Source organism: Anolis sagrei, chromosome 6 (genome assembly GCF_037176765.1).
Source record: "Anolis sagrei isolate rAnoSag1 chromosome 6, rAnoSag1.mat, whole genome shotgun sequence".
NCBI lineage: Eukaryota > Metazoa > Chordata > Lepidosauria > Squamata > Dactyloidae > Anolis > Anolis sagrei.
Window position 1 is genome coordinate 80,619,122 of NC_090026.1, and position 72,089 is coordinate 80,691,210.

General features: G+C 41.6%; 1 protein-coding gene across 1 annotated transcript; it reads right to left on the reverse strand.

Moving 5' to 3' along the window:
* Positions 1-374: 374 nt before the first annotated feature.
* On the reverse strand, positions 375-36,271 carry POMGNT2 (protein O-linked mannose N-acetylglucosaminyltransferase 2 (beta 1,4-)). Its single transcript, XM_067470218.1, has 3 exons — positions 35,968-36,271; positions 16,559-16,673; positions 375-2,733 (listed from the first exon to the last, which is right to left on the reverse strand). Exon 3 carries the CDS (start codon positions 2,640-2,642, stop codon positions 906-908), a length of 1,737 nt encoding a protein of 578 aa, XP_067326319.1. The 5' UTR covers positions 2,643-2,733; positions 16,559-16,673; positions 35,968-36,271; the 3' UTR covers positions 375-905.
* Positions 36,272-72,089: the final 35,818 nt, after the last annotated feature.

Sequence of the window (72,089 nt, forward strand, 5' to 3'; positions counted from 1 at the left end):
CTGCAATTCCAGTTTTCCAGAAGTATGTGATAAAGTTCTAGGTGGTTGAGACCATGTTTCAAGTGCTCAGGGAGCCATGAAACTCACTGGGTGACCCTATACCAATCCCTCTCTTTTTCTCGGCCTGCTTTACTACATAGTGTTATTGTAAGGAGATAGTTGTGAAGAAGAAATCCATGTGCACCAACCATAACCTAACTGGAGGAAAAATGAGATACAAATATAACTAACCAACAAATAAAATATAAAAAAATCAACAGGGTTGTTTATTGAAAGGAAGCATGCATACCACAGCATTCACTATGAAATAGTAATTCCTATATGAATACATGTTCCCTTTTTAAGAATAAATACCAAAAAGAAGAGAAAGTGTCTTGATAAATTTCCAATAATTTAATGAATATTCGGCTACCAAATATTTTGGTCTATGATGCCAATGTTTTGAAGAATCAAAAATAAAATTTAAAAATTGAATTAAATTAAAGACTGAAAAATGCAAAAATGAATTGCTTATCTAGTTACATAAACAAATTCTAGCATAAAGTTGAGCTTAAAATGTTCACCATGAGAGAGCGAGAGAGAGAAAATGGAAGGAGAGAACAAGAACAGGAAAAAGTGCAACTCATATTACTATCAAAGTACAACAGTTACTTTCCATTGACATTTCAACTTGTAGCCTCATGCCTACAGATTTTTTTCAAGGGCCAAGAGTATTTTTTACAAACTTGACCAGAAATAATGTCACACGGAGAAGAAAAGACAGACCAAGTGCAAGAAAATGAAGACTCAGGCACTAGCATGGACTGAAAGTCCTTGTCAGTCCTCTACAACTGATGGAAAAGGGACTTGGGTTCATCTTATGCAAAGTCCCTTGCCAATACAGAATGTCTGGAACTCGGCAGAAGTTATGTACTGCATAAGAGCACATCTGCAAAGGGCCCAAGGAGATTTTTGTTGAAAATGCACCGGATCCAGACCAAGTAGTTCGTGAATGGCTTGATGTTGTCTGAAAACGTATGGTTCTGATGGGACAAGATGTAAGGCATGTATGTGTTTTCTCCTTGTTCTTGTATCCAAACTTCATATTTTACTTCCCGGACCTTTAGGTATTTCAGATTCCAAGGAATCTGCCAAGACACAGAGAGTTTTGCTTCAGTGGTGCCCTGGACAGAGGTTTGGCATTTGGCCTCCCTGACCTTCCCCGGGTAGAGACCACTGGCCCACTTCTGCCTCTTAGGCCCAGGCTTAGTTTTTACTGTTTGCCGAATAGTCTGGGTAAGGGAAGCAATGTTAATTCTTGTGTCCTGGTAGACACGGAAAAGCCACTCTGGGTTACGACAACAGAGGTGCCGAGGAACTTCACTGCTTTTTATGATCCGGTCTTGTTCAGCCTTGTCTAAGTGGGCGATACCTCCTTGATCCCAGGGCCGGTCTGGGTAGGTCATGGTGTTCTCCTTTTCCATGTTCTGCCAGGCAATATACTGAAGATCCATGCCAGGAAGAGTAGACAGTGTTTTGTAGGGTGTGTAATGTTCAGGGTTGATGGCATAAGGGAAGAGTTCCACAACTGTGGCTCCCCTTGGCAGGAAGAGAGACATTATCAGCTGGGCTCCATGCATGCTGACTAGCATGGATGCATTGCTAATCAAGCGGACGATATCAGAAAAGGTATGGTCTTCAATGGAAACCGTGATGGTTTTCATCTGAAATTCTTGAGCAAGTGCCAAGAGTAGTTCTGCCTCATTTAAGATGAGTCTATTTATAGTACGGCTGAATACGATAATATATTCTTCACCAGGCATTCCTTCCAAGCTCACATTCAGCTTCTCCATCATGAACTTAGTGAATTGTCGGATCTCATTGCCAGAGACCAGGATGTTGGCCTTTGGGCCTTGGGGCTGGACAAAGCCATACTGATACCATGTGGTGATCTTTGACAAACCCACATATGATTTGGTAAAGCAAAGGAGACGCCCAAGAGTCTTTAGCTGTTCTCGCAGGAGGGGTTGCTTGCTGCTCAGCAGCCTATACAGCTCAAAGTGAAGGCCTTCACCCCAACCTTCCATGAAAAAAAGCCTGGCCTCCAGGTCCAAATCCGGAAACTGCTGCATGGTGTAGAAGATTGGAAGGAGGTCATCATGAAAAACATGCATTAGGTTGTCTGGGTTGAACCTATTCACAATCAGGGCCACATCTGGGACAAAAACAGGCTTTGGCATGAACTTTAGTGCAGCAGCCGGCAATTCAACAAAGTTGAAATATTGTGTATTGTGGTCTTCAACCGAGGACAGATCAAGCAGAGCAGGTTGAAATCTTCGGGATCCCAGGTTAGGAAGCATGATGGAGGAGTTGCTGTGGAAGAAGACAAACTCTTCCGCCTCGGTGGAATAACAGAGGGACTCGAAGTGGCAGATACGGTCTGTGTGCATCCTGCCAGTACACACCATCCTGGTGCCATCTTCCACCAGGGCTTGAAGAGCAGCATGGTAGTCGATGCGGACTTGAGAGAGTTCCTGGGACTGGCGTGTGAGGACCAGCTCCTCTTCCAGAACAAAGACGTGGTCACGCAGCTTGATATATTTCCACAGCACGGCTGCAAGGATGGATACTAGCAAGGCATTAAACACAGCAGCTATGTTCATTCTGGAACCAGATCCTAGCAAGAGGACAGATGGTGAACATGAAGAAGGAGGGAGGCATCCTTAGTCCTCTTCAACATGGTGGAGCAGAGACCTAAAAAACAAAGAAACTCAAAATAAATGTTTTGAAACTCCAAATAAAGCTCAAGACCATTATGAAGCCAATTTTTGGAAGATTACCCAAAAGTATTGACTAGCAGACTTTAGGCTTATGGAATCTACTTTTTGTTTCTATTAAGACCTCCCCCCATCCTTTTTTTTGTGTGTGTGTCAGGAGCGACTTGAGAAACTGCAAGATGCTTCTGGTGTGAAAGAATTGGCTGTCTATAAGGACATTGTCCAGGGGATGCCCATATGTTTTTGGGTTTTTTTTGTTTTACCATCCTTGCGGCAGGCTTCTCTCATGTCCCCACATGGGGAGCTGGAGCTGACAGAAAGAGCTCATCCGTGATCTCCCTGGATTTAACCCATTGCACCACCGGGGACCCATTGCACCACCGGGGACTCTGTAAAGTTGTTTGTTTTTTTCATCTCCAGGGAGAAATGGTATCTTTGCTTTGCTTTGTGTTTGACCAGCTACTGCATTAGATTCTCCTTGGTTTTGGTTCAGGAGGCTGAGATTTCCATCAAGTGCACTGTTGATCATGTAGCAAATATCGGTAACTGCAATTAGGACTATGAGGAATTATGGGAAGGGAATTATCTGACTGGTCACGTAGCTGACAGATTAAGTGGCAGTAGAGAAGGATGAAAGAAAAAGCAATTACAAACTGCATTTGCTGTCTATATTGGTGGAGAAAATCATACACACTTGAAGAAATCCAACAAAGGAACATTGATTTTATATATTTTTTTATACATATATACATATGTATGTATGTATGTATGTATGTAATGTTCGTTTGTAGAATTAACATAACTCAAAAACCACTGGATAAATTGACACCAAATTTGGACACAATATACATATCAGGCCAATGAGTGACCATCATTAATAAAAACACTGAAAAACACAGCAAAAGAGACTTTAGAAGCCAACCCCTCCCCCCCCCCAAATTACAACACATGTGCAAAACCACATATATACAAAAACACACATATATACACACATATACAAATATATACACAAAAATATACACATATATACACACACAAAACACATATACACAGACTGGGCCACAGCAATGCGTGGCAGGGGACGGCTAGTGTGTGTGTACGTGTGTGTGTGTGTGTGTATGTATGTATGTATGTATGTATCAGAAATCTAGTTTGACTCCAAGAGATTTCGGTCCTACTGAGCTACAGAATCACTTGTGCAAAAAGAAGAGAATTTGGTCAGAAGGATACGAGTTAATATTAATGGAATAGTTATCTACTATCACATCAAAATATGTAGGCATTCAAATTATAATAATACCATGGCTTAATGTGTCACTGGCTGTCACTGTAAATTATACTGTTTAACTGTTAATTTTGATCATGATCAAAATCACAGTTTTTAATGGTCTGTGGTGTAAATGTTATGTCCCACCCTGGGAAGGTTGATTTTAAAAGGCCTCTTATGAATCTCAAATAATGCTAACACATGAATAGCGTTGAGAATAGAGTTCTTCCCCTAAAGTGTCCAATCCGTATGTCTTGTTAGGAAATTATCAGGAGACTGCCATTTCCCAGGAGTAGGATGAATACTGATCTCATTGGGTACATCGGATATAGAAGGCACATTGAATCCTGTGCTGAGAGAAAGGTGAAGTATAAAGTATAAATAAAATAAAATAAAAATTAATGTATTTTGATCTACATTTGCATTTCAGAGAAGCAGCCATATCTCTACACGAATCGCAATCACTTTCAAAAGTTAACTCCACTCTAGATATATTTAAGTTAAGTCTCAATGTAACTTAAGCATTTCTTGGACGTACGCAATTAACAGAAACCAAATATCATTAAATGGGAGGGAACTGACTTCTGAGCAAACATATATTTACAGACTGCACTGCTTTTTAGTCTGTAAATGTATACGTGTCTACTTATTTTTATTTATTTAGAGCATTTATACCCAACCTTTCAGCCAAAAAAGCTCCCAGCAGCGGCCAAAATGTTAATTTGACAGTTCCATGCCCTCAGGCATTGTTGTTGTATGCCTTCAAGTTCTTCCAACTTATGGTGACCCTAAGGCAAACCTATCACAGGGGCTTTCCTGGCAAGATTTCATCAGAGGATTTCATCCTCTAAGGCTGAGAATGTGGGTTTCCATGGCCAACAATTTACAATCTAAAATGACACAACGCACAAGGAAAAATGATGGCAGTCGGGAAGGGGACTAAGCCAAGCAAATGCTGGCTGCTATTAACTCCCTCTGAAGCCAGAGCAGTGGCAGTTAGGATGGATGGAGAACAGAGCTCTACCTGCCTGCTCTTTTCCCCAAATTTAAATTTTTAAAGCACATAAAAATAGCCATGTACATGTAGAGTAGACGAGCTGAAGTGAATTAAAAATACTGAAATATTTACAACTATCATTAAAATTTCACTAAACCATTAGCAAAATTCACAGCCCCTCTTGCTTGATTAATATTATTAGGTTCACACTTTTATAAAAGTGAACCTTAAAAGCAGTCATATTGACTTTAATTAATATGCCATTGACTACCGATATTGAATTAGAAGGAATTCAACTGCTGATTTTGACTATAGAGGAGACAGCAAAGCCTAGAGAAGACAATTATGCTGGGGAAAGTGGAAGGTAAAAGGAAGAGGGGCCGACCAAGGGCAAGATGGCATCCTTGAAGTGACTGGACTGACCTTGAAGGAGCTGGGGGTGGTGACGGCCGACAGGGAACTCTGGCGTGGGCTGGTCCGTGAGGTCACGAAGAGTCGGAGACGACTGAACGAATGAACAACAACAACAACCTTTCCAATTGACTACAGCATATTTAGCGGTTTTCTTCTTAATTTGAAGGTAAGCTGTGATGGGTATGGGAGAGGGGCAAAATAGTGTTCAGGGGGCTGAGTTTTGTCTCTGGGACACAATCTGCCTATCTCCACCCTGATAGAGTTCTTGCAACTGGAAACCCAGAAGAGGGGAAGAGAAGCCAAATTCAGTTCCTTGCAGAAAAGCTCCCCCTAGCATTTTGGCCAGGCCATTGTATCATCTGCCCCAAAGAGAGCTGTGTGGTCAAGGAAACTAGTCCATAAGACCAATATGGTTCCTCATCCCTGCCATGCACAGGCAGTTCTAGTTTAGCACATGAAGAATGAAAGATATACTTAACTCTGCTGCTCAGAACCACAATTTAACACAAATATAAAGCTCACTCCATGCATATTATCCTCATCCAGACCAAAAGTTGGTATAAACCAGTGTTTCACATACAATTTGAATATCCCTTATCTTGAATTTCAGAAACCCAAATACTCCAAAATCCAAAACTGTCCACATTGGGAGGCTGAGATAATGACATCAGTTTTACGATGGTTCAATCTACACCAGCAGTTCCCAACTTTTTTTTTTTTTACCAGAGACCACTTTGACCAGGGACCATTCTCCAACATTAGTACCAAAAGGGTTACGAATTGTTTTTTGGTCAACTTTATATTTGGTTTGGTTATTTGAGGTGCTGATTCAGAAAATTGCTTTGGATAGACCACATGAGCTCTAGTTTCTGATACAGAAATATGCCATTCAGTAGTCACTATCTGCTTGCCCACAGAAAACCATATTTAATAATCTAGAGCTGATGTGGTAGTAGTAATCTTTTGTGGTTAGTCAGCCTCTCCCTTTCCACATCCCTGTTACCTAGACACTATATGAGGGTTTCATGAGACCAGTTGCTCTTGTTGTTGCATGGTTTCAAGGCAACAGTGTAATAATGGTGAGGCTGTGGACCATATTTTCATTCTTGGTGACCACTGGTGAGCTGATGTATTCTATCCAATGCAATTTTCTGAATCAGCACCCAAAATAACCTGGAACAGGCCTAAAAACGAAGACACCAAAGCACTCCCACTTCCAGGCACCACATGGAACTGCTCTGCTCTGGGGAAGGGAGGAGCAGTCAGGAGACTTGTTTTTGTCTTAGCACTATACAAGGGTTTCACAAGAACAGTTGCTCTCCTTGCAAAGTTGTAGTAACGGTGAGGTCACAGACCATATTTTAGTTCTTGCAGACCACTGGTGATCCACAGACCACATGTTGGGACCCACTGATCTACACAAACTTCAATTCATGCACAAAATTATTATGCACAAAATAATGAATATGAAAGCTATGTATATAAGATGTATATGAAACATAAATTAATTTTGTATTTAGACTTGGGTCCTATCTCAAAAATATCTTACTATACACATGCGATTACAGGCAGTCCCCAAATTACAAACATCTGACTCATAGTTAGGAATGGGGCGAAACAATAGGAAGTGAGAGAAATCTATCCCCAAAGAAGGGAAATTTACTCATGAAAGTGAATTTGGGGAAAAGGTGTCTCCACTGAAGCTTTTTCAGCAATCCTTGCTTCCACAACAAGCCAAATTTTACCAACACCAATGATCCCAGGAACAGAAAGTGAGGTGAAATCTTCTGAACAAGGGCACAGGCAGCAAAACAAACACCACAGGGGTTGTTAACACTTCCCTATGCTATCCAAATCCAAACACCTGGAACAAACATTTGGATAAAGGATGCTCAACCTTTTTCCTGTGCCCATTGTCTAAAATTGTATTTCTCTCTCCCTCCTGGGATCTCACCAATGCACAAAAGTTGATGACTCAGGAATTGGCACCAGCCCAGGGACCACCACTTTGAACAGAAGTGATATAGACAACAATATCCTGATACAGCTAAAACACACACAGAGTAGGGAAAAGAAAATGGATGTAGAACTACAGTCTAACATATGGATGTTCAATGTGAGGCCTGAAAACCTCTTGAAGCTCCTCTAAGCCTGCTACCGAAACCCTATGATTTTTTAATCTATCATAAAATCTTATAACTATTTTAGGTAAAGGTTTTCCCCTGACATTAAGTCTAGTCGTGTCCGACTCTGGGGGCTGGTGCTCATCTGCATTTCTAAGCTGAAGAGCCAGCGTTGTCCGTAGACTCCTCCAAGGTCATGTGGCCGGAATGACTGCATGGAGCGCCGTTACCTTCCCGCCGGAGTGGTACCTATTGATCTACTCACATTTGCATGTTTTCAAATTGGCAGAAGCTGGGGCTAACTGCTCATCCTGCTCCCTGGATTTGAACCGTTGACCTTTCGGTCAGCAAGTTCAGCAGCTCAGCAGTTTAACCCACTGTGCCACTGGGGGCTAATTACTTTAAACCACTAAAAATGCGGAGGTTTGGGTAATAATGATGTGATTTGAGCCTCCTAAAAAAACCCAACCTCTTGCTGCTTCGAAATATGACCAAGTTGTCCAAACTAAGAACCACAAAAGAACAACACCTGAAACACATCCATAGATACCACTTGGAAGAGGACAGTGGATAAGGAGTAGAAATTTCTCTCCATCCCCACAAACCACCCTCTCTTGGTTCATACATAATATTTCCCAAATTGTGACTACAACTACCATAACCTTTTGTATAGGTGCCAGTCCCTGAGTGCAGCTGAAGAAGCACACTGAGTCTATGAAAGATTATGCTATCAACTTCATCCTCTGTTAGTTAATGATGTGTTGCATGATCATTTGCATACTCCCATCATCCCTAACCAGGACAGGCAATGGCAGGATTTGTAGTCCCATGCATCTGAAAGCTTAGAGTTTACCTAATATACATGGTTAGAACTGAAGAGCTGCAGATGTGATCAGCGTAGAAATGCCTGCAAGAAACACTCACTGTGAAAGTGCACTGACATCCAAGAGTATCCATCACTGTACTTTTCAGTCCATGAAGTACAACTGCAGAACAATTCAGGTTTCAGGATGCATACAAATATACCTGAGGCCTCTTCGGCAAAATAAAAGAAATGCTCAGTCTCCCACCCTGCAAAGCAGATTGTCCTGCAAATAAAGCACACACTGCCATCTTCTCATCCAGGTCCCCAATCTATCCCCACACAAAACAGCTCTCATGGCAGGAGTTTGTGTTTCGCCTGGAAATCCAACCTGCCTCGTTGCTTTTCCCTTCCCTGCACAGTTCCTCTGAGTACGCTCCATCTGTCCATGGTGTCCTATTCCTCCAGCTGGCTCACTGCAATTCACTGGCCTCCCCAGAGGTCAGCCTCTCAGAGGTCAGGATTTGCTGCAGTATTCCGGTTAGAAAGAAACCCACAAAGGGCTGAGAGTTTGAAACAAATAGCCCCAGGGCCATTTTTACACAACTAAATTGTGTCTAAGAGACAGGCAGGAAGCCCGTTATGCTTTTAGGCAATTAGAGAGATGGCGAAAAGAGAAAGAGGGAGAGAGAGAGAGGCATGTGGCCATATACAGGAGAGGCATACAGGAACACTATAATAATAACAACAAAAGCTAGGAGCTGGACTGCCCATGAAGAAAAGAAAAAAGGATCTAAAATATCCCCCTATTTATGAATAGTTGGAGTCCTTGGTGGTGCAGTGGGTCAAAGCACTGAGCTGCTGAACTTGCTGACCAAAAGGTCACAGGTTCGAATCTGGGGAGGGTGAGCTCCCACTGTTAGCCCAGCTTCTGCCAACCTAGCAGTTCGAAAACATGCAAATGTGAGTAGATCAATAGGTACCACTCCGGCAGGAAGGTAACGGCGCTCCATGCAGCCATGCCGGCCACATGACCTTGGAAGTGTCTATGGACAACACCAGCTCTTCGGCTTATTTATTTATTTTGACTTGGCCATGGTAGTCCACGCTCTAGTTACATCCCGTATAGACTACTGCAATGCTCTCTACGTGGGGTTGCCTTTGAAGACGGTCAGGAAGCTTCAACTAGTCCAACAAATGGCAGGCAGGTTGTTAACAGGAGCGGCGCTCAGGGAGCATACAACCCCCTTGTTGCGCCAGCTCCACTGGCTGCCAGTTTGCTACCAGGCCCAATTCAAAGTGCTGGCTTTGGCCTATAAAGCCCTAAATGGTTCTGGCCCAATTTACCTGTCTGAACGTATACAAACCACTGAGGACTTTAAGATAATCTGGGGAGGCCCTGCTCTTGGTCCCGCCTTTATCACAAGCACATTTGGCGGGGACGAGAGACGGGGACTTCTCAGTGGTGGCCCCTTGGCTATGGAATGCCCTCCCTAGGGAAATCAGATCTGCTCCCTCCCTCTTGACGTTTCGGAAGCATGTTAAAACGTGGCTATTCCAGCAAGCGTTTACAAATACAGAGTAGCTAATATAGGAAATCGAATGACCTGACAATGGAATTGGACAATGCTTGATAATAATGAGACACTGATGATGTTGCTTTTATTGCTTTTGTGATGTCTTATACTGTTTAATGTTTTTTATCTATTATGTTTTATGTATACTGATTTGTTGGAAACCGCCTTGAGTCGCCAACTGGCTGAGAAAGGCGGTATACAAATACAGCAAATAAATAAATAAATATTTATACCCCGCCCTTCTACCCCCCTGGGGGGGGGGCACTCAGGGTGGATTCATGGTGTAATCATCATAAAACAATCAACAGGAGGGAGGTGGCCACTCTGATGTTTCTGGGGAGAGCGTCCCACAGGCAGGGGGCCACTGATGAGAAGGCCCTGTCCCTCGTCCCCACCAGTCGCGTTTGCGATGTCAGTGGGATCGAGAGCAGGGCCTCCCCAGATTATTTTAAGTTTCAGGCTTAGAAATGGAGGCTTAGAAATGGAGATGAGCCCCATCCCCCAGAGTCGGGCACGACTGGACGTAATATCAGAGGAAAGCCTTTACCTTTACCTTATGAATAGTTTTGTCCAAACTACTCTATCTATGCCAAGCAAAATTATCAATCAGACAAATCAGTCTACACTTTTTTCAGGAATTCTACTTTTAACTGATAGGGCTGTTTCGTGGCAGAAAATCTATTATTCCAGGTGGCAATCTTCTGCATGCCTGCTTAGGAGTAAGCTACTTTGATCCTGCACAAGAGAACTGCAAGATTGGAGGCTTTAAAAGGAGATCAGAAATACATCAACGAGTAAAATTGATCTAGTACTCACTGAGACAGCAACACCAAGTCTTTCTGCACCACTTCAGACCACAGATTAGCTCTGACATGATTGAACATTAGCCTAGATAATTGTACCTTAATATATTGTCTCTCAATCTTTTTCCTGGCCCAATTTAAAGCACAAAACAGCTTAATGCTAAGTGGTTGTAAATAACAGTAATTATTTCTCCAGATTCAATGTGGCTTGCAAGGATTTAAAATAGGCATCTTTTTAAAAATTAATCATACAAAGTATTAAAAACCAAATTAAACTGACAAACAGAATTAAAAGTACTTAAAAACAAGACTATTAAAAAAGAAAAATAAGCCATCACTAAACAAAACTAAAACCAAAAGGTCATAAAAGGATAGCAGGGAACGCATTAAGACTAATCTCTCTAAGAGTGCATCTATACTGAAGAAGTATTGCAGTTTGACACCACTTTAATTGCCTTAGCTCAATGTTATGGAATCCTGAGACACTGTAGTTTGGTGAAGCACTCTTTGGCAAAGAAAGCTAAACACTCGGTTCTTGTGGGTTTTTTCGGGCTATATGGCCATGTTCTAGAGGCATTTCTCCTGACGTTTCGCCTGCATCTATGGCAAGCATCCTCAGAGGGTGAGGTCCGTTGTAAAACTACAACTCCCATGATTCCAAAGCATTGAGTGTCGTCGAGAGCATCCCAGACCACTGCCTTCAAGCTGATCTGACCAGCAGCAGGGAGTTCCACAGTTCCTGGCTGCCAAGTTGGGACAAACTGATGAAATGTGCCCCAGCAGCAGCCTCAACCAGGGACTCTATACAGCCGTGTGCTCTCTCCTTTCACTCCTTTGCTAGCTCCAACAATGTAACCAATCCCCAAATAAAGATTAATCAAATTGTAACTTTTAACCTCTCCAGCTTGATACTTTGTGTCCCTTTCTTGCCTGAAACTATCAAAATGCATGAAACTAACCTTTTCCAGGCCGCGGGAGACTGCAGGCCTGCCTGGAATGCCTCCCTGGCGTTGGGGGAGGCCGAATCTGCGCTCCCCCAAACCGCGGATACGGAAACCCCTCGGGCCCCCGTATCCGCGAGATGGCGGATCGACTCCATTTTGATGGCATATTTTTCCTGGCTAAATTCTAACACTATCTGCTATCTCGCTTTTTGTATTTTGGGCTTCTACCCTTGGGGAATAACTTTTTGAGTTTTAAGAATATAATTTTAAGGAAACAGCTGATTGTCAAAAGCCCAGCTTAGCTGCCGCTGCCCTCACCACTTCTTCACCCTGCCCTGGGACCCCAAGCCCCTGCCCTGGAGACTCGGTGCGGCTACCCCACGAGGCTTTCGGGGAACAGCCTGGCCTTGCGGTCCCAGTCCTTGGAAGGAGTTGTAGTTTTCCAAGGACCAAGGACCAATCTTGTATTTCCTATAAAAATGCCTCTGATTTCTGTAACCACATGTTCTGCTTGGCGAATGATTGCTGCATTGCATCCTTTTCAGCTGAATCGCTAATAAAACACCTCGGTGCCGCTTCTTCAACTTTGGGGAGATTTCTTCTGGATTTTTAGGGAAATAAAATTGCTGAAAATCAGGCTTCTCTTTGCTTGCCAAAGTAGCGATCCCTCTTTGGTGGGGTCTCAGGGTCTCTCCTCCTGGGGCAGACTCTCCTAAAGTCCCCATTGATTTCATGAGCACGCCAGCTGAAGTGATGTCAAACTGCATTAATTCTACATTGTAGATGCACCCTAAACAGGGAATTCCAGAGCTTCAGAACAGCTACTGAGGCTGCAACTACATTGCCATATAATCCAGTTTCTGATCCAAGATTTTCTGCTTTGAACTGGATTATATGGCAGTGTAGGCTCATATAATCTAGTACAAAGCAGATAATCTGGGATCAGATAATCTGGGATCAGATAAGGCAGTGTAGATCCAGCTTGAGAAGGTTGTTTCTTGTGTTCCCACCAGACATATCTGTGAAGGTGGTGAAGCAGAGAGAAGAATCTCCTCATAACATCTCAAAACACGGGCAGGCTCATATGGGAGAGACAGCCTTTTAGGTAATCTGAACCTGAGTCATATAGGGCTTTACAAGTCATCACTTTGAATTGTGCCTGGAAACATACTGGCAAACAGTAGAGCTGTTGCAGCAAGAGTTGCGCAGCCCCAGATAACTATCTTGAGATCATTGTAAAATACTGCTTTAATTTATTTTTACTTATTTATTTCGGGTATTTTTACCCCACCCTTCTCAACCCCCTGGGGGTGGGGACTCATATGTAATGCCCAACTTCCATACGTAACCTCAAGACTTCCCCATGGGTCCCCATTTTGATTGCTCCCACCAAATGAAAAGCAAATCAGGAGACTACTAATAACAGGGCTTTTCCCAATAGAAGCTTCCCAATTATAGAGGTGCCATCCTGGAAAAGTTCCAAAGAGCCTTCTTGGAGGTGTTTTCGCTCCTTTGCATCCATTCTGGTCTTTTAAATTCCTGTATTCTTGACCTCTTAGTTATAGAATCAGTATTGTGTGTGAGTTCTGCATTGCTTTCATATTTTATTATGCTTTGATTTTACAGTTTTGCATTCTATTTCGTATGTAAATCATGTTTTATGCCCGCTGAATGTAATTTGTCCCCAAAAGGTTTGCTACCAGATGATATACTGCCCATGGCAACAATGAATATAATAATGATGTGAATAAGTTGCAGGCTACATTGGAGGAGAGTTTACCCTCAAGGTAAGGTTTATTGTACACCGCCCACGGAATTTATGGGATAGCATGCAAGTCAGCTAGCCAATCTGTTTTGGAACAAGCCAGGGTATTAACCTAATTTCAAAACTCATTGTTTAATACGATTCATTCTGAAACTGCTAACCATCATTTCCCAATGTTTTCCATCCCTGAAGTTAACAACCTCCTGGTTTGCAAGTAGAAGTAGTAATGTGGAGGAATAAAAGCTTCTTACACAGATGTACAGTCTATAGCATCGGGAACAAGTACTGTATATAATCATGTATAAGTTGACATGTATAATTTTAGGGGCCAAAATTATGGATTTTAATATGACCCATGGATAAGCCAAGGGTCATTCTGTGGAGAGGGGAAAGTACCAATGCTATCTTAGGGGACCAACACTCTTACCGTCCCCACCATTTCCCCACTCTTCCAGGATGAACTATATTCTTGCCTTTCAGACGTCTGCTCAGAGAATAGATGGTTCCCTTTTCATAGGAGTTAAGTTACAGTACTCACATTGAGACATGGATAAGTCAATCCAGGTTGTGTTTTTTTTTGGGGGGGGTGGGTTAATTTTTATAATAATAATAATAATAATAATAATAATAATAATATACTTTATTTATATTGAACTCTATCTCCCCGAGGCAACTCAGAGTGGATTACATACACATATATAGGCAAACATTCAATGCCTTTTTTACAGTGAACAATGACATACAATACACAAACAAAGGCAAAGGTTTCCCTTTCCATCTCCAGTGTCTGGAGGTGATGCTCTACTCTGGCCATAGGGAGGTGCTTTTGTTCTATTTTTCTAGACCCTCCTGGTCATGTTTTGCCAGCATGACTGTATATAGGTGCCTTTTACCTTCCAACCAAGGTGGTACATATTGATCTATTCACAATACATGTTTTTGAACTGCTAGGTTGGCAGGACTTAGGGCTAACAGCAGGAGCTTACCCCAACCCGCGGCTTTGGACTGCTAATCTTCCAGTCAGCAAGTTTTTCTGCAGCGAGCAGTTTAACCCACTGTGCTACTTTTGAATAAGTCTAAAATTTCTAGATGTACACAAGAGTACGTAGAGCAGTCGTAATTCTAACAACCGTCTGCAAAGTTAGCACAAATTCTTATCATGGAAGTATTGTCACTTGCAACTGCATAGGCTTACAGTTACAAGGCTGACAGAAAGGAATTAATTGGGTACCAAGTGAACTGAAAGCCCCAATAAAGAAAACCCTGTAAAAACTATACAACATTCTCAAAGTAGCACCCTGGAAGCCTATCATCACTCATACAGCTACCTTTAGAATAACATAGAGTTGGTGTAACTATGTTGGTGTAGGCAGTGGTGGCAGCAGGAAAATGGTTGAAAGTGCCGCCGCAGCTAAGAAGGCAGAAACGCATCAAAGAATTTGGCTGCTCAGAGCTGGCAGATTTTATCTGCTTTCCTTTGCCAGTATTTGAAAAAAAGTAACTGTTAGCACAGTACCTGTTGACAGGATTTCAGCCATAAAATTCTCTAGAATGAAGAGTAAGAAGAAAACGGACGGAAGGATAAGAAAAAGAGATGGAACGAAGGGTGCAGGGATCTGACTGCAGGGAAATAAATTGCAAAGAACTTAAACGGAGTGGTTCAGTAAGACAGGAAGAAGCCCTGGGGAAAAGCCCCTTACACAAAGAAGTTACTCCCTTGGGAAGGCGCCTTATCAGAAATGTTTTTAAGGAATAAGGAGTTTAACAGATTGGCTATCCTACATTAATGTATTTTAGGACAATGCCCCATAACTTAGGCAAGGTGGCTGGTCTCTAGACCATCCTTCCCCATCATGGCACACCTGGCTGTACTGGTCTGCAACTCCCACTATCCCCAGCCAACATGATGGGATAGTGTTTGGAGATGATGGGAGTTATGGTTTTTGGACCAGGCTGTAGCGCTGTCGGCTAGGAGTCAGATGCATTAAATCACAAAAGGTCATGAGTTCGAAGCCAGCCCGGGTTGGAGTAAGCTCCCGACCATTTGTCTAGCTTGTTGTCGACCTTTGCAGCCCGAAAGACAGTTGAATCTGTCAAGTAGGAAATGTAGGTACCGCTTATGCGGGGAGGCTAATTTAACTAATTTATGACACCATAAAAATCTCCAGCAGCGGGCGAAAGAATGAGGAAGTACTCCATCTAGGACTTAGTGTCACAAGTGGACCATGAAGCAACAGCTCCCCCAGTGGCCGAAATTCAAGCATACCCTCATGAAGCTTAAATTGCCTCTGTGTTTATCTATATATTTTGTGCGTCTATGGCATTGAATGATAGCCATATATATGTGCACTGTAATCCCTGCGGGGTGAGAAGGGCAGAATATAAATACTGTAAATAAATAAATAAATAAATAGTCCACAACAGTGGGAGGATGCCAAATTGGGAAACGAAGGGTTATCAACAGGGTACCTATACCTAAAAGCCACAGAATTAACCTATTTATGATCTGGAGGATATTAGTACCTCTTTCTCAGATGGCTGATAATGAGATGTACTAAGACCTAGCTTTCCAGAGATGAAATATTGAAAAAAAATCAAAACCAAAACCAAAATCCAAAGAAGAAGAGCAGAGATGGAACAGCAATTTATTCACTTTAGTGAAGCAAAGATAGGAGAGGTTAGCACCTTCCTTTGGCTCTTTTCCAAAAGCTGTTACTGTTCTCTCTATTCAGACAGAAGAGCAAAGACAGAAACCCTACAGGTTTGAATTCTTTTAATGGCAAGATATCTCTCCACATAGGTTTCTACATTCACCAAGTTTCTTATATGGTGGCGGCAGCAAAATTCTACTCCCTGTATTCCAAATGGAAAAGATTTAGGAAGACAGTAAGACACATCTTTTTTTCTGAATTCAGGTGTCAACATCAAGAACCTGGTTTACTCAAGGTAAGGAATCCAGCTTCTGGCATTTTTAAATTATCCTTGAACAGACATGCTTGTTAGACAATGAAATTATTTATTATTTATTTATTTATTTACCTTACTTATATACCACTGTTCTCAGCCCGAAGGCGACTCACAGCGGTTCACAACAAATGACTTGAACATACCTGCCTATATTTGAAGATTCAAAACAGGCTGGCTTCCTTATTCTTCTTCAGGACCTGACCATCCAGCTGGCCATCGTAATCCTGGCTTTATCTGACCATGGTTGTAGAAAAAATGCTGTGCCAAAAAAGACCAAAATAATAAGTCAGATATGTATAATATTTACATTTCTTCTGATCCCATTAATAAATTCTCAGCTAAACATTCATAGCACAAACAACTTCATTTTTTTCTTTCAATGGTATTATTTGAAGGCTGCCTCCTTTTTAGAATTGCCCCTTTCAGCGCTGCTCACAACAGATGAAACAATCTATAATTAATACATCACAAAATATAAGATCATAAATAGTATGAGTGAGCACTAAAGCAGTCACATTGACACCAAATTATTTAACATGTGTAGAACAAGAATGGAGTGTTAAGGAAAAACTGGGAGAACAAGCAGGTGTATAAAGTGATGGGACCCTTCCATAATACACAATTACAGCATTATGACTTCACTTCTATATTATCTTATATATCCTGGCTAAATCCAGTGGAACCCTGGGGTCTGTAGTTGGATGAATTAAGCTTCTTGGTTGAGAAACTTCCTATCCCAGGATTCCTTAGGCTGAAAGCATAGCACATATCTAGGTTAACTACTCATTGAGGGCTAGAGACTTGTGCAGTCAGGGATGAAACTCAACAGTCCAAAATAGTGGTCCTCAAACTAAGGCCTGAGGATGGATACGGCTCTCCAAGGCCATTTACCCGGCCCTCGCTCAGGGTCAACCTAAGTCTGATATGACTTGAAAGCACACAACAACAACAACAACAACAACAACAACAACAATCCTATCTCATCAGCCAAAAGTAGGCCCACATTTCCACTGAAATACTAATAAGCTTATATTTATAAAATTGTTCTTCATTTTAATTATTGTATTTTTAATTTTTCCCCCCACCACAAATAAGATATTTGCAGTGTGCATAGGAATTCATTCCCGTTTTATTCAAATTATAATCCGGCCCTCCAACAGTTTGAGGGACCTCCAACAGTTTGAGGGAACCTGGCCCTCTGTTTTAAAAGTTTAAAAACATCTAGAGGAGCACACTTGGAGAAACTCTGCTCTAGAGTAATAGAAAACAAACCTGCCCCCTCCTCAATGTGACATCCTTTCAACTATTTAAATACTGAACCCCCGGTGGCGGTGTGGGTTAAACCCCTGTGCCGGCAGGACTGAAGACCGACAGGTTGCAGGTTCGAATCCAGGGAGAGGCGGATGAGCTCCCTCTACCAGCTCCAGCTCCTCATGCGGGGACATAAGAGAAGCCTCCCACAAGGATGATAAAACATCAAATCATCCGGGTGTCCCCTGGGCAATGTCCTTGCCGACGGCCAATTCTCTCACACCAGAAGTGACTTGCAGATTCTCAAGTCTCTCCTGACACGACGAAAAAAACCCAACTATTTAAACATATCTATCTCAGTCTTCGTTTCTCCGGGGTAAATTAACTCTTCTACGGGCAGCTCTAACACTCTAACACCCAAGATGCCCTCCTTTTAATTGCAGAAGCCAGGATTTAATCAATAATTTTTTCATATGTAACAATATCTCCCCAGTTTGAATTACTTGACACTGAACTCATATGTGCTTATGTGCACACACTTTCAGCAATATAATAATAATAATAATAATAATAATAATAATAATAAGAAGAAGAAGAAGAAGAAGAAGAAGAAGAATTTATTTATACCCCACCCTATCTCCCCAAGGGGACTCGGGGCAGCTTACATGAGGCCAAGCCCAACAAGTACATTAAAGCAAATAAACAACATAAAACAATACATCAGTAAAATATAATAAAGATCAAAAATAAAATAAAAGCGATAAGCTTACAATACAAAATAAAATCACAATAGTCGATCATGATGAGCAGGGCCGGTTGCAAAGATTAAAATGTTTAAAAACTCTAGGTGAGATAAGTAGTATAATGTATCTAGAAGGAGGTTCAGGTGGGATGAAACAATGGGGTTTAATTGCACTAGAGGGTGAGACAAAGTGTGTCCGAGGCCATTTTATGCCGGGTTTGATCAAGGTCAGGGATTATTGTTCATTCATTGAAGGCACATCAGAACAGCTAGGTTTTTAGGCTCTTCCTGAAGACTGCCAGGGTGGGCTTGCCTAATTTCTTCAGGGAGCGAGTTCCAGAGCTGAGGGGCCACCACAGAGAAGGCCCTCTCCCTTGTTCCCAGAAGATAAGTGGGTAATGCAAGGTTGCTGTGTGCCTTCAGATCATTTCTAACTTGTGATCACCCTATCATAGGTTTTTCAGGGGCCGGAAGTATGAGATTTCCCAAAGGTCACCAAATGGATTTCCATGGCTGAGGGGATATTTGAACCCTGTTCAGCAGAGTTACAGTCCAGTACTGAAACCATTATGCCATGCTGACTCTTAAGCAATAAATAAATAAATAAATAAATAAATTCTTTGTTTGTTTTTTAGAATGGGAAGCAGACCATCATTTTCTAACTGCTTGCATTTGCAGTCTGAATAGTAAAACATCTTCCGTTCTCTAAAAGATGCCGGCACGAACACAAAGTGTTAGTGATGATTTATTTAGTATATGGACCATTAATGAGATCTGCTCACCATCTCTGGGACATGCTCCTTTTCAAAGCAATATAGAAAAGACTAAGTAAGAGGAATACAGTATTCAAAATGTTTTTTCTGAATACACTTGCAAGTGGTGTAAGACTGCTGCTTTCACTTTTGTCCAGATACTTTTCCTTTACCAGTAAACAGAAAATTGTGAAATCTCCAAATCAAAAGTAATGTGATGTTGGAAAACACAGCAAACAGTTTGTCTCAAATGTAACTAAAATGGTGTCCATAAATGGATACTGAGAAGCTTAGAAGTTACTTTTGTTGTTGTGTGCCTTCAAGTCATTTCTCAATAATGCAGTGGTCCTCAACCTGTGAGTCCCCAGATGTTTTAGGCTTCAACTCCCAGAAATCCCAATAGCTGGTAAACCTGGGGACCCACTGGTTGAGAACCACTGAAATAATGACAACCTTAAGCAAAGTTATCATGGGATTTTCTGGGACTGAGAGTGTCTGACTTGCAAAGGCCACTCAATGGATAGCATGTCCATGCATGGAATTGAACCCTGTTCTTCAGAGGCATAGTCCAATGCTATATCATGCTGGCTCTTTTAAAAAGTATTTTATTATAGCTACAGTTTATTTCTTTCTTTATTGATTTACTGTATTTGTATACCACCTTTCTCAGCCCGTAGGCGACTCGAGGCGGTTAACAGGGCAAAATTCAATGCTTACAATATCTTAAATACAATTAAAAACATAACATATAATAAAAACTAAACAAATCAATAAAATATAAATTCATAGCGTCTCCTTCTTAAAAACATTGTCCGGACTCATTGTCTAGTCATTCCATTTTCCTGTGTCAGTTATTCTGCATTTGCAAACGCTTGTTCAAAAGGCCATGTCTTGACTTAAAAGGGAAGTGGCCGATCTAATATCTATAGGGAGGGCATTCCATGGCTGAGGGGCCACCACCGAGAAGGCCCTGTATCTCGTCTCCGCCAAACGTACTTGTGACAAAGGCGGTAACGAGAGCAGGGCCTCCCCAGACGATCTTAAGGTCCTAGATAGTTCATAAGGGGAGATGCGTTTGGATATATAAGTTGGGCCAGAACCGTTTAGGTTGTAAGCCTTCTCCCTTCTAGCGAAAAACAATGCTATTCTGGGTCTTCTGATATTAGTATGGCCTTAAATGTGACTATCTTCATTCTTTTCAACAAATCCACTCTCTCGTATTACTAAAGGGTTTACTCCAAAATCTTGGAAGGCAATCATACTCGGCCATGAATGACAGCCTATGATGATAACTCCAAAGACTCAAAGTTATAATTTCTATCAAAGGTAACGTATGAGCCTTCAAGTCACCTGTCAATTTCTGGCAAGCTCATGAATTTCATAGGTTTTCTATAAGCAGAGAGGACTCAGAGGTGGCCTGCCATTGCCATCCTCTGAAATATAGCCAACAGCACATAGTAGTTTCCTCTCCAAGTTCTAATTAGACCTGATCCTTCTTAGCCTCCAAGATCAAATGGGATATGTTGAATTTTTTACTCTATCTTTATTCAAAAGTTAACAATAACTGATCAATTTGGACTAAAATTCAAAAGACTACAAGCCACTGTCCTATGGCAGAAAGGACACCTAAGTAATGAGGTCATATATGCTCCATAATGGCAAGATTCACTCCATGTAATTATGAACAATAAAAAAGCCAAAATTGTAGCTAAGTCACTGCTTGTGTTTCAATTACAATACAACAGACTTATGCCTTAGTTACTGCAAAAAGAATGATGGAAAACATGTTATTTGCAACAAACTATGGATTCTGGTCAGGTGAGTGGGAGAAGGCTGCACAAAATATGTTTTGTAATGAGAGCACGAATTGCTGCTCGCAATGAAATAAGCGTAATGAAAACCTTTGGAGTGAGCCGAGCGGAGTCTATTAGGCGCCATATGCAACAACTGACAGCCCCACAGCTAGGGAGGCCCTTTCACACCTTTTGACAGGCAGAAAATTGCAGGGTCGGGCTATTGGAGGCATGTTTATTCATCAGGGCTGAAGCCATAAAGCCAAACCTATTTGAAAGGGCTTCTTGTTTTATTTGCTTAGCTTTATTCATCATTAAAGCTGCCAGGATGAAAGCAGAGATGAAGCTGACAAAGTCAAGGGGGACGCATTACCTTAAGCGATTTGGAGAACACAGCAGAACATCAATAACGCTGCTGTAGGAGGTTCGGGCGAGAAAAAACACTCCCTCCTCAGCGTCTCCAGATTTGACTTTCTAATGCAGGCACACTGCTATCAAGCCACTAGCCTGCTCTTCCAGAAACAAGGCCATGTCACTGCTGCGTAATGAAAAGTCAATGTTGAATTTCATTTTCCTTTAATACAATTGTACCTGGCCCACATGATTAAGGCCTTGCTGAATAATCTGTGTTTGTTCTATGGCACTGCATCCCCCTTTCCCCGGACGTCAGGTTAATGGGTCTTTCAGTATCTTCTACAGCAGGCATGGGCAAACTTTTTAACTTGAGGGCCACATGGCGGGCCAGAGAGGGTGGATGGGATGGGAGGGAGGGGGTTCTCCCTAAGTCCCCTCCCGTGCCTTCCTCCTCTTCCTGTTCTCTTTTGGAAGCAGAAAGTGAAGGAAAGATAGGAAATGTTAGGTGGCCAAAAGGGTTAGCCTTGGTCAGGATGAGATAGTAGACAGGAGAGAAAATGTTTATCCATTAGATCCCGTATAGCCTAATAATAATAATAATAATAATAATAATAATAATAATAATGGCTGTGGCTCACAAATGGAACTCTGAAAAGGAGACAGAGGGCCTGATTTTGGCAGCCCAAAAGCAAGCCATTTGAATCAATGCCATCAAAGCCAGAATTGAAAAGTCGACAACAAATCCCAAGTGTAGACTCTGCAAGGAAGCAGATGAAACAATAGATCACATCCTCAGCTGCTGCAAGAAGATCGCGCAGACAGACTACAAGCAGAGGCATAACACCGTTGCTCAGATGATTCATTGCAACTTGTGCCGCAAATACCATCTGCCTGTGACGAAGAACTAGTGGGATGACAAACCGGAAAAAGTTACAGAAAATGTACACACCAAACTCCTCTGGAACTTCCAAATTTAGACAGAGTTCTGGAGCACAACACTCCTGACTTCACAATTGTGTTAAAAACAAAGTATGGATCATCGATGTTGCAATCCCAGGTGACAGCGGGATTGCAAAGAAACAACAGGAAAAGCTGACATGATATGAGGATTTAAAGATCGAACTGCAAAGACTCTAGCACAAACCAGTAAAGGTGGTCCCACTGGGTGAAGTGCCTAAAGACCTTGGCCTGCACTTAAACACAATCGGCGCTGACAAAATTACCATCTGCCAGTTGCAGAAGGCCACCTTACTGGGATCTGCACACATTATTCACCGATACATCACACAGTCCTAGACACTTGGGAAGTGTCCGACGTGTGATCCAATTCAACAGGCAGCAGAGTGTCTGCTGTGGACTTATCTTGTGTTTCAAATAGTAATAATAATCTTTTTTTATACCCCGCCACCATCTCCCCAAAGGGGACTCAGAGCAGCTTACATGAGGCCAAGCTCAGCGATACATTACAGTAACATAAAATATAAACAACAAAATAACACCACAATTAAATCAATCAAGTAAAATAAACAGTACAAAGTAATGAAAAATAAACACAGTGGGCGGGCCAAATGCACGACTTAAAATGATAGAATATTGGATGAGATAGCAATGAAAAGGGACATTTGTGGGGGAGGAGTTCACAGGGGACTGAACAGTGGAATTAGACTTTCAATAATGTGGGGGGAAGTGCAATATGAGGGAAACAGTGTAGGTGAAACAACAGGACTGGAATATATGGTCACTCTCCAAAGGCAGATCAGAAAAGCCAAGTCTTTAGATCTTTCTTAAAGGCAGCTAGGGTGGGAGCTTGCCTAATCTCACCAGGTAGCGAGTTCCATAGCTGGGGGCCACAGTGGAGAAGGCTCTCTCCCTCGTTCCCACAAGTCATGCCTGAGATGGAGGAAGAGGTGAGAGGAGGGCCTCCCCCGAGGATCGGAGGGAACATGCAGGTTTGTGGAAGAAGATGTGGTCAAGAAGGTAGACGGCTCCCAAACCGTTTAGGGCTTTATAGGTGATAACCTGCACCTTGAATTGGGACCGGAAAATGAACGGCAGCCAATGGAGCTCCTTAAACAGGGGGGTTGACCACTCCCTGCAATTCGCTCCTACTCCTGATATATAATCTTAGGGCTGGAAGAGACCCCCAAGGGCCATCCTGTCCAACCTTCTGCATGCAAGAAGGCACAATCAAAGCACTCCCGATACACAGCCTCTGAGGAAAAGCCTCCAGACAGGGAGACTCCACCACACTCCCAGGCAGCCTACGCCATTCTCCAACAGCTCCTACTCTCATGCAATTCTTCCTAATCATTTCAGTCGGATCTCTTTCCCTGCCATTTGAAATCATTGTTCCCTTGTGCCATGGTCTCTAGAGCAGCAGAAAGTCAGCTTCCACCTTCTCCTCAATGGGAAACCCCTTTAAATTTTGAAACATGGTTCTCATGTTCCCTCTCTACCTTCTCTTCTGCTAGCTAAACATCCCCCAGGAGGAAAGGAGAAAGGAAAAAGAGGAAGGAAGGAAAGAAGATAGGGAGGAAGAGAAGGATAGAAGGAAGGAAGAATGGAAGGGAATGGAGGAAGAGAAGGGGGAGGGAGAGAGGAAAGTCAAAATGGAAGGAAGGAGAAAGAGTGAGAAGGAAGGAGGGAGGAGAGAAGGGAGGACGAAAGTGTAGAAGAGAAGGAAAGAGGAAGGAAGAAAGAGGGAGGGAAGGAAGGGAGGGAGGGAAGGAGGAAGGAAAGAGAGAAGGAAGAAAGGATAGGATGGTGTGAGAGAGGAGGGCCTGAGAAAAGAGCCCAATGGGCCGCATCTAGCCCCCCCGGCCTGGGTTTACCCATACATGTTCTACAGCAACACAGGGAATGTGTAGCCCTCCAAATGCTATTAGAATGCAACTCCCATCATTCTCCATACTGCCTATGTGGATTACTGCAGATGGAAATTACAGGTCAAAACCATGTGGAGGGTAAAGCCTATATATTTATCTATAGTCAGAGAATGGAGACCCTTCAGAGGAAGTTCAACCTTTGATCAAAGATAATGGAAAACATAGATGATTGGCAGCCCACAACTCTATGTAGCCTACACTTGACCCAGGATTCAAAAGATCTTCCTTATTATGCATTTTAGCTACTTCCTCTGAAACATCAGCAAGAATCACTTTAATCCACTAAAACTGCAACAGAGCCTCTGAATCACGGCTGAGACGTCCAAGGCCTTTACGTTAATTCACCTTGTAAAGAAATATTTATTTATTTACTATATTTATACCCTGCCCTTCTCACCCAAAAGGGGACTCAGAGCAGCTTACAGTAGGCAAAAGTTCAATGCTGCATAAACAGACATACAATACTTGGAAAAGAAAAAAAGAAAGTCAAACAAACTATCTATGCAAAACTCTGCCCTTAACTTTGGGTTTTCATCAGCACTAGTCAAGGAAATGCCTTTTCATCCCCTACCTCACGCCTCTTCATCTTTTATGAACTATGTTAATTTTAATGTTACTCACTTTTACTGCTTTATAGCAATCTTAGATACATCATAAAACTGTCTGAAGAATTTGAATAAAAATGTGGTACATAAATACTCTTAAATAAAAATAAACACAACGTTAATTTTCTGTCAAATGAAAGGCTCTCAGGGCAAAATACTGGACCTGCTGATGTTGCATCCCTCTTAGGCCTCTTCTACACTACCGTATAATTCAGATTATCTAAATATATAATCCGCATCTGCTTTGAACTGGATTATATGAGTCTACACTGCCATATAATCTAGTTCAAAGTAGATAATGTGGATTATCTGCATTGATAATATGGATTATATGGCAGTGTATAAAGGCCCCCAGTCTAAAGTCACCAGTTGAACGGAGCTGAAAAAGACATTTTCTGAAGATATATTCAATCCTCTATAGAAGACCATTGTAATCTTGTGTTGAAAATAATACTGAAATCATTGAAAGAGTTTGATTACAATTTATCTTTTGGATGACTTAGAGCGGGGGAAATTCTTCTGAATCCAACCTATTGCTATTAACTGGAGCAATGTAAACATTTTAACTCTCCCTTTATCAGTCAACTGGACTTTAAATGCTTTCATTTCCCCCAATCAAAATGGAATGGCACTGCAGTAATTCAAGGGTTTAAAAGACAAAGTCATAACTCTCACGGAAGCAAGCTTTTAACATGAATATAGAAAACAGTTTTATCATGCAGAAACAAGAAACTCCGATTTTTATTATACAGATATAACTCAAGAGCTCCCAATGAATGCTAGTATTAAAAGCTGAAGGACTGCTTTGCATTTTTGCCTGGGTTAAGATGAGTTCAGTTGTCACCAACAATCTATTTCACAGTTGAAATATTACCCCGCTGAGAAAGAGACAGAGGGGGAAGAGGAAGACAATTGTAAGGATCTTTTGAAAAGGTGAGTCAAAATATTTTTTTTCTCACAATGAGATTCGGTCTGTAGATTAACATAAAAGAGAAAGAGAGTCTCTTCCAGTGCCAAGAAACATGAAAGCTTGTGTAGCACCATATGAAACAGTAGTGGGAAAAAAAGCCAGAACTCCAGTCTGAAGATGGGAAATTCTGGATATTTCCCAACAATTCCAAGTTTCAGCCCAAAGAAATCAAGACATAGCTTCCTAAGATCTAAAGAAATACTCGCAGGAATACCCCAGCAAGCGAGAGTCCAAACATTGCAGGTGAAAACCCGGAACCACAATCAGTGGCTGATACCAGATGAGAGACTGCCTCCTCGGCACACAGATTAGGAGACCAGGAAGGCGCTGAACAGGCTGTGCTCTGGCACCACGAAATGCAGAGCTAACCTTCAGAAATGGGGCCACAAAGTGGAGTCCATGACATGTGAGAAGAGCAAACCACAGACCATCTACTACAATGCAGCCTGATCCCTGCCACATACACAAGAGAGGACCTTCTCACAGTGACACCAGAGGCACTCCAAATGGCCCATTTTTGGTCAAAGGATATTTAGCGTAATGCCAAGTGTTTAACTTTGTTTGTAATTTTAAATACATTATAACTGCACCCTCAATTCACTTCTGACACGATAAATAAATAAACCTTTTCCATCATTGCCTGCGGCTGTGTTGTTTTGGATGAGTAAATAGGTGGGCTGACCTCTAACAAATGTATAGACCGACAGGTCGCAGGTTTGAATCCGGGGAGAGGTGGATGAGCTCCCTCTATCAGCTCCAGCTCCTCATATGGGGACATGAGAGAAGCCTCCCACAAGGATGATAAAAACATCAAATCATCTGGGCATCCCCTGGGCAACGTCCTTGCAGACGGCCAATTCTCTCACACCATAAGTGACTTGCAGTTTCTCAAGTTGCTCCCGACACGACAAAAAAAAAAAAATGGAATCCTGACAATAATCCTTGAGGTAGGTTAAAATGAAAGGGCTGGGCCAAGATAATACTTAACTTCATGGCTGAATGGGGACTCAACCAGGTGTTTTGGACTTCCGCCCCCAGAAGCTCAAGCCAACTTGGTCAAATGCCAGGAATTCTGGAAGCTGAAGTCCAAAACACCTAGCAAATCAAAATTTGCTCTCCTAGGCCCCTTCTACACTGCCATATAATCCAGATTATCAAAACAGATAATCCACATTATCTGCTTTGAACTGGATTATGAGTCTAAAGGCAAAGGTTTTCCCTTTACCTTTGCCATTGTGTTCGATTCTGGGTGGTGGTGCTCCTCTCTATTTCTAAGCTGAAGAGCTGGCATTGTCCATAGACATCTTCTAGGTCATGTAGCCAGAATTACTGAATGGAGCGCCATTACCTACCTGTGAGTAGACCTATTGATCTTCTCACAGTTGCATGTTTTTGAATTGCTAGGTTGGCAGAAGCTGGGGCTAACAAGAGGAGCTCACCACTGATCCGCCAATCTTCTCGTCAGAAGAACTAGAAGATCTGCTGTTTAGCGGTTTAACCCACTGAGCCACTGTGGCCCCTATTATGAGTCTACACTGCTGTGTAATCCAGTTCAAAGCAGATAATCTGGATTTTATATGGCAGTGTAGAAGGGGCCCTAGACACCAGGGGTTATGAAGCAGCTAGTCTACCACTGAACTATGGCTTTGTCCAAAGGGCAGAAAGAATACAAAATAGGAGTATAAAAACTGGTTTTACTACTTTATCACAACATTATTCAATATGATTTTCCCTCTTTATAGTTTGTAATTTTCCAAACTTGGCTGGTTAAAAAAAAAAAGAATAAGATCAATAAAATCTTTTAAACATCTGTCATTTAGGCTACTGGAAGTGATGCTTAACACCTCTTCAAAGGAGCCATTTGTATTGGGGAAATGCCTCCCAGCTGAGTACCTTTGAGCAGTCGTCTTGGGCACAATTAAGTTTGCAAAAGACTGAGCAGCAACCCATTGACTATCAGTCAACTCAAGCATCAGCATCTCCTATATTGAGATAACCTACTGCTATGGAATCATGCTGTGAATAAGAAGAGGAAAATGTGCCAGGCATTCTCTGTTGGCACTCACAAAAGGAAGCATGGGAACCTGCTGCTACAGCTGCTCAAATGCCAAATGCCAGGTGGACTGGGGAGCTTTTGGCCTTTAGTCCCGATCAGCTTCACCTAGCATTGCCAACAGTATTTGTTTTATCTGTATTCAAAAGAGATCTTTATTATATGCATACATACACTATAACAAAAGCAGGAAACTATAAACACATATGGAGGAAAAATAACCACATTAATTATAAATGTCTACAAAAGTTAACCAACTGTCCAAATATATATCCATTTGAAAATTTTGTCCATACATAATGTTTTCAAATGTTGTAAGCATTGCTAGTTCTTCTATCCATTTAATCACAAATGGTTAAAAATCTATTCCACATAACTGCATATTAATTTTTTACCAGTCCAAAGGGCATGAAAACTCCACTTCCAATGTCCACTGGCTAATTTCCAAGAAGCAGATAAATAGGTCAAAAGAATACACAAGTCCCTGAATAGCAAGGATCCTCCCAAAGCTAGATTTACTGACATGATTATTTCCTGCCAAAATGTAACCACTATGGAACAATTCTAAAACGTATATGCCAAAGCAGCACTAACAACAGTTACATCTCCAATATTACATTTCTTGAATTGATGTTGTAGCAACTAATATACCCAAAAGAGTAATTCCCGCTATATAAAACAGGAGATCTATACTACAGATGGTAGTCGCTGATTAGTCAAAATGGGATATTCCAATTCTGTGTTTCATTTTTGCTGCAAAACACTACCCTTTGAATAAAATGGGAATTGAGTAATGCCCATTTAAAGCTACAGAATCAAGTAATGTTCATTTGAATCATGAGAAATCAATGGTGCATCTACTCACTATAGAATTAATGCAGTTTGACACCATTTTAACTTTCATAGCTCAATGTTATAGAATCACAGTTGTGGTTTGGCGAGGCAACAGCTCTTTTTGGCAGGAAAGGCTTGTAAAACTTCCAAGATGGCAGACAAAGTGGTGTCAAACTGCATTATTTCAACAGTGCAGAGGGAAATGAAGACTCCCGAGCCCTTCCCCACAGCCCTATATCCCAGAATATCAAGGCAGAAAATCCCACAATATCTGCTTTGAACTGGGGGCCTTTCCACACAGCCCTATATCCCAGAATAGGAAGGCAGAAAATCCCACATTATCTGAGTGTGGACACAGATGACCCAGTTCAAACCAGATATTGTGGGATTTTCTGCCTTGACATTCTGGGATATAGGGCTGTGTGGAAACATTATAACATAAAACATATTAAACATTTCACCAGTCCCACAGTCACTATTTAGCTGCTATATTTGTGTCTATATCGTGATAGTTATTATACTTTAATACTGTCACTCACCAAATGTCTGCTTGCACAGCCAGGTTTTAAGTTGTTTTCTGAACACCAGGAGGGAGGTGGCTGATCTAATCTCTCTAGGGACTGAGTTCCACAGCTGAGGGGCCACCACTGAGAAGGCCCTGTCTCTCATCCCCATCAATCGCACCTGTGTGGGTGGCAGGACCAAGAGCAGGACCTCCCCTGCCAATCTTAACACTCAAACTGTTTCATAAAGAGAGATATGTTCAAACAGGTAAGCTGGATCAGGATCTTGCCAAGAAAACCCTCTGATAAGTTTGCCATATACTCAGCTTGAAAGCAGATTGTTGAAGAATAATGGCTCATGAACTTACTCATAATGCCTTTTACTGACTACTTTGGGCAAGCAGGCTGAAGTTAGCACAAAAGTTGCTGCTGGAGAGATTGCATAAGGTTCAGCTTTCCTTAACATGAGCCTATTAGAGATACAGGCACATATACATACATTCAGTCAGTTGGCTCAGTATCTGTATATTCAGCTATGCTGGCTGACACTGGCTAGAAAACAGCAATAGAATGACTTACTAGAAGGGAAGGGAGGAAGGTTTGTATGTACATTCCTGCCAGATTTTGGTTACACATTGCTAAAAGCAGCAATAGCAGTGCTGCCAATTTCAGTAGCAGGGAGTAAAAACACTATGCGTAATGTCAATCACAGACCAACATGTTATCCATCCTTTACCTAAAGGACAGGTGCCAGGGGCTCACATTTTTGTGGCAGAGAGGTAAGAATCCTACTCATGCACCCCCCCCCCCCCCCAATATATGTGTGAATGAATTATGATTATTCGGTGAAGAAGAGCTATCTTCATAAGCCCAAAGATTCTGGATCCAAAAATCTGGCTGCAATGTTTTTAAAAATGGAAATGGGTGAAAGTAGGATAGGATGTCTTTTGCCTGCTAAAACTATACCCAAGGGTCCTTCCATACAGACATATAATCCAGAATATCAAGGCAGAAAATTCCATATCTACTTTGAACTGGGTTATCCAAGCCCACACTGCCATCTATTCCAATTCAATGCAGAAAATGTGGGATTTTATTCAGCTGTGTGGAAAAGCCTTAGAAGGCATGAAAGTAACACCTTTTGTTCCCGATACAACTCAAGTAGAGCTTCTTCCTGCCTAACAAGTATTCTTGTGTAACAGAAAAGGCTTTGATGTTTCAACCCTACAGAAGCTGATCTATTGATATCACTTTGGACCGGATACGTCAAACCTCCTGGTGTTTTTGCCTACAAATCCCAACAGACCCAGCTAGCAAGGCCAAAAGTAACAGACTTTGGGAGTTGTACATTGAAAGACAAAAAGTTCCTTACTCATGAACCGTGCTTCCCAAGCTGAGCACCCTTGAGATGGGTGCCCAGCTTGGCACAGGATCGAGAAAGGGGACAACAGGTTTGCATCACCTGGTTCAGCTTTCGATTTAAGGGACAAGCCTTTCTCAAAGAGGGCAGAACTATTTCCTTCTTCCAGTTTTCCATTATTGCAAAGAAATCCCAGCTGGGACTGACAGATAGGAATGCCTTAAAGCACACTCATGATTGCATGGCTGAGGTCAGGTCTGAACTGAGGATTTTGTGGCTTGTAGTCGTGGCCTCGATGCAAGAGGAGTTCGCTGAAGCAATTCACATCTCTGCTTGCATGACTGACTTCAATTTTATTCCTTCTCTCCCATTTCTCGTGCTACTACACCAACTAACCAATCTTGTGTATGTTTTCTGTATGCCAATCCAATTGTATTCAAGTTAATTGCTCTCCTAAAAGTCCACTGTCCCTCTAAGAACAAGTGAACAATTGATCACACAGAATCCAACATGCAGTTTCAAGTGACCAAAAACTTTGACTTTGATTTTTCATGTGGATCTGGTTGAATGCTTTTTAAAACTTTTATTTGCTTTGTAGGCTCTTCTCCCCACCATGTCACCATCTTTTATCTAGACCTCTCAAGTGTGGACCTAAAGGCATTTTGTTCCTGTAATGCTGCACAACTGCAGACTGCATCTTAGTCTTATTTGCTAACTATATAACCATTTTCTAAGTATGTAACCAGCACATAATAGCCAGCAAGAGAGTCAGCACATCATTGGCATGCAAGAGCAAGGAGATATGCAGATGAAAACAAATCAGTGTCCGTATGCTGGAGATGTACAGGGAGAGGTCGCTCCTGCAGGCTTCTTCTGATTCGATGGCCCCAAAGGTGTGTTCCAATATCCTCATATTTTACTCTGTGACTGAACCATTAACAGATGATGTTGACAGTGAAAAGCCCTCCAGAAATCAATGCACACAGAGGGCCTTAATATCACCTCCTCTCACCTCACCTCCTCTTACTTCACCTCACTGCAACCTCCTACAGAGGCATATCGCACAGCAGGTTGCAGAGAGAACAAGTTCTGAGAGGTAACATTCGCAAAGCTATATGCTCCTGTGCAGTGCCTTTGGGGCTGCAGGCGTTATGAGGGATCAGCCAAGGGAAATGAGGCAAGAGCTGCATATGCAAACATAAAGCAAAGGTAAAGGTTTTCCCCTGACATTAAGTCCAGTCATGTCCAACTCTGGGTTAGTGCTCATCTCCATTTCTAAGCTGAAGAGCCAACATTGCCCGTAGACACCTCCAAGGTCATGGAGCTGGCGTGACTGCATGGAGCACCGTTATCTTCCCACCGGAGCAGTACCTATTGATCTACTCACATTTGCATGTTTTCGAACTGCTAGGTTGGCAGAAGCTGAGGCAAAACAGCAGGAGCTCACGCCACTCCCCAAATTCAAACCTGCGACCTTTCGGTAAGCAAGTTCAGCAGCTCAGCGATTTAACCCACTGCACCACCAGGGACTCCTATGTGTATGCAAACATACACATGCACAATATTACCCATAAACCATAGTTCACAGAGCTTGGAAAGTCTGGGGATCTGAAGCAGTTCTTAGTGATATGAAATAGCATAAACACTGATGAGCTGGAGGGGTGAAAGCCCTTCTAATTCCCCTGCATTTTTCCCCCAGTAATGCCAGAAGTCAATGAGTCATATTTGCCCCAAATCATTGACATTACAAGCCAGCTGGTCTGTGCTAGAAAAAAATTCACTGAAGTTTCCTCCATCATTGAATGGTGGGTATGGAATGGTCCAGGGTTGCAAGTTGAGCTTTCCAAACATTTTATGTTGGTGACATACTTTTGCGACATGGTAATTCAGTTTTATTAGCAAACCAGAGGTCAAACCAACCCCTTTTGAGAAATATGGATACATACATAAATTGCAGTGACAAATGTATGGGGATCCAACATATCTCATAGAAACCTTTCATTTATATTTTAAAATATATATGATGTATTGCTCATTTCACATAGACACTGAGGTTTCTCATTATGTTGGCATGACATACCTACACACTGGAAGCAACATGCTAACATGCCATGATACACAGGTTGGAAAGCTCTGGAATAGAAGTTTCTATGTTACTGAATCAGTTAATCCAAAAGTTATCCCAGGCCCCTTCCACACTGCTGAATAAAATCCCACATTTTCAGCTTTGAACTGGGAATATATGGCAGTGTGGACTCAGATAGCCCAGTTCAAAGCAGATACTGTAGGATTTTCTGCCTTGATATTCTGGGTTATATGGCTTTGTAGAAGGGCTCCCAGATGTCAAACCTATTTTGAGGACAGAGTTCAGCACCACAGACAGCTCCTTTGAAATTCAGGCTACTATACAGAATGATAGAAAAATAGAGGAAAATAGAAAATATGTGGTTCTCAGACGTATTGTTTTGCTTAAGTACAGAGCTGTTTTATATGTTATTTTTATGTGCTGGAATATATAAAATATGTGCTGGAAAATAGAGGGAGAAACCGTGGAGGCCATGACAGACTTTGTATTTCTAGGTGCAAAGATTACTGCAGATGCAGACTGTAGCCAGGAAATCAGAAGACGCTTACTTCTTGGGAGGAGAGCAATGTCCAGTCTCGATAAAATAGTGAAGAGTAGAGACATCAGACTGGCAACAAAGATCCGCCTAGTCAAAGCCATGGTCTTCCCTGTAGTCACCTACGGATGTGAGAGCTGGACCTTAGGGAAGGCTGAGCGAAGGAAGATCGATGCTTTTGAGCTGTGGTGTTGGAGGAAAGTGCTGAGAGTGCCTTGGACTGCAAGAAGATCCAACCAGTCCATCCTCCAGGAAATAAAGCCCGACTGCTCACTGGAGGGAAAGATACTAGAGACAAAGTTGAAGTACTTTGGCCACATCATGAGGAGACAGGAAAGCCTAGAGAAGACAATTATGCTGGGGAAAGTGGAAGGCAAAAGGAAGAGGGGCCGACCAAGGGCAAGATGGATGGATGGCATCCTTGAAGTGACTGGACTGACCTTGAGGGAGCTGGGGGTGGTAACGGCCGACAGGGAGCTCTGGCGTAGGCTGGTCCATGAGGTCACGAAGAGTCGGAGACGACTGAACGAATGAACAACAAATACAGAATGATTCACTGTTTCTTTGATGTGGAAACCACCAACTGTTCTCACATGTGTGAAGTGTGACTTTGGTGAATCTGCAACATATAGGCAATGAAGGCAAGCCACAAAAATGACAGAAGCCATCTCGAAACATACAAAAACAAAAAAAGCCTTTACCTACATGTTGACGTGGGTGTTGCGTGCCTTGAAGTCATTTCCAACTTCTGTCAACTCCAAGGCGAACCCATCATGAGGTTTTCTTGGAAAAATGCATTTGGAGGATGCTTGCTTTTGCCTTCTTCTGAGGCTGAGAGAATGAGACTTAACGAAGGTCACCCAGCCAGTTTCCATGTTCTAGCAGTGATTCAAACCCAGGTGTTTTGGACTTCAATTCCCACAACTCCTAACAGCCTACTGGCTGTTAGGAATTATGAGAGCCAAAGTCCAAAACATTTGGAGGGCCAAAGTTTACCCATGCCTGAGTTATAATATAGAATGAATATCACTTTACTTACTATAGTTCAATGCGATGAAATCCTGGGATTTGTAGTTTGATGCACCAGCCCACTTTGGCAGAAATGGCTCAAAACCTTGTAAAACCACAGCTCCCAGGATGACACAACATTGAGCCCAGGTAGTGACAAGTGGGATTAAGTTACATTCATTCGACATAGTGCTGGTGCCCCATAGTGGTGGGGTTCCGCCAAACTACAACTCCCAGGATTCCATTGCAGTGAAAGGGCTGTCAAGATGCACCAATTCAACAGCAGATGCACTCTATGCCTAGTGCTGTGGTTCTCAACCTAACGCCGCGACCCCTTAATACAGTTCCTCATGTTCTGGTGACCTCCAACCATAAAATTATTTTCGTTGCTACTTCACAACTGTCATTTTGCAACTATTATGAATTGTAATGGAAACATCTGATATGCAGGATATATTTTCATTCACTTGGCCAAATTGGCGCAAATACCTGATAGGCCCAAATTTGAATACTGGTGGGGTTAGTGGAGGGGACTGATTTTGTTATTTAGGAGTTGTAGTTGCTGAGATTTATAATTAACCTACAATCGGAGAACATTCTGAACTCCAACAACGATGAAATTGAACCAAACTTGGCACACAGAACTCCCATGACCAATAGAAAATACTAGAAGGGTTATATGGGCATGAACCTTGAGTTTGGGAGTTGTAGTTCACCTAAATCCGGAGAGCACTGTGGACTCAAACAATGATGGATCTGGACCAAACTTGGCACGAATTCTCAATATGCCTAATTGTGAGCACTGGTGGAGTTTGGGGCAAATAGTCCTTGACATTTGGGAGTTGTAGTTGCTAGGATTTATAGTTCACCTACAATCAAAGATCATTACGAACTCCACCAAGGATGAAATTGAACCAAACTTAGCACACAGATCTCTCATGACCAACAGAAAATACTGGCAAGGCTAGGTGGGCATTGACCTTGAGTTTTGGAGTTGTAGCTCACCTACATCCAGAGAGCACTGTGTACTCAAACAATGAGTACAAGAAAGTAGATTCCATCTGAACATGAGGAAGAACTTCCTGACTGTGAGAGCTGTTCAGCAGTGGAACTCTCTGTCCCGGAGTGTGGTGGAGGCTCCTTCTTTGGAAGCTTTTAAACAGAGGCTGGATGGCTATCTGTCAGGGGTGCTTTGAATGCAATATTCCTGCTTCTTGGCAGGGGGTTGGATTGGATGGCCCATGAGGTCTCTTCCAACTCTATGATTCTATGATTCTATGATGGATCTGGCCCAAAGTTGGCACGAATACTCAATTATGCAGAGTTTTGGAGAAACTGACCTTGACATTTGGGAGTTGTAGTTGCTGGGACTCAAGGTCAGTGCCCACCTAATCCTTCCAGCATTTTCTGTTGGTCATGGGAGTTCTGTGTGCCAAGTTTGGTTCAATTTCATTGTTGGTGGAGTTCAGAATGATCAGGATTTATAGTTAAGCTACAATCAAAGAGCACTCTGAACCCAAACTTGGCACACTACCTATATGGCCAACATTGAATACTGGTGGGGGTTGGGGGGCTGTTTGTGAATTCTGGGAGTTGTAGTGCCCCAACACCAAAATGGAAGAGAAGAACAGGGAGAGAGATCTTCACCCTTCCCTGCCAAAGGGGTTCCTAAGACCATCAGAAGTGTGTGTTTTCTGATGGTCTTTGCTGACCCCTCTGAAACCCCTTCGCGATTGAGAAACACTGGCCTAGTGAATGGTCCCCGGCCCGCCCCTTCCCTGGGGCTCCCCCTGCCGGCGGGACGGCGGAACTGCTCCTCACCTGCTTCTACGGGCGCGACAGCCGGCGGCGAGGAGGAGGAGGAGGAGGAGGACACTGCAGCAGATCGCGCTGCCGCTTCGCTCCCTCGGCTTCTTCCCCGGTCTCCGCCCACGCCAGGCCACTAGGCACAACTTTCCCTGGAGGAGGAAGAAGAAGCAGAAGCGAGCCCCACAGCCTCAGAGTCCTTCGCCTCGGCCGGCTGAGATGCGGCGGAGTCGCCCTGCCCGGCTCCCTTCTTGTTTATTATGGCCGGGGCTCGGCGTCCGGCGCGGCTCCCAGGCAGGGCAACGCGCATGCTCAGGCTCCGGCCCGGCATGGGCGCTGGGTCCCGGCTGCCAATCCGCGAGGGGCATGACGGGCCTTGTAGTTTCCTTGCCCTCCCCGAGCCATAGGCTTGCTTTGTCGTGTCCTGGGAAAGGGAAAAGGGAATTGAGGGCGAGAGCCTTCGTCCTGTTCGGAAAGCCAAGGTTTCAGGATGTGGGGGGTGAGGTCATGCCTGCATTTAAAGCAAACGCTCATCAATATGAGATCAAGGGAAAATAAATGCTCAGTTTAGTGTCGAAGGCTTTCATGGCCGGAATCACTAGGTTGCTGCAAGTTTTTGGGACTGTATTATTTATTTATCTATATAAATAAAAATGTAATGTTCGTTTGTGGGATTAACAGAACTCAAAAACCACTGGACGAATTGACACCAAATTTGGACACAAGACACCTAACAACCCAATGTATGTCCTCCACTAAAAAAAAATGATTTTGTCATTTGGGAGTTGTAGTTGCTGGGATTTATAGTTCACCTACAATCAAAGAGCATTCCGAACTCCACCAATGATGGAATTGAAACAAACTTGGCACATAGTTCTCTCATGACCAACAGAAAATACTGGAAGGGTTTGGCGAGCAGTGTCCTTTGGTTTTGGAGTTGTAGTTCACCTACATCCAGAGATCACTGTGGACTCAAACGATGATGGATCTGGACTAAACTCTACACAAATACTCAATATGCCCAAATGTGAACACTGGTGGAGTTTGGGGAAAATAGAATCTTGACATTTGGGAGTTGTAGTTACTGGGATTTATAGTTCACCTACAATCACTGACCATTCTGAACCCCACCAACCATAGAATTGGGCCAAACCTCCCAAACAGAACCCCCATGTGGGCCACAGCAATGCGTGGCAGGGGACGGCTAGTTTTTTATATATATATATATATACATACACACAATTCAAAGTGCTGGTGTTAACCTATAAAGTCCTAAACGACTCCGGCCCGGTTTACCTCTCTGAATGTATTCTCCCCTATGAACCATCAAGATTATTAAGATCGTCTGGAGAGGCCCTGCTCTCGGTCCCACCGGCCTCGCAAGCACGTCTGGTGGGGACGAGGGACAGGGCCTTCTCGGTGGTGGCCCCTCGACTCTGGAACTCTCTCCCACTGGAGATCAGAACCGCCCCGTCTATCCTGACATTTAGGAAACAGGTGAAGACTTGGTTATGGAGACAGGCATTCGACGAGTGAGCCAACACCCTGAGATATGGATGGAGGATGATGAGCAACGATTTTAGTGTGACGACTGACCATTATAGTTATTGATTGTAATTGCTGTTTTAATGTTTTACTGTAATATGTATTATGATGTTTTATTGATTGTATGTGATATTATGGTTGGAAACCGGTCTGAGTCCCTCAAGAGAGGTGAGAAGGCCGGTATACAATATATATATATATATATATATATATATATATATATTTGAAGCACTAGTCGTCCCCTGCCATGCGTTGCTGTGGCCCAGTCTGGTGATCTGGAAAATAAAGTAACGAGAAAGTGTTGGTTTCCAATATATGTAATTTCTTTATGCTTGTGGGTAAACAGTATTTCTTGCTGCTTCTTTGTCTGGTTTGCCTACTCTGGAAAATGCAGCATATAATTGTCCTTCTTTAGGGGTCCCTTTCAAATATATGATACTGTATCTGTGTGTGTGAATCATATATCTATCTATATCAGGGGTCCTCAAACTTTTTAAACAGAGGGCCAGGTCATAGTCCCTCAAACTGTTGAAGGGCCGGATTATAATTTGAAAAAAAAAAAACCATGAATGAAACATATCTTATTTGCAGTGCAAAAAAAAAAACCCACTTAAAACAATACAATAATTAAAATGAACAATTTTAATAAATATAAACTTATTAGTATTTTAATGGGAAGTGTGGGCCTGCTTTTGGCTGATAAGATAGGGTTGTTGTTGTTGTTGTTGTGTGCTTTCAAGTAATTTCCGACTTAGGTTGACCCTGAGCGAGAGCTGGGTAAATGACCTTGGAGGGCCGTATCCAGCCCCCGGGCCTTAGTTTGGGGACCCCTGATCTATATCTATGGCTGGGTGGCTCTTTGTCAGGAGGGCTTTGATTACGTTTTCTTGCCCTGGTGAAGGGAGTTGGACTGGATGGCCTTAAGTATGAGGGTTCTGTGTGGGAAGTTTGCCCCAATTCTGGCAGGGCTCTTGTACATGTTCATGATACTCACAATAACTTATAATGTCATTAGAGGGAGGGCCTGTGGTGTCTCCCGAGTAGTGGGAGCTATAGCTGTTTGTGCCAGTAGAAGCTTGTCTGTGTAAGTGGACACCCCAGCCAAACACACACATATATTTTCACTTTTATTATGTGTATTTCGTACAGTGGCACTTATTTCACATGTCATTAAGATAATGCTCAAGATCCTGCAAGGAAGACTGCAGCAATTTATGGAGAGAGAGTTGCCAGATGTACAAGCTGGGTTTACAAAAGGCAGAGGAACGAGAGACCAAATTGCCAATATCCGCTGGATAATGGAGAAAGGCAGAGAGTTTCAGAAAAACATCTATTTCTGTTTTATTGACTATTCTAAAGCTTTGACTATGTGGATCATAATAAATTGTGGCAAGTTCTTGGTGGTATGGGCATACCAAATCACCTTGCCTCTCTTCTGAGGAATCTGTATAAGGACCAAGTAGCAACAGTAAGAACTGACCACGGAACAACAGACTGGTTCAAGATTGGGAAAGGCATACGGCAGGGTTGTATACTCTCACCCAATCTATTCAACTTGTATGCAGAACACATCATGCGATGTGCGGGGCTTGAGGAATGCAAGGCTGGGGTAAAAATTGCTGGAAGAAACATTAACAGTCTTAGATATGCAGATGATACCACTTTGATGGCTGAAAGCAAGGAGGAGCTGAAGAGCCTTCTAATCAAGGTGAAAGAAGAAAGTGGAAAAGCTAGGTTGCAGCTAAACATAAAAAAAAACCAAGATTTTGGCAACCGGACTGATTGATAACTGGCAAATAGAGGGAGAAAACATGGAGGCACTGACAGACTTTATATTTCTAGGTGCAAAGATTACTGCAGATGCAGCCAGGAAATCAGAAGATGTTTACTTCTTGGGAGGAGAGCAATGGTCAATCTGGATAAAATAGTGAAGAGTAGAGACATCACACTGGCAACGAAGATCCGCATAGTTAAAGCAATGGTATTCCTTGTAGTAACTTACGGATGTGAAAGCTGGACCATAGGGAAGACTGAGCGAAGGAAGATAGATGTTTTTGAACTGTGGTGTTGGAGGAAAATTCTGAGAGTGCCTTGGACCGCAAAAAGATCCAACCAGTCCATACTTCAGGAAATAAAGCCCGATTGCTCACTGGAGGGAAGGATAGTAGAGGCCAAGATGAAGTACTTTGGCCACATCATGAGAAGACAGGAAAGCTTAGAGAAGACAATGATGCTGGGGAAAATGGAAGGAAAAAGGAAGAGGGGCCGACCAAGGGCAAGATGGATGGATGGCATCCTTGAAGCGACTGGCTTGACTTTGAAGGAGCTGGGGGTGGTGACGGCCGACAGGGAGCTCTGGCGTGGGCTGGTCCATGATGTCATGAAGAGTCGGAAGTGACTGAACAAATAAACAACAAACATGTGTATAGATTATATTCAGTGCCTAAAGATGTATGTGGGAACCAGACTTCTCATAATGTGAATGCCTATGTCACATAAGAAGTTAAAAAAACAGGTAAATGGGTCATTTTTGGAAGAATGCATCCTGCAACAAATCTTAATTTTTTGGCCCTAGAAAAGATGAATACTATTGGTGCGAGAATTCTAGCAAGAAAGAGGTAGAATTGATTTTAAAATTAAAATGTTTGGTCTACAGAGGCCTAAAGGTCTCTTTTGTGTCCATCGAAATGTCACTGAATGTAATCTAGAAAACCTTTGAAGCAAACTTTTGCTTTAAGCAGAGAAATTTTTTGGCCAGTTCCAAATATTGGCCTCAAAGTGAGACAGACAATATCATGAAATCACAGTATCGTGTCCGTTGCCCAGTAAAATAATAATATCAACTGGAGGCTTGTAACTGTGTCTGATATTAGCCAGTGTTTGTACGCATAATTAGATATTCCCAAGGAAGCAAGATAGTTAAACATCTTTCTAGTAAATTAATGTCAGGCTTTAACTGCTGAAGGGTTTGGCCCTGATAACTTGATGCTCATCTGGGGAAAAGTTTTTCATAGCAGAGCACTCGCTGATCCCCCTTCCCACAACTTGTGTCTGTGAAATGTTCTAATAGAAAATAATTTGTTTCCCCCTCTCTCACACACACACAATTTGATCGCACTAGGATCCCAAAACAGCTTATCATTAATAATCACCAATTTAAAGAGGTGGCAGCTATGACAATTTTGCTGCTTCTTCATCTCTCCATGGGACTGTTGGTTTTGGAGTACAGCTCCCAGAATCCCCTGCTCAGGGGAATTGCAATCTTAATAGCCAATTTTCCAAATTCTGGCCTCCTAACATTGAAGCCTTTTAAAGTTACATCTATATCAGTGGTTCTCAACCTGTTGGCCACGGCCCAGCAGTGCACCGTGAGAATGAAAATCCAGTTCACGAACCCTCTTCCTCTTTATTTTATTTTATTTATGTCCGCTCCTTTCTGCAGAGCTAACCAGCCCCGTCCCTTTTGGTACTAATGTTGGAGGATGGTCTCTGGTCAAAGTGGTCCCTGGTGAAGTGGTCCCCATTCAATTGGGCCCTGGTCAAAGTGGTCCCTGATCAAAGTGGCCCCCAGTCAAGTGGTCCCTGTTCAAATGTGTTCTGGTCAAGTAGGTCTTGGCCAAGTGGTCCCTGGTCAAAGTGGGCCCTGGTCAAAGTGGTCCCTGGTCAAAGTGGTCTCTGGTCAAGTAGGCCCTGGTCAAAGTGGTCCCTGGCCAAAGTGGTCCCTGGTCATTTGGTCCCTGTTCAAGTGGTCCCTGGTCAAGTGGGCCCCAGTCAAAATGGTCCCTGGTCAAATGGTCCCTGGTCAAATATACCCTGGTCAAAGTGATCCCTGGTCAAGTGGGCCCTGGTCAAAGTGGTCCCTGGTTAAGTGGGTACTGGACAAATGGGCCCTGGTCAAGTGGGCCCTGGTCAAAGTGGTCCCCATTCAAGTGGGCCCTGGACAAGTCGGCCCTGGTCAAAGTGGACCCTAATCAAGTGGGCCCTGGTCAAGAAAGGGTAGGGAACCACTGATCTATACTGTAGAATTTACACTGACATCACTTTAATTGCCATAGCTCAGTGTGATTGAATCACAGGAGTTGTAGTCTTACAAGGGCTTTCGCCTTCCCTACCAGAGAGAGCTGGTGCTTCACCAAACTACAATTCCCATGATTCCATTGCATTAAGACATGGCAGTTAATGTGGTGTCAAATTACATTAATTCTACAGTGTAATATTCCAACTGGTCTGATTTTGAGTACTTTTACTGTGAACACTGGAGCCCCCGGTGGCGCAGTGGGTTAAAGCACTGAGCTGCTGAGCTTGTTGATCGAAAGGTCGCAGGTTCGATTCCGGGGAGCGGCGTGAGCTTCCGCTGTCAGCCCTAGCTTCTGCCAACCTAGCAGTTCGAAAACATGCAAATGTGAGTAGATCAATAGGTACCGCTCCGGCGGGAAGGTAAGGGCGCTCCATGCAGTCATGCCGGCCACATGACCTTGGAGGTGTCTACGGACAACGCTGGCTCTTCGGCTTAGAAATGGAGATGAGCACCACACCCCAGAGTCAGACATGACTGGACTTAAAGTCAGGGGACTACCTTTACCTTTACCTTACTGCGAACACTGTTTGGTTTGCCCCTAACACGGTAAATAAATAAATACCGTGAACACTCATGGAAGCTTTCTTAAGAGTGAATAACATGTAATACAGTGATAGTACCTCTGACTAAAAATTTCATATTTTCATAATTATTACAAGGGTAAAATTCCTTCTCTTTATCTGTAATTCTGCATAGTCCATAAAAGTAACTTTTCCAAGCCCTATTTCTTGCCTGGAAAAGCATCTCTTCTCATGCTTTTTTTTTAACAGGCTAGGCAAGAGTCCCCCAAATTCCCAGGCCCTTTGTCATAAATTTACCCTACAACTTTTAATAGAGTGTTGCAGGGTAGATTTATAACAAAAGGCCTGAGAATTCATGAAATCCTTTAGTCCAATAAATTGGTGAGCATATCCATAGAAGAGGAGGATGGAGTGTCTGGGAACAGCATAAAACAATGCAGGACCAGTGCAATGCAGAAAGAGAGAGGCTATCCTAGTTCTATTTTGTGTTGGGAAGCATTTGAACCTGTGCTGTATTGCTAGGGGCAGGCATGTAGCGGGGGGGGGGGGGGCTTGAGAGGCTTCAGCCCCCCCCCCCCCCGCCCAAATTCTCAGGGTGGTCAATTATTTAAACTGTTATGTTTATTCATATCATGATCTGATCACCATGCTCAATATATCCCATATGCATGGGGCTATTGGGATAGCGATACAAAAGGTTTGCTAGGGTAGATCCTCAGCCCCCCCCCCCTTGAATCAATCTCAGCTCCCCCTCCCGAATCAAACTCAGCACCCCCCGAATCAAAATCCTGGCTACGGGCCTGGCTAGGGGAATCTTATTTATTTATTTACAGTATTTTATACCTTGCCCTTCTCACCCCGAAGGGGACTCAGAGCGGCTTGCAGAACACACATACAGCAAACGTTCAATACCAATTATACAATTCACCAGGGCAGGCAATACAAACAAAAGTAAAGGAAGTTTTTCCCATCTTATTTCCAGCAACTTGGAGACTGTGCTCAACTCCGGCCATTGGGGGGAGGGGGTTGCTTTCATTCTATCTTCCATGTCGGGGAGCTTTCCTCTGATTTATGTCCTTTAAAGGCTCCTTTATTACCTCACCCCGAACTGGACTTGGAACTGCCGTCCTTCTGATCGGCAGGATTTTTCTGCAGCACAGTGGTTTTGCCTGCTGTGTTAAGCCTGGCCCTCCAAAATCTTCCTCTGAACTGAACCACTTAATGCAGTTTGACACTACTTTAACTGACATGGCTCAATACTGTGGAAACCTAAGAGCTGTAGGATCGAAGCACTTGTACTCTTGGGCAGAGAACGCCAAAGACCTTATAAAACTACAACTTCCATAACTCCATTGAATCAGCCCTTGGCAGTTAGGATGGTGTCAAACTGCATAATTCTTCAGTGTAGATGCATCCAAATGATGCTTGTGTGTTTACATCAGTAGCTGGCAGGATGGTTTCAACAGTCTGGGATGAAGGCAATGGAAGTGGCCCTCCTGCAAATGATGCATGATGCTCTGTTTGTAAATCTATAACAGGAATGTGAAGCATACAACCCACTCATTTTGCAGCCCTCATTTCTGGATAAAACAGAGAACTGTGATTTTCATTTATGCCTAGGCACGTGGCTCCCATGTGCATTGTTTTCATAAAATGAAGATGGCTGAGGTTTTTAGATAGGCTATTCCTGAAAAGGTTTTGCCTCCTGGCCATGTTGTATCTTGAGTTTGGATCTCTCCTGCAGTTTGGGGTGTTTGTTTCTTTAGTTCAGACCCCAGGCTGACTGACCTAAAAAAAAGAGGAGCCTGACCAGTTCTTTATTGTGTGACCAGACTTGCTCGTTCTATTCTATGTCTTTCTGGTGAAATAAGTCTAACTATTCATCTGATGAAACATCTTCAAGGGGGAGTATGTCATACGAGGGTTATCTGGAAATTAAGGTTACAAGGTACATAGCTCTCTCAGGGAATTTTCGTGGGGGAAGTTGGTATCACTGCCAAGTAGAGGGAAGCCAGTAAAAGCGAAAGAGCAGTGCCAGTCGTCAGTAGCTCATCAACTGGCATTGTCTTGAAGGTTAGAGATGAGCGTCCTCATTCAGTTTCCCTCCAAGTGCAACAAGTGAAACATTTGCGCTGTAATACGCTACCTAAACACTAAGGGCATGAATGCCATTGCAATTAATCATGAAATCATTTCAGTTTATGGAGAGGATGTAATGTCAAGACAGCATGTGACAAAATGAATATGGGATATATTGTGAGACCATGAAGAAACTTCACAGAGCCATCCAAAACAAACATAATGGGATGCTGACAGCAGGAGTGTCTCCTTCATGATAACGCGTGTCCACACACTGCCCATGCAACACAAGAGTTGTTGACTTCCTTTGATTGGGATGGTTTAAGCCACCTCTCTCACAGCCCAAATCTTGCACCCAGTGTCTATCATCTATTCACTAAATTGAATGATGGCGGAAAACACTTTTCTGACGACAACGTGGTGAAAATCGAAGTGTCGAACTGGCTGAAAAAGGTGGAGGGAAACTTCTATGACACAGGCATCAAAAACTCATTCCACGGATGACAAAATGTATTGAACTGATTATGTGGAAAAATAATGTAATACCTATTCTACAATCCATGTAAGTTTTATTAAAATATATTCATTCTTAGTATTTTTAAAAAAATCTTGTAACCTAACCTTCTAGATAACCCTTGTACTTCTAATTGGATAAGATTATTGGAAATGAGCAAAAGACCAGAGAAAGTAGATTTTCCACACTGTTTAGACTGCTAAAGAGATTGATATGTTGATGTTGGAAAGAAAATTTTCCTTCACCTGTCATTCAGTGGGTGGGAGATCTATCAAAGCTTGCACCATTTGAAATAATGATTTATAGATAAAATCTACAAGTGTGTATTGTCCAAGGCTTTCATGGCTGGAATCACTAGGTTGTTGTAGGTTTTTCGGGCTATATGGCCATGTTGTACTAGCATTCTCTCCTGATGTTCCACAACCTCACAACCTCTGAAGATGCTTGCCATAGATGCAGGCGAAACGTCAGGAGATAACGCTTCTAAAACATGGCCATATAGCCCGAAAAACATACAACAACCCATCCACAAGTGTATTTGTGATTGTATCTTTGGCCAACCTTTGTAGAAATTTAAGACTTGTTATTTTATTTTTATTTCCATGCTTTTGTTATATTGGAGCATTGCAGTTTTTTGTGCTTTTCTCTAACATTCGAATAACAATACTTTAAAATATTTTTAAAAGAAAAAGTAAAAAATATTATGGTTAGGAATCTGGTTCCTTGACCCTTCAAAATTGCCCTCCCCTGCTGTAAGGTTTTTATGAAGCTCTAGGTGGATTAGGAGATATTGATTCTGTCAGAGGATCTAAGCTCTAGCCTTGTCGCACGTAAAGGTTAGCACTAGGTGAAACTTAGATGAAAGCCATTCTCTCTGCAGTGTTGAAATTCTCCTTTTTGTGTATTCTGCTGCAGTCAGAACAGTTAATTTTCCCCATCTTATTTAAAATAGACACGCTGTTTGATTTTCCGGAAGAGCATTTGGGGGCTTGCTGGAGGACCCAGTATTCATGGCTTCCTCCTCTTATGGGAAATCAGGCTCTTCCGTACTCAGGGAGGAGGTTAATTTTTGTGACAGTCTGAAGTTGCCTTGAACTAGCAGCTGGGGTTCACCGTGGGAGCTCACCTCATCCTCATCTTGTTAAACGAACAGATTGCCGAACGTGCAGGCAAAACCCAAACAAAGCCACACAATCTAAATCGCTTGATGGCTTGAAATTCTGGGAATGATGATGAATAATCTCCCCGCACTGACACTAATTCCCTCTCACATAGACCAGAAATGATTGATTTGAATATGCACATGATGTTAATATCGCCTCATTGTCATGATTATTCCCCATCTCCTCCTTACAGCACGGTCTCAAATTGACATTAATGTTTCTGATAATTTATGTAGTTGCCAGATTTTCACACTTTTCTGATTCTGCGGAGTTGCTAATATTTAAGAAGACAGCCACTCCATTAAGCAATCCCCACTTCGTTCGTCTGTTAAGCTCTCGCAGGAGTATGATAATCTAGGGGCAATCTGTTTACCAGTAATTTGTTTCATTTTGTTTCTATTTTAGCTACTAGTGTCATTCTCCATCAACACCCAGTGAGTGAAAGGCAGTCCTAGGCCCACATGACTTGTGGATAGGAACACCCTTCCCATTTCCAACCCCTCCAATTGTCCCAGTTTGGCTGTAGAGTGTCTTTTCATTGCATTTTTTTCTTTTCATGATATTTTTACTGGATTTCTTCCATTCTGATGGCTTTATCACATGCAATAAAATCAGTGTTTCTACACATTTAAGAATTGGCAACCCACGGAGCCCATCACATAATGCAAGCCTCAACTGTGGGTTCCAGGTATTTCACCATTTCTAAAGTGTGGGCTTTTCCCACAATTACTAATTGTCGGTTGACAAATGACTTATTTTTCAATTCTCCACATAGAGACATGTAAAAAACGCCCAATTTAATATGTGATGGGAATCCCCCCACGTCCATTTGTAAATAAAATGATGATGTGGTCATAGGAGGGGGAGCCAAGATAGGCAGTATACAATCCTTTATTCCGTCATAATCTTTAGAACCAAGGAAGTAATTTTTTTATACACACACACACACACACACACACACAATGATGAATGCCCCTTCAGGTGGTGTGGGTCCCACTGCAAGAAGTGTTTAAAAAGAATGCCTTAACAGAGCTTCACTGGAAGGGCGTTGAGGGCAAATAACCGCAGAAAAAGAGGCTTCTTAAGACTGATGCCTTAACTCTGCTCTAGTTGAAGGATACGAGGGCAAACAACAAAGGAAGAGACAGTGGAAAGAGAGATATGTCTCCCATGTGATGGCAAAACAAACAGATAAACCTTAAAGAAAGCAGAGAAAAGGATTAGGTGTTTGGTTGTGGTGGTGGTGGTGGTGGTGGGGGGGAGTTAGGAAAATCTTCTGTTTGATTTCAAAACGGGGCATGGTGAAAGTTAGGGGAAAACCAAAGTACTAAGGCAGTGACATCTCCCGCCCATCCTCTGTTTGGATATCAGCCAGCAAGCCAACGCCTTAAATCAAGAAATGGCTTTCTAAGATCTACAGAAATACTTGCAGGAATACCTCAGCAAGCAAGAGTCCAAAAGTGGCAGGCTAAAACTCGGAACTTCAATCAGTGCCTTATACTGAATGAGAAACTCCTTCCTGGGAACACAGAAGACTGGGCGACTTGTAATGCACTGAATAGACTGCAGAGCCAATGTTAAGAAATGGGGCTACTAAGTTGAGTCCACAACATACGAGTGTGGAGAAGACCAAACCACAGACCACCTACTACAATGCAGCCTGAGCCCCACCACATGCACAGTGGAGGATGTTCTTGCAGCGACACCAGGGGCACTCCAAGTGGCCAAAGCGACACCAGAGGCACTCCTCTGTTCAAAGGAAATTTAGTATAATGCCAAGTTTTAAAACTTTGTTTGTGAATTTTTAAAAATGCATTATAACTGTATTCTCAATTTGCTTCGGACATGATAAATACTTCATTTTACTTATCCTGTGGGATGAAGTCCAAGACACACACTTTCCCCCAATATAAACTTCTCTTAAAACGGGGTGTGTCTTAGAATCATAGGTGTATCTTATATGTTTTTTTTCTGTTGGTGTGGGTACTGAGATTAGGGTATGTCATCCAATCAATGGCATCTTACAGTTGAAGAAATACAGTATTATTCCACTTTGCTGACTACTTTTAGAATATCCCAATTTCCCTCTCCTCTTTCCATTTTGTCCTCAGCACACTTCAATTGTTGCAAGCTGAGTTCAAAATGTAAAAATAGTTTGCATTTTGTTAAGGAGAAGGCAGAATGTTGCCCTTCCTCGTAGGTTCAAGGAAAAGCAGACTGTTGCAGTCTCCCCTTGCATAATAACTTTTGCTATTGTACCATACCATAATGTTGCTTGGCCACCAATGTCCTAGTGTTATCTTAGAAATGTTATGGGCTATGCAGTGCCACAATGCCACCCATTTTCTCCACCAAATGGTGCTGTTTATGCAAGCATCAGCTGCTGAAATTCCCTCTTCAGTGCAATCTTCAAAAGTACAAGACTCCTGTCTCATTTCCCGCCTGTGAACCCTAGTTCTAACTCACCATAAAGTGGTATTTTTCCAAGCTGGAAAAATGAATAGTCTTACTTCTCTTATCCCCAATAGAATTTAAGAATGCATCCCACACTGCGCAGTTATGGGAGTTGAACTATTATGGCACCATCGTAATAGAATCCTTGGACCTGTAATTTGCAAAGGCACTTGGATTTTTCTGCTAGAAAGCTTTGGTTCCTGCCCCTGAATTGCAGCAATCTAAGAAATCTAAGTACTTCCATAAATTTTCTATCCTAGGCTCTCCTAGGAGAGGTCCATGACAGTGAAAGTGGTGTCAAACTGGTGTAACTGCACACTACAAATAGACTCTCAAATCCACTCTTCTCTGTGCTGCCTCATGTCAGAACACTTGAACCAAGCTGGAACAAAAGTTTTTTGGTTCTTTGTCAAGACACCGCAGGACTTTAAGGCAGATTTTCTTTCAATTCCTTGATGTAAAAATGTCTTGCCTGTATTGAAGCTTTGAACCATTCAGCTGCATTACTCTGAAATGAACTGCTAGAAGCCGGTGGAGTGTATTTTTAGAAACGTTAGTTACACGCAGGTGATTCTGACCAACTTTGACTTTTGAGTTTTTGGAAGAATTCTAGCATAAACTGGAAAGAGGGTGACTATATCTGGGTGCAACTTATAAAGCATAAAACTTACTTAGTATCAACTGGCCATGGAGCAAAGCCAACTGTAAAACATAGGCCCTCCTCTACTGTCAAAACAGTTACCATGATGGTTTTAAATTTCTTTTCTGGCTTTTCTTAGCCCTGAGGGCTTTTATAGTCTTTGCCACTTGGGAAAGAGCAGGTGGAGAGGTGATTTATGGTAGTTTTGACATAAATCGGCTTATTCACCAATGTAACAGTATATTTTTGTGCTTAAAGCCATATCCCACTATTATGATGGTTGTCTTCGACCACATATGTGGAGCTGATTGGGGTAAATTGTAGGGGTGATATGAGAAACATGATGTATATATTCAGTTTTATCATAGTGATTTACTTTATTGTTATACATGTTTAATAATAATAATAATAATAATAATAATCTTTATTTATACCCCGCCACCATCTCTGTCAATATGGACTCGGGGCGGATTAAATGAGGCCAAGCCTGAACAACAGGTTACAATAAAATAAGATGCAAATTGCAATAAAATAAACAACATAGTATTAAAGTATAAAACATATAAGCACATAAACAATATACACAAAACATAAAGAAAAAAAACAGTAAACCAAACATAATGACAGTGAGCGGGCCGCATGTATATAAAATTATTTTAAAAACTGAGGGTGAGATAAAGGAGCAAAATTATTTGTAAGGGAGAACTCATAGAGAGACAGGGAAATAAACAGACCTTTGTACAAGGGGGGGGGGGGGGGGTATACTCCTAGGACAAGAATGTTGAGGGAGTAACAGCATAAGATTCTCTGAAAGCGCAATGGCAGAGCCAGGTCTTGAGATTCTCTTTAAAGGTTTCTAAAGTAGGGGCTTTCCTAATCTTTCTGGGCAATGAGTTCCAGAGTCGGGGGGGGGGGGGAGGGTCACAGAGGAAAAGGTTATCTCCCTTGTACCCACAAGGCGAGCCTGAGAAACTGGCAAGGGCGAAAGGAGGGCCTCCCCCGAAAATTGAAGAGTTCGGGCTGGTTCATGGAGAGAGATACAATGACAAAGGTAGGCGGGTCCCAAACCGTTTAGAGCTTTATAGGTAAGAACCTGTGCCTTGAATTGGGACCGGAAAATGAACAGCAGCCAATGGAGCTCCTTGAACAGGGGGGTTGACCGCTCCCTGTATGTTGCCCCAGTTATTAATCTGGCTGCCGACCATTAGACAACTTATAATTTCTGGGCCATCTTCAAGAATAGCCCCACGTAGAATGCAGTGCAATAATCCAGTCTAGAGGTAACTAACGCATGGACCACCATGGTCAAGTCAGACTTCACGAGGTATGGTTACAGTTGGCGCACGAGTTTTAATTGTGCGAAGGTTCTCCCGGCCACAGCCGACACCTGTGCTTCAAGCGTCAGCACTGAGTCCAGGAGAACCCCCAAACTGTGGACCTGTGACTTCAGGGGGAGTGCAACTTACTATATAGAGTTCAATCAAGTTTTATCAAGCCTTTTCGCTTGGTTTGGTATTGTGATATGGCCTAAGGGCTGATCAATAAAATTTACTACTCCTATGATAGTTGTGCTTGCTTTTATTTTCTAGATCATTGGGCTAGTTTTGAGCAATAACGTTCTTTTCAGTAATAAGGTGGTTGGCACATTTGCGAAACAAATTCCCTGATAGCAAATATATTAAAATCAGAGAGCACAACGGAAAACCAGATCCATTATAAAAAGAAAAAAATTGCATTAAACAAACAAAAAACCCAAATGACAAGCAGAATAAAAATATGTCCACCTACACCAGTGGTTCTCAACCTGTGGGTCCCCAGGTGTTTTGGCCTACCACTCCCAGAAATCCCAACCAGTTTTTCAGCTGTTAGGATTTCAGGATGCTGAAGACCAAAACATCTGGGAACTCGCCGGTTGAGAACCACTGAACTACACCAAAATGTTGCCATAGGAATAGGCTTCCAGGTGGTAGAAGTTTCACACTGACTATCATTAGGTTCAGCTGGCAGCTTTTCCCAGTAGCTTGCACTGCAGTTTTCAATATGCACTGCCAATTTTGAAATGTTGCTGGTGATGAAAGAAAAATACTATTAATTATGAGGTATGTACATGATTTGATTTCCAAAACAAAGAAAGCAGAAAACACTCTGCAATGTTCTAGCGTCCTGTGATGGAGAGTTTACATACAAATGTAGCATATGTGCTTCTAATTGCCTCTCAGTATATGGCAATCCCATGAATTTAATTGGGTTTTCACAAAGCGGTTTGCCATTACTTTCCCCTGAAATTCAGCCTGCAGCACCTGGTATTCCCTGGCAATCACCTATCCAAATACTAACCAGGCCTGTTGGAAATTGCAACCTTCTTCAAGCCTACTAGAAGTAATTTACAGAAACTATCTTAAACATATCTGAAACTGGCCTGATAAGTTGTGTACCTGTTTATGCTGAATGTATGAAGTTGTGAGTAAATCAAATATTGATTGAAAGATTGCAGGTTTGAATCTGGGGAGCAGCGTGAGCTCCCACTGTTAGCCCCAGCTTCTGCCAACCTAGCAGTTTGAAAACATGCAAATGTGAGTAGATCAATAGGTATCGCTCTGGTGGGAAGGTAACAGCACTCCATGCAGTCATGCCTGCTACATGACCTTGGAGCTGGCTCTTCGGCTTAGAAATGGAGATGAGCACCAACCTCCAGAGTCAGATACAACTGGACTTACTGTCAGGGGAAACCTTTATCTTTACTTACCTGTTGGAAGAAACAACATTCTTGCTGCTCTCTTGGCTAATACAAATGAGATGGGTTGACAGAGATGGATCATGGGGTTTTTTTTGGTCTTCCTACCCTGCTTGCCATTTCTTTCTTTATCAGCCACTAATCCCAAAAGTGTTTTGGGCAGATAACAATATCTGGTTCAGTGAAGATTTTATTAAGTGACTTCCTCCACTATAAAAGAGAAAAAAATGATCCCTTTACTTTCTTTTCCCACCTGTTATCTGATGAGGGAGAACATGCGGCAACATGTCTTCCTCACATTTGCTTTTCTTTTAGATTAGTTTATTAAGGATCAGGCTATTGCCATCCAAAACAACAAACATTCCTTCTTTTGAGGATTCTAAATGCATAATTCTACTTGCAATTGGGTTCTTTCAAGCTCACCATGTTAACATGGGGACCTCCACTGTGACTGGACTAAAGGCGTCTCATTCCAATAATTGCTTGCGATCCAGCCTTCTACCACTACCTCCATGGTTGGGTCAAGAATATAGTTGTACTTTGTCTCCACCTCCAATCCAGCAATTTAGATTGAAATGTCATCGTGCTACTGAGAACACTCAGCTCTCTCATTTTCAGCTGTTTGCAAGAGGTTTTTAAACTGTGTGTGAAGTCAGTGATGCAGTAGATGTGGGCAAGCAAGCTGAAACTTAATCTGGATGAGATGTCAGTACAGGCGTCACCTACTTATTTGACAAGTTAGGGACCACAGCACTGTCAAACATGGGAAATGATTGAAAAACAGAACCCAATTCTTCACACACACATACACACATAAATATATTATATCTCTCAGTGCCATTATATATATTGTGTATGTCATATACATACCACCCATGCACTGTGAGTTAAACCGCTCAGCTGCTGAACTTGCTGATTGAAATTGGTTTTTGAAATTGGTCAGCAGTTCGAATCCAGGGAGCAGGGTAAGCTCCTCTGTCAGCCCCAGCTTCTCCCAACCTAGCAGTTCAAAAACATGCAAATGTGAGTAGATCAATAGGTGGGAAGGTAACAGCACTCCATGCAGTCATGCTGGCCACATGACCTTGGAGGTGTTTACTGACAACGCTGGCTCTTCGGCTTAGAAATGGAGAGTCAGACACGACTGGACTTAATATCAAAGGAAAATCTTTACCTTTACTTTATGTCATATTAGATATATCACATATCACCTACATTGCAAGCACAAATAAGCACAAAAAGGATTACTTTTTACAAATAAAAAGCAATCCTGCCTGTTCAAGTCAATTTAAAAGGCACTAATCTCGGCCCGCCTTTTAAATTGCCTTGAACAGGCAGGATTATTTTTTAATATATATGTGTTATGGTGACAATTTCTATGCTTACGTTGTTTTGTTAATCTTATGTTTATGTTGTTTACTCTGTATATATTGATGATGTTACTTGGAAACCGCTCTCAGTCCCCTCGGGGAGATGGAGTGGTATATAAATAAGGTTTATTTATTTATTTATTATTAAATATAAGTACTGTATTATAAGCAGAAGTACTGCATATAATTTATCAGAAACGCACTGCTCTGAAACAGACTGAAACAACTGAAACAGACTGAATAAAAAGGATGGTGCCAAATCGACTGGGGGGGCCGTGGCGGATTATTTCAAATCTATTTTTGAATTCAACTATGCTCTACATAAGAAAGCAGCATTCCTGATGGGAAAGGGATAGAGCAGTAGATCAGGTTTAGAACAGCTGAGAGTACAAGATCATTGGTATGTGCCAGACAACTTAGGGTCAATAATAGCAAGGTATTTGCCTTTCTAGATTAATATAAATCAACATAATGACTGGAAGCTTTCTTGTTGAACTACAACTCTCAGCATCCCTCACCACTGCCTACCTGGAAGATGGCATACAACCACATCTGAAGGACCACAAATTAATTGCTCCTTATTTAAATTATGGCAGAGTGGTTAAGTGACATTAAGGTATACCTGCATGCAAACTAAAGACTACATCTAAATTGTAAGTTAGGAGTAAAGAAAGTTATTGGGTCATGAGGAGATAAAATGTATTACTATTGACTAGAATAAGAGTTCACCTTTATTAATTTTTTCACCATTTTTATATTTCAGTCCTATAGTAAATAGCTATTCCAGTAGTAAATAGCCAATTTTGTTAGACTGTAAATAATGGAAGTTCTGTTTACATATAAAATAGTGTTTCGCCCTTTTTAAAAAGTGTCTCCATTGGTTTCCAAGCAATAACTGCATTGCTTAGCAATTTATGATAACTTTTCCCTTGAAAATTGTAAGACATATCCCTCATATTCTTATAATGAGGAAGGCAGACAGCATGAAGCACACAGTGTTTCGAGCTCCAGCTGAGTCTTTTTTTCTATTTTTTTCAGGGCTACATGCAGTCCCCCACTGTGTGTTATTAAAAAAAAAAAGATTGTATCAAAAGAATGCTTGCAGTTTGAAACAGAAGTTCATGTATATACAAAAATCCAATGGGAAAACAAATGTTGTCTGATTACTACATACACAATAAATAACTCACTTCAAAAAGATAAGGGGTCGTAAGGAATTTACATGACACTAGTGTCACAGCATTGCAATTTGGAAGCACAATCTTCTTGCGCCCTTTGCCAGAATGAGGGGAGGGATATTGAACCCATTTTAAAAAAGGGATTTAAAAGAAGCATTCAAAGGAGTAACATATTATTCCATGAACTGGATGAGGAAAATTTCAAAGCCAACTCAATTTCCTTGGAGACCACCCAATGTGAAATCTGATTTTAGAAAATGTTGGATTTGGAGCCCAAGAGTATGCATAAATAACAAAACAAGTGAGATCTAAGGAAATTTCACAGTGTAGCTTCCCTCTTTTAAAATGTGTTTCTGCTGAAGATCCTTGTCAGTCATTCCATCCAAGCAGGGCATCCGGCAGCAGACTTCAGGAGCTGTTTTCATAGACCTGTCAGCAGCATATGACACTGTAAATCATCGCCTTCTCCTGAGAAAAACTCATAATATCACAAAGGACTCACCCGCTTCATAGTAAATCTGCTACAGAACAGGAGCTTTTTTGTTGAATTCTAGGGCCAGAGAAGCAGATGGCAAAAACAGAAGAATGACCTGCCTCAGGTTTTTTGCTCCTTCAGTGTTTGATATCTACACAAATAATCAGCCACTGCCAGAAGGGACAGAGAGTTTCTATTCTGACAATCATGCCATCACCGCCCAAGCAGGGAGCTTTGAAATGGTTGAACATAAGCTCTCCAAAGCTCTAGGTGCCCTTACTGTCTATAACAGGGAAACCCAGCTAATTCCTAATCCATCTAAAATGCAGACATGTGCTTTCCATCTTAAGAAAAAACAAGCATCTCAAGCTCTGAGTATTACCTGGGAAGGAATCCCACTGGAGCATTGCAGCACACCCAAATACCCGGTAGTTACTCTGGACCATGCTCTGACCTACCAGAAGCACTGCTTGAATATCAAGCAAAAAGTGGGTGCTAGAAACAATATCATACAAAAGCTGATTGGCACAACCTGGGGATCACAACCAGATACAATGAAGACATCTGCCCTTGCACCTTGCTACTCTGCTGTTGAGTATGCATGCCTAGTGTGGAACACATCTCACCATGCTAAAACAGTGGATATTGTTCTTAACGAGACATGTCGCATTATCACATGTCTCCCCTCACCATGACCTGTTCGGCTTCCTAATAAATTACTCATTATTCGGCCTAGATACCTGATATGAAATATTAGATTGATTTCAACGGAGCCCTACTTTCACACAAAAGTTGAAATCCAGCTGTATTGCACACAAAAGGCTCAGTTCTAGCTGGAGATATGATCTGTGATCTCTCAAGGCATTTTCCACAATAGGGGCAAGGCTGTAAATGTGTGTAGGGTAAAATGAGGCCATTATCTCCCCACTCCCATATGAATTCTGTTCCTGGAAATGTAATTTTCTCTCTGTCCCCCATTTTTAGCATTGTAGATCATGAGACACTGATAATAATTAACACCTAAAGCCCTTCTATTTGCAGTGTTCACGTACCCTTGTTTTTTCTGTCTTTATTTTCAATGCCTAAACTGTTTTACACTGTGCCAATTTTAGACATTTGGTAACCGATAGCAAAGTTTAAGTGAAGGGTAGTATTCTTAAAAGCCAGACCATGGTTACTAGGGTTGTGCAAAATTTTGATTGTTTGTAGCATGTCATCTATAATTTGTTAGATTTGTATATACAACACAGTATTACAAGGTGCAGTGAGCACTCACTTCAAAAAAATTAAGAATCAAAACTCTCGCCTAAGAGTTTTGCATAAGTAGGCTAGTGCTTACTATACTACTACTTAATGGTTCTTTTTTGGGGTGGGTAGACAATCTTTGAGGGCTACTGTGCTTCCCTAATTTTGTGTGAGAAGCAAAAAGAAACCAGACACAACCAGTTGTTTCACCCTGCTATAAGCCTTTCTTTGCTGTCTTTTAGACAGACAATCCTTTAGGGCTATTGTGTGGAAAACCACTTAAACCACTCAAACCTCTCTTGAAGTTCATAAATGGAAGACTCCATCAGTTTTACAATGTTATCTTTCTGCCTGAAAAAAACCCCACATTTTTCCAGGCACTGAAAAAAATTGGGCAGGACAGAAGCAACACATCAAACCACAATAAACTTTGGAATCTTTGATTTTCTCCCCTCCTGCTTTTCTTGCTCCTGGCCTCAGGACAGACACAAGGAGGCCCAGTCAGAGGATGAGCGGGCAAGGGCAGGAACTAGGACCCACCAAGCACCTTGCTGCTGCTCAAAGGCTTGCAAGGTCGCTATTATTTAGTTTGACAGTGACACTATTTTAATTGCCATGACTCAATGCTATGGAATTCTGGGAATTCTAGTTTTACAGAGTCTTCTGTATCCATCTTGTGGGTTCTGAAGTTGTCGTGGAATTCCAGGAATTGCATCACATTATATAGTATTGTTGTGCTGCCTCAAGTTGTAGGCAGAGAAAAGGAGTTATGGCCATAGTTCTGCATGTGGACCTGGAGATTCCTAGGAAATACCTCTCTAGGAAGGAATTTGTTGTTCTCAGATCAAAAATGTATTTATTTTCCCACTTTCACAGGGGTTCTGTGGGAATACCTTTGGGTTTCTTTTAAAGGAGATTTTATTTCTAGAAACTTTAAGAATTTCATAAAAATCTGTAAATGATCCAAACATTCTGAAACTCGATGGGCTTGTTTGCAGTGGTAAATGTGTCCTGTTCTCCAAGACATAATAAAGAATGAAGTTGTATCAGTCTAATAGAGTGGTTCCCAAGCTTCCTAATGCCGTGACCCCTTAATACACTTCCTCATGTTGTGATGACCCCCAACCATAACATTATTTTTGTTGCTACTTCATAATTGTAATTTTGCTACTGTTGTGAATTTAAAGGTAAATATCTGATATGCAGGATGTATTTCATTCTCTGGACCAAATTTGGCACAAATACCCGATAAGGCCAAATTTGAATACTGGTGGGTTTGGTGGGGGGGGGGGGTTGATTTTGTCATTTGGGAGTTGTCTTTGCTGGGATTTATAGTTAACCTACAATCAAAGAGCATTCTGAACTCCACCAACAATGGAATCGAATCAAACTTGACACACAGAACTCCCATGATGCAACAGAAAATACTGGAAGGGTTTGGTGGCCATTGACCTTGAATTTTGGAGTCGTAGTTCACCTACATCCAGAGAGCACTGTGGACTCAAACAATGATAGATCGAGACCAAACTTGTCACAAATACTCAATATGGCCAAAAGTGAACACTGGTGGAGTTTGGGAAAAATTGATCTTTTCATTTGGGAGTTGTAGTTGCTGGGATTTATAGTTCACCTACAATCAAAGAGCATTCTGAACCTCACCAATGATAGAAATGGGCTAAACTTCCCACACAGAACCCCGATGACCAATAGAAAATACTGTGTTTTCTGATGGTCTTTGCCGACTCCTCTGACACCCCCTTGTGACACTCCCAGGGGTTCCAACCCCCAGGTTGAGAAACACTTGTCTAATATTACATTCATATTGCTGTTGCCCCCACTTCTACAACTGCTGACATAATTTGTGCATATGGCACTATACTAAGAAGATGGAGAGAGTTGTTTGCTTCAAGCACCTTAGTAGAAATCAACAATTGAAGAGTAACAGAGAAACAGAAAGGAATCCAAAGAAATATTAATGATGATGATGTGTCTCAGTTTCATTAACTATATTTACTCTAGGAGGTTTATTTGGAAGGCTCTTATTTTTCAAAATATGTAGGCACACTGATAGCCAGTGTGATGCCTTCAAAGAACAGCATGTCTTTTGTGATCATTATACAGTAAGTAAGCAATACTTCATTTGTGTGATTCAACATTACTTCCATATACCAGGTTTTCAGAAATGTCTGTGCAGGCATCTGATAGGCTCATACCAGCAGCTGAACAACAAACCTGCACAGAAAAGTAAGATTAATATAGGCAACAATGCCCCCTATTGATGTCTAAGCAGTTCCAACACAATCAGAGAGATGCAACTTGTAAGATAAGATGAATGAGAATGCATCTCCAAAATAAAAATTAATGAAAAGCTGTGAGTCCAGGCTTATGAGCAAAAGGAAAAGTAGTGTATGAAATTCCAGTCCCCTTTTTAAAAAGGATCACTTTGACAAAGCCGCTCGTATAACCTTTATTTCTCCAGTTGCACAGCTTAGAATTGTCTGTATTAGGCACATGCAGTGACACTGAGCCTTAAATGTGGTATCAGCTAGCTAGTGTTAATCTCTGCAAGAAAATTTTGTTTTTCTTTTTGCTCCTGTGCTTGGTGGCATGATTAAGATTAAGAGGGTAGGCTCTTATTAGAATTTTTGCTTGCAATTCAGACATTATCATCAGCTGGTTTTGGCTGAAAAATGATTCCTTGAAGAATATTGCCTCTTCAAAGACCAAACATAACTCCTTGGCTTCTCCAACCTACAGCTTTGGAATAGCATAGATGGAAAATGTTTACACATCCCTCCAATCTGGTTTTTATCCATCTGCCATGGGGATATTAAATAAGAAATATCAGTTGGCACCAGGTTATTTAAACCAGGATGGGATGTTGTTGAACTGGATGTTGCCTAAGTTTATTGGGAGTTGCAGTCCAACAACATAGGGCAAGACACATGGTCTCCACTGCTGGTTTTAAACAGCTACGTAGCTACAGTGGTCATAATGAGGATAGAAAATATAGAAAGTGAAAAAGAAGTTGTATTTAGCTGGATCTTATGTGTTTAATGGAGCCCTTGGTGGCACAGTAGGTTAAACCGCTAAGCTGCTGAACTTGCTGATCGAAAGGTTGCAGATTCAAAGCTGGGGAGCGGCATGAGCTCCTGCTGTTAGCCCCAGCTTCTGCCAACCTAGCAGTTTGAAAACATGCAAATATGAGTAGATTAATAGGTACCGCTCCAGCAGGAAGGTAACAGCACTCCATGCAGTCATGCTGGCCACATGATCTTGGAGGTGTCTACGGACAACACTGGCTCTTTGACTTAGAAATTGAGATGAGTACCAACCCACAGAGTTGGACATGACTGGACTTAATATCAGGGGAAAACCTTTACCTTTAAGGAAAGGACAAACTGAGCTGATGGATAGACATCTATTTGTAGTCGAATTATTTCAACATATCATTTTAGAAATGAAGTGCTGTGTCTAAAGCCCAAAATCAATACTTCTACCTACCATTTTTTCTTGGTATGCAAGCAGTACATCTTACGCTCTTTCCAATGCAAAAATTACTAAATAATTATACTCCGAACACCGCAAGGTCACTGTGTGACAACAAGACTCATCACAGCTTTCCTTTTTCAATGCATCTGTAACCATGGCAACTCTGGAAATGCCATTTACTTGGGATTGGGGGAAGGGAGGGGGCAGAAAAAAATAGCGCAGAGCCTGATGAGGAAGTCACGTTTTTGGTTATCTTGGGACACAGTTTTAATTACTGCATTCACTTAATTACAACTGCAGATTTTCTCTGGTGATTTGCTTTGCTGTAATTTGCGGGACTCATTGGATGTTAAACGGAATCAGTTGCTTCTTCAACCACATTTTGTTCCTAATGGCAGACATTAAACTCATTTGAGGAATTGTACGTAGCTTTCCACACCATTTAGGTAGCAATCGTCTTCTAAAAAGTAAAATTGCTCCAGCTTTGTGGGTTGTTTGTGTCCCCAAGTGAGACTGAGACCGGCTTCCTCCTCCAGCCCGCCTTACTTGGTAGTTGCTGCCTTGTAAGAAAATTGGGAATGTGGAATTTCCACTTTTTCATACTATACTGCTAAGTACTGTCCTGAGACAACCACGTTTCCACCTGAAAAGATTGATGTACTCATTGGTTCAGTTGTCTCTTCATTACAATCATATAACCTAGCTCCCTTGTAAAGGAATCATGGGTTTGAATGACACAAAGAATTGCCTTGGGGGTACATTCACTCTGCAGTTTACAACAGTTTACACCTATGGCTCCATCCTATCAGCATTTGTAGGAGGCAAAGTCAATTCCCCTCTGAACAAATCCTGCCAAGAAAATGCCGTGATAGGTCGCCATAAGTTGGAAACTGCTTGGATGCACACAACGAAGGCAACAAAAGTACTCTCCCATTAACTACACCACTAGAACAGAATTTTGTTTTTCAAACACACTGAAAACTCCAAGATGGAGCCATAGCAGTTAAAATGGTATCAAAACAGTATAATTATGTAGCATGAATTCATCCGTGGTGAACCTGAAGAATAAACAGAACCCAATTCATTCTTTTTCATAATTATGTCAAAGCATGTATGGTGTTGAGATGAAAAACTTGGGGCTCTTCATGCTTCCCTCAAAGATAAAGGGTGTGTTATGACTCCCCAAGCTATCCACTTGTTCAGCCTGAAATTTGAGTTCTCAAAGGATTCAACTCCTTCCTACAATCACAGGGATAAGGAACCACCAGTCCTGAGGTTGAATGTGGCCTCTTTGGGTTCTAATCTGGCCATCTTTGGCTCCCCAGATCACCATATCCCTTGCTCATGCCACCATTATTGAGGCCGCACAACTCTTGTAAAATATTTCCTCCCTTTTTGAATATCTGAAAACAGTTCTCTTAATATATATACTTATCGCCAGCAAGAGGGATTTTGGTTCCACCTTTTGGCCTTAACACACACACACCGCTCACAAATTATCTCGGCTCACTTTTGTGCATACAAACACGTAAGGCCTCCCTAGTCTTACCATATTTCCTTCTTTATCTATGACTTTACTGATGGTGGAAATGGTAGCAAAAGCATTCATTTCCACTACCTTTGGAAATGTATGTTTCTTAGGTGTGTTTGTATCTCGTGTGCCCCAGTCTGGGGCAAATAAACAGAGGTCTCTTGCTGCCTCCATCACCAGAAAAAGCAACCAGTTAAGGTAGAAAGAGATTTTGATGGATGTGAATGAAGGAAGTTCAAAAGCTAAGTGGTGCATGGTAGAGAGAGGAGAAAGATAAGCTCAAGGTCAAAGGAAGCATACACATTTTCAGATTTCAAAACAGTTTGCTCTCTCTGAGATTCCTTTCTCTCCTGAGGACTGGAGAAGAAGGGGCAGGCCAGGATATCTTCCAAACCTACCTAGGAAGGGTTGGATCATATTATTCTCCCAATAAGCTTGTCAGGAGTACAATATGGATTAGTATGATTAATCATTAGACTTGGAGTAAATGGAACTGTTATCATAATAAGGAATGAAGGGAGTTGTTTGATATGATACTTTGTCCTGCTAACAAAACAAGACACTGAAACGTTTATCCAGTTGATTTCCTCCTGGAAGCCAAGCAAATAGGAGATGATTTGATAGAAGGTCCAAAGAACTGAACTCAAACTCTTCCTTTAAAGGGCCAGATGAACTGAGCAAGAACAGCGGAAATCATTACTGAACAGTCAGAATCATTCTCATGATGATGCTAAATGTGGAGTCAGAGGTGAAGCGTAAGCAAGTAGTGATTTGTAGCAGTGACTGAATCAATGAGAGGGAAGTTAATAGTTCCTTATGTTATTTGCAGTGCTGATTCATTGGATGAGAAGAAAAACAATTAGCACATAATCCAATCCCTTCAAAAAAAAAAAAAGACAAACTTTCCCAAAATCCTTGAATGGCTCTAGTGGTATTAACTTGATTTTGAACACTAAAGGTACATTTTTGTGATTACCACTGTATTTGTGGTTTCCTCACTGAAATCACAAGTTGTATTCAGTTTCCCTACAAACAATGCCCCCAGTAAAAGAGGATTAATTTAGGACAAAGCAAGAAAATCTTCTTTATCCTGAATTAATTTGATACCACGTTAGATCCATTAGTCTAATGGGGTATGGGCCCTGTGGGGACTGACCCATGGGACTGCTTCCACAGTCCCGAGATCAGTCCTCACCACACATCTCAATTCTTTGGGCTTCTAAAAGCTCAGAAAACTGAGGAGGGCATTCACCCCTCCACAACTCCCCCAAAAGCCCTTAAAATAAGAACTCCTGGCGCATCCTTTCTATGTGCCAGTAGGCCTCCAGAGAGGTGTCATAGTGGTGTGGTAAGTTTTTACTTATTTTAAGGGCTTTGGGAGGCGAGGGGTTGGTGTGATGGCATGGGGACACCCAACTGTGATGACATGGGGACACCCAACCGGAGAAGCCTGCTTATTTTCAGCGTATGTGGGAACAAAAACCCATGCTAAAGTGGGTTTTTAAAACTCATTTCAGTGTGATTTTTCCCCATGTCTGGAAGCACTCATAGACAGTCCTACTTAGTAATCTGGGATTCATATGGCTTGGCTAATTCTCCTAAACTTTTAAACTCCTAAACCCAGCAAACTAATCCCGAAAGAGACTTCCCTTATTATATATAATGTGTAGCATATATTACCATCCTTCATCTAATAAACAAAATAACATTCCACCCCATGTCTATTAACATCATAGAAGAATCTCAAGGTGAGGGTGTCATCTTGGAAACTGTGTGTACTTATATTTTCCTCATTATTTACATTAGATAGTGGTTTTTATCTGAATGGCATGCTCCAAGCAATTGTGGTTGATTATGAATGTAAAATGCTTGATGACACCAACAGAGCCAGCTTTCTGTGACATTACTAGGGAACATTCTGAAGAACATCACCAGGATCTTTCCTTTGGTATCGGATAAGTACTGGCTAAGGTTTTGACCCTATGACTCTTATACATACCTGGCGCTTTAAAGCATTCACCTAAAGCAATGTTTCTCAACCTGGGCGTCAGGACCCCTGGAGGGGTCACCAGGGGGTGTTAGAGGGGTCAGCAAAGACAGAAAACACAGTATTTTCTGTTGGTCTTGGGGATCTGTGTGGGAGGTTTAGCCCAATTCTATTGTTAGTTGGGTTTGGAATGCTCTTTGATTGTAGGTGAACTATAAATCCCAGTAACTACAAATTCCAAATGTCAAGATGTATTTTCCTCAAAATCTACCATGTTCACATTTGGGCATATTGAGTATTCACGCCAAATTTGGTCCAGATACATCACTGTTTGAGTCCACAGTGCTCTCTGGATGTAGGTGAACTACAACTCCAAAACTCAAGATCAATGCCCACCAATGCCCTTCTAGTATTTTCTGTTGGTCATGGGAGTTCTGTGTGCTAAGATTGGCTCAATTCCATCGTTGGTGGAGTTTAGAATGGTCTTTGACTGTAGGTTAACTATAAATCCCAGCAACTACAACTCACAAATAACAAAATCAGTCCCCCCAACCCACCAGAATTCAGATTTGGGCATATGGGGTATTTGTGCCAAATTTGGTGCAGTGAATGAAAATAAATCCTGCATATCAGATATTTAGATTACAATTCATAACAGTAGCAAAATTACAGTTATAAAGTAGCAACAAAAATAATGGTATGGTTGTGGGTCGCCACAACATAAGGAACTGTATTAAGGGGTCACGGCATTAGGAAGGTTGAGAACCACTGATCTAAAGCAACCTTCCCCTACATTGTGGCTCCCAGATGTGTTGAACATTGGGTAAATCTACACTGTAGAATTAATGCAGTTTGACTGTCATGGCTCAATGCTATGGAATCATGGGAGTTGTAGCTTGATGAGGCACCAGTAGTCTTTGGCAGAGAAGATTAAAGACACTGCAAAACTGCAAATCCCAGGATTGCATTACATTGAGCCATGGGAGTTAAAATGATGAGAAAATGTATTATTTCTACAGTGTAGATTTACCTTATGACTCCCATAACCCTAGTCAAATTGCTGTGTATCTTGACTATGCCATAGCCTTGATCAAAGCTGCCTGAATACCTGCTTGGATTAAAATGAAGCACACCCTCAAATTGGAACCAGTAAGAGTAAGATTATATGTTAAAATGTTTGTGGCAAGATTGATGTTAATAGATATGGTAAATCCTGCCCAAGCCATTGAAAGTCTATTATGATACATATACCAAGAGAAAAGAGTCTCCAGAGCAGTACCAGTTGGAATCTGACAGAGGGCGCTATTTAGTTTGTTTTCACAACAACACAATTTCTGGACTAACCAATAATGGGGGGGGGGGGGGGGGGAGTGAAAGTAGGGATTTTAAATTAAACATAAATTGAGGCTTATTTTAATGTGAACTATTGGTCAAGCCATTTAGCTACCCGTCCCAAAAAAGGGCAGAATAGCTAATGTCCTGTTTTAAAATGTGGAGGTAATTTTGAGGAAAGCTGTAGTTCTACAGGGAACTCATTACTTAGCTGTCAAATTTTCATTTCAGTTAAATGGCAACATCTAAAGAGCTTGACCCTATTGCAATTTAGTCAATGAGGTTTGACCATAAAAGGGCATAGAATAAATCCAATGGCTTCAATTCTGCAGATAGACTGATGCTGAGGTGGGATAAATGGTGCTTTGGGCTGCTGTGGATGAATCCTGATCATGTGTCATGAGCACATTTGGCTGAAGATCACTGTCCTTTCCTTTCCTTTGAGAAATTCTATTCATATTCTCCATTACACATCTGCATTATGCTCCAAAACATTGATGATGGTGTTATTTGCCTTTTAAATAGCACTAATTTTATGGAGACCCTATGCTAAAATGTTCTTGGTATGCTTTCTTCAGAACGATGACATATTCAGGGGTATCCATGTTGACAATACAGTAAAACAAACTCCAAAATCTATAAAACAGTGATACCTTTAAGGGGCCAACTAAAAGGCACAACATCTATAATTCAAGCTTGCTGAAACTTCACTGGCTTCTTCACTGGGTAAAGGTGTTAAACATCAGATACATTTTATCTGAAGATAATTGCTTTTGTTGTCTGTTGTGGTTTGGAGGGTTATAAATACAGGTAGAGGCCATCCACTCTTTGGTCATGTGGAAACTGAGAAACAAAAAACCATAAAATCCAGGTAGTAAAATTCCAACTCCATTAGCAACAGAAAAAGTAACTTCTCTCCAGATCCAGACTACCCATCCCTTGTTTAGGCAGGAAACATTGAATTTTGCAAGAAGCCTCTGTACTGTCGCATCTGGAAAAACCAGATGCCATGTAGGCAAGATTGCCAAATGTAGTCCTGATAAAACATTTGAATTTTGTTGGAGGCAGAAACCTCAAAGAGTTAAGTCCCAATCTTTTGGTTCCATCTCCCTTAGGATTCCCCATTGTGGCTAAATTTGGCATTCACAAATTCTGAAAACATAGGACAATAGAGCGTGACTTGCCAAAGGTCACCCAGTGGGTTTCCAGGGCTATCCAGGAATTCAAATATTGGTTTTCTGAAGTTTTATCAACAATCAAATCACTGCATAATGTTGGCTGGAAGTGAATGTGCCCACAGCTCTTCCAACTAGAGAGGTGCAAAGTGTGTGTGTGTTTGTGCGTGTACAGGCAGTACCCAAATTATGAACAAGATAGGTTCTGTTGGTTTGTCCTTAAGTTAAATTTGTATGTAAGTCAGAATAAGTACATTTTTGAAATATAAATCCAACTATATATACACACACAAGTGTTGAATGTCATAGGGATGGGTTAACACAATTATGGTGTTTTTTTGCTGTCTGTGCCTCTGTTCAGATGATTTCACCTCACTTTCTGTCCCTGTGAGAACTGGATTTTTTTTTTAATGGCTTGTTGTGGAAAGAAGATTGGTGATAAAGCGTCGTTGGAGACATCTTTCCCCCATGATAACACTTCCAGGAGTGAATTTCCCTTCCTAGGGGTAAATTTATCTCATTTCCTGTTCTCTCACCACCCTTCCACACAGCCCTATATCCCAGAATATCAAGGCAGGAAATCCCACATTATCTGAGTGTGGATTCAGATAACCCAGTTCAAAGCAGATATTGTGGAATTTTCTGTTTTGATATTCTGGGATATAGAGCTGTGTGGAAGGGCCCTTGGTTATCTGAGTCGACACACAGATAATGTGGGATTTTCTTCCTCGATATTCTGGAATATAGGGCTGTGTGGAAGGGCACTTTCTCAAGCACAGACCAATATGCAAATGGATCTTGTTGCATCCTTGATACCGAGAGGGCACTCTTGGCCAGCTCATCAGAAATTGATGTATTGTCGAAGGCTTTCATGGCCGGAATCACTGGGTTGTTGTAGGTTTTTTTCGGGCTATATGGCCATGTTCTAGAGGCATTCTCTCCTGACGTTTCGCCTGCATCTATGGCAAGCATCCTCAGAGGTAATGAGATCCTTTCTGGTTCCCAGCCAGAATTGCACAAGCTTCCAATAACTCTCTCCACCATTTATATGTTTATCTACCCGCCCTGACTTTAGGCAGCATCTTTCCTGCTGCCTGGACTTCAGTGACCATCATTACCTCCTCCAGATTCTTTAAAAGCCAGATCTGTGCCAGAAGGAAGAGATGTTTACCTAATATAGTGGTGTGACTGTAAAGTTGTATCTGAGTTCTTGTCAATAGACCCCATCTCAAGGGATGCATGGTGTTTTCTGTTCCAAAAATGGGGAGAGGTATTTAGTGTGCCCATGAAAGACCTGAGATAAATAGAAGAAGAATGCTTAAATAACTCTTGTTGATTCATCTTGTCTGATCAGATGTTGATATAAACTTTGCAATTGACCTTAGAATGAGATCCTTTCTTGCCCAGCTGGAAGATGCAATAGATGGGCCTGAGGTCACTGTGGGGGCAGAGAGCATTATGCATCATTCGGAAAGTGATACTCCCTATGGCCATTTCAGAGACACAGCCGATGCCTCTCGAGGTTACTTGATCCAGCATTACATAATCAGAGCAATGGAAAAAATTGATGTACCATAAAGCTCTGAAGGGACAAAGCCAAGAATCAAAGCAATATTGAGGAGGGGGCAGCAAAGAGAGCAAAGGGAGCGTATTGGAGAAGCAATATTGCCAGGGTGGGATTGGACAGCATTCATTAAGACCAAGATGCTTTCTCATTTTCTCTCAATAAATAAGAAATGAAAATATTATCATGGTCCTGGGAAAAATGATATCTATCATCACAGTTAATGTCTGCATGATGTTTTGCTTGGAGTAGATTTTGAAAGGAAAAAAAAAACCTTAACAGATGGCTGGTCAATATCTAAGCTGTAGCACAAGTCAATGGAAAAATCAATGTGCCTCTGACTTGTCAGCTGCACCTTTTTTTAAAAAAGCGACTACTCTCCAATTTCCCACTGTACTATATATCCCAAGAGACTTTCTGCTCACATTGAAAATGGATAAAATGATGAAAGCATGTGTGCTTGCAGTGAAAGAGCTTTTAGTAATTATGAACCAACCAAAACTCCTTTTTCTGCCAGAGCACTAAGAGGATTTGTTGGTACTGAAGCAAATGTGTGAGCTTTCTATGCCACCCCCACCTCCCAAATCTGAATTCCTGCCAATGTCGCAGAGAATGCCTTAGTGCAGACATCCACAGCTTAACTCAATGGAATAGCCAGAAGAGCTGGTCTACACGTTGCAGTGGAAGTAAGGTAATATAGTCAGTCCTCCACGTGATATAGCTATCTTGTGAAATTTGTGCAGATTTGGATCTAATTAGCCATGGTAACTTACTTGTATGACTTTGGGCAAACTATACTCTCACAGTATTAAAAAAAAGACAATGCTAAATCTCGTTTTTATAAATTGTGAGATGATCACCCTAAGTCAGAGTTGATTAGAGGGCACACAACAAAAACAACAAAAACAACAACAACCATTGTGCACCTGCATCCCATATTTCAGTGGTTCTTAACCTTTTAGGACCGTGGTTCTCAACCTGTAGGTCCCCAGATGTTTTGGTCTTCAACTCCCAGAAATCCTAACAGCTGGTGAACTGGCTGGGATTTCTGGGAGTTGTAGACCAAAACACTTGGGGACCCACTGTTTTAGAAGGCTATGGACACTTTTGGGAAACTGAGTAAAGCAGTGGTTCCCGTCTTTTTTTTGACCAGGAACCACTTGACCAGAGACTACTTGACCAAGGACCACTTTGACCAGGACCACTCTCCAACATTAATACCAAAGGGTTATGAATCAGGTTTAGGTCAACTTTAGATTTGGTTTGGTTATTTGGGGTGCTGATTCAGAAAACTGCATTGGATAGATTACATTGGCTCTAGTTTCTAATACAGAACATATGCCATCCAGTAGTCGCCATCTGCTCACTCACAGTAAACCATTTTTAATAAGCCTTGGTACTAGAAGAAGGTTTCACGAGACCAATTGCTCTTGTTGCAACATGTAGTAATCGTGAGACTGTGGACCATATTTTAGTACTTGTGGACCACTGGTAGTCAACGGTCCACAGGCTGGGATCCACTGGGTTAAAGCTATGAATTTTGTTTCCAGAAAACTATATGGAAAGACAATTTTCAAAATTAGAGGAAGGAAATTGCAGCTAGTTCATGTACATCCCTGAAGCCTTTCCATAGAGACAATTTAAGCTATTTTTAATGTGAATATAAGTGATTTTAATGTTTGTATATATTTATAGTTTTATGTCCTGGCATTGAATGTTTGCCGTATATATGTTGTGCTCCGCCCTGAGTCCCCTGTGGGGTGAGAAGGGTGGAATATAAATGTTTTAAATAAATAAATAATAGATTTTCTAAGGTCCCTGGACTACAGGTTAAGAACCCTTGCTTGTGTAGCAATGTGTAGCAATGATTTTTTTTTTAAAAAAAATCTAATATTTAATTTAATCCATATTTTGTTTGATCTGGTTAATATTATGGGACACTTGGATGCGCTATTTAGTAGCAGACAAAATAACAGCACTGAAGGAGTGTGGTTGTTTTAAAAGTTTTATAGGTGATATGAATATTGAATTGGCCATACCTTTATTCAACCAGCCATTGACTGCAATATTCAACTGTATCGGGGTAAGTTAACATGACGAAATTCTGAAAATATGATGAAGGCCATCTATTGAATCTGACAGTGCTTTCCTCCTTCAGACAGTTTAATGAATGAGGATGGATGACAGGTCTGCCAAATTTTCAAACAAGGAAATAAAGCTGACAGTTTCAAAGCAAACAGTATTTTCAGAGTGATCCCTGACATGTTGTTGACATGTTTGACAGGCACTGAAAGTTGTATTTTTTTTAGCAAGTGGAATATATTTCAGTATTTATATTTTAGTATTTGTATTTACCCTAGTTGGGTGCTAAAATAGGATTTAAGAGTATTTTGCTGTATAAACTATGCTCTTCTAAGGACAATTTTTTAAACAATGAAGGTTCATGTTTTCCTTTCTACCACAAGGAACCAGCTGATATCAGTTATCCTGGAAAAATTGTGTCATTTGTAAACTTTAATAAGGGTTATAACACACAAACTGGAATTGAAGTTGGCTTCAATTTTCATGCTAAGTTAATCTTTACACCATGATCAATATGCTCACCCACTGTTACCAGTAGATATTACTACAGAAGTGAAAGCATTTTTGTACTACCAAGTTAATGCAAATAACGCATTGCACCTAATTCCTTTAGCAATTCGTCTGTTTATATGGATCACTCTTGCCTTCAATACCTTTTCCTTATGAGTTGTGCTATAGGCATACGTTATATAAATGCAGAATCTGTTGTTGTTGTTGTCCCACCAAATGAGCTTGAAAAAGTGATGGGACAGGGAGAAAGGGCTCTCTAGAGGATCTTAGAACTCTAATGGACTGGTGACAACCCTGAGCAACCCCATCCAGTAATTTCAGGTATAATCTAATAGTATGGGAAGCAAAGCATTAAATTTCACAGGCCAATGATCAAGGAATCAAATAGGAATCCCCCAGCATCATCCTCTGAGAGCCCTTCTATACATGCCCTAAAACCCAGAAGAAAGCAGGATAAATTAGGGAGGGAGAGGCTAAATGATGCTTCATGAAAATGCACTGATTCGGATTAACAACTAAAAAACACATGATAAAAAGGTGCATTTAAAACCAAATTTCAGCTGGAAAATGTGCATATTTGCATGACTGTATATCCCTGCAGTCACATTTTAAAATCCCAAAACAGCTGATCTGAGCTGTAAACAAATGGAGCCACAGTCATGCAAGTGGCTACATGGAAGCACAGATGGAAAACAATTACAATGAGAACTCTCTGCAACCATTTCTTTGTTCTGATCTTTATTAAATTAAAGAGAGCATGGTTGTATTGAAAACTGCTGGGAGGTCCAACAGAGACACATTCCTCCAATCCAGTTTATGGTGTAGATCATCCATCAAGATGACCAAAGCTCGGCACAAGAAATCCTAAACCGGAGCATTCCTAGCACTCTATGGCCTATGAATAAAGTCCTTCTGTGACAAAGAAATTGCTACTGAGGCCCCTTCAGCATTGCCCCATATCCCAGATTATCTGATTATCTGATTATCTGGCAGTGTAGACTCATATAATCCAGTTCAAAGTAGATAATCTCAGATCAGCTTGTGGGATATAGAGCAGTGTAGATCCAGGCTGAGCTCTATTATGATAAATAAATGCCCTCCTAGAGAATCAGGGCATTGTAAGGATATTTCTTCTGAGGTTCAACCACTACCTCTCTTTCTGAAATCTAGGGTCCCTTCCACACAGCTGAATAAAAACCCACATTATCTGTTTTGAACTGGAATACATGGCAGTGTGGACTCAGATATCTCAGTTCAAAGCAGATATTGTGGGATTTTCTGCCTTGATATTCTGGGTTATATGGCTGTGTGAAAGGGCTATAAGTCATCATTCCCAAATTATGACCAATCTGCATTTCTCCCCAGTTTTTTTAAATACACACAGGCAAAGTTCATGAGATATTATGTTATAATAATGGAAATGGCTATATGATTGTATAACTAATGCTATTGTTTTAATCTATTGTGTATTTATGGTTTTATATTGTTGTTTATTGTGATATTTGCGGCATCGAATTGCTGCCAGTGTTAGCTGCTCTACGTCCCCCCTTGGGGGTTGAGAAGGGCGGGGTAGAAATGTTGCAAATAAATAAATAATTAATAAATATGGAAACTTTGGGAGGCAATATATTTTTTCTAATAGATTCTGTTAGAGTGTTTCTGTGAATGAAGATTTGTAAATGAATAAGGATAAGACAAACTGTTAGGAATTCATAGGCCACATGTTTGCCTGATGTCTCCTACCGCACTTTCTCTGGAGCTTATACTGAGGTTAAATGCTCACCCCTTCGGGATATAAGTTAATTCTTTGCCTTTTTGGACTGAATTTTCTTCTGTTTTACAGAATGTGAAGGCAGGTATAATATGCTTCACACTTCAGCAGGTCCTTTATTACTTGTGAGATCTCAGTCATCAGTCATGTCACAGCTATATGGATACCACCTTAAAATGAATTTACAAAAATATATTCTGGCTGTGAAATAGCGAAAGGTGTACTGGTGATATCAAAGACATGAGACCACTAGCTCCTAAATGTGTGTTCCAAAAATAAATGATAGCTAAAATTCCCACCCCACCCCCCATCCCCAAGTATAATGTATTTTAGGAAAATTATAGCCCAATGCCCTCAATTTTGGAAACTATTGCATATAACCTCCACTATCACCTTCTCTATTGTTGAGGATAAGCCACACTAATAACTTGTACAGGTGGATGATCCATGTTCTTCTGCGAACTGAAAAAGATAGGATATGGTACTGAATGTGGGATATATTCTTTCACCAATCCCTTATCTATAAAAACACAACATCTTCGGCCTTTGCTCTCTTCAGGGTTTCTTCAGTTCAGCATGACCACCAGTCACTGGTCAAAAGCCGGCGCTCGAAGCTCATTACTGGCCTGTATGACTCCAACGGTGAACTTATTTACAAAGAAAATGATAACAACAACTTTTCCCTCCCCCAGAATAC

What these genes read in the sequence shown, in the direction of transcription:
- POMGNT2 (XM_067470218.1), bottom strand. Translation starts at nt 2,642, where the DNA reads ATGAACATAGCTGCTGTGTTTAATGCCTTGCTAGTATCCATCCTTGCA.